Source organism: Magnolia sinica, chromosome 12, assembly GCF_029962835.1.
Source record: "Magnolia sinica isolate HGM2019 chromosome 12, MsV1, whole genome shotgun sequence".
In the NCBI taxonomy this organism is placed as follows: Eukaryota; Viridiplantae; Streptophyta; class Magnoliopsida; order Magnoliales; family Magnoliaceae; genus Magnolia; species Magnolia sinica.
In genome coordinates this window covers 58,840,952-58,913,040 of record NC_080584.1, presented here as the reverse complement: position 1 = coordinate 58,913,040, position 72,089 = coordinate 58,840,952, and the positions used below count along the sequence as shown (strand labels likewise).

Sequence of the window (72,089 nt, the reverse complement as noted above, 5' to 3'; positions counted from 1 at the left end):
CGTATCCTGCGATACTACGTACTATCATCCCGACTTCACACTCTAGCATGGTCATTCCATTTGCACCGCATATTACATTACATTTGTGGCATATGAAATTTTAGATTACCATGTTTCTGCATTTATGTGGTATAGGTACGACTAACATTATTCGTGAACTCATCAAGAATTGCATATTGCATCACATCCTTGACATCTGATATTTGGCTCTTTATGACTCCTCATTTGTGTAGCTGTCCTATATTGCATATTCTGATATTGATTGACTCATAGACTTGTCTGTATTTTCGCTAACTTTGTTATCATATGATATATGATCTTATTAGTATTTTTGTTTACTCTGATAATTCTTGCTCTTGTTAGTATTTCTGTTTACTCTGATAATTCCTGCTCTTGTCGGTATTTCTGCTTACCCTGATAGTTCATGATCTTGTCCGATATTGTACGATTTATGGATTACCAGTATTTTCGGTAGTGTATGATGATGGCATTGTATTGAATACTTGACACTTATCTTATGCACACACTTACACCACCCTCTAAGCTTTCTATAAGCTTATGCACGATAGATGCGTGCAAGAGATGTTAGGTTGTAGCATTATTGAGCTTAGAGCGTGCAGCGGTCTTCTAGAGCTTGATTTTTGATTTATATATTTTCCTTTCAGCATTGTACTCAAATGATTATATTAGTGGATATGTGTTGTTGATGTTGCCTTTGTGAATTGGGTGATCTTATGGTTATGCTTATTACGAGTTAAATGTAAAAAAAAAATTCTCCTTATAGGATCCGAGGATCAGAATCTGGTGTATGGACGCTAGGAGCTAAGAATGGGGTACTACGGAGGCTGTCGGCACCGGATTCGATGATTGGAATTCCTGTGAATCCGATTTTTGGGTTTGGGGCGTGACAATGACCATCACTATGAGTAAGGCATTGACCCTCTCCCAACCGTATAGATGATGCAGGTGATGTACAGATTGAAGACCTAGAGGATCATTTCTCTATAGAAGACTATACTGAAAGAATACGAAGATAGTTTTATTATTTAGTTTTATACTTCCGCTGCGAACTCGATTAATGTAATAAACATCCATTAAGAAGGCATTTGATTATTTATTGAATTTCTTTACTCGGATGAAATAATCAATACAGTTGATTTTATTCTCGTAAATGATTACCTTCATGAATGTACCTAGATGTGATACAAATGAAAAAAATATGGTGTGATTTTTTTAAAGCATCCAAGTTTTACATTATGAACACCTGGTTTTCTCGGGCACGATTATAAACTCTGGCCATGAAAATTCGGAGCGTTACACTCAGTATCTTTTAATAGATACAATGATCATATTCACTCTTGGTAAACTTCTGACTCACCATGAAATAATCAATCTTTTTGTACTACTGATTATGCAACTATTTCAGGCCGTACAACGACCTCTTTAACTTGCAAACTTTATTCTCTACCCCTTTTATTTCAAATCCCTCTGGTTACTTCATGTAATATGTTCATCTAATTCCCTATGTAAGAAGTTAGTCTTCACATCCATCTATTCCAGCTCGAGATCATATTGAGCAACCAGTGCCAACACAAATCTGATAGATACTTGCTTCACAACCGGCTCAAATATCTCAGTGAAGTCGACACCTTCCCTTTAAGTGTATCCTTTCACTACCAACCTTGCCTTATACCGATCTCATTTCTTCTTGAAGATCAACTTAAACCTAATCGATTTTTGGCCAATGGGAAGCTCCATCAACTCCCACTTTTAATTCTTGTACAAGGAGTCCATCTCATCATCCATCATAGTTTTTCACTTTTCAGCATCCGCTTCACCAAGAGCCTCCTGAAGAGTAGATGCATTCCACTTATCCATAATGAGGACATATGCGACATTTGAGTCATCCTGGTATCTTACAGGTGACTTACAATTCTGCAATGGATTTCTTCTCATAGGTGGCTGCTCCACCCACTCTTGTACCTTCGTCTGCGTATCAGTATCAACCTGAGTATCATCTGTATCTGCCTAAATGTCCATAACCAACTTTTCTGGTTCATTGTGTTATCCTTACGGAATAATGATCCTTCGTTGAATTTGACGTCACATCTAATTATGATTTTCCTTGTAACCGAGTCATACAATCTATACCCCTTCACACCCCCACCATAGCCAACAAAGATGTACTTTTTGACTTTTTAGCTTAACTTATCTATTTCAACCAAAGATACATGAGAGTAAATTTCATGATCAAACACACGCAATCCCAAGTAGTCTACCTGTTAACCACTTCATACTTCATCTGGAATCTTACAATCAATTGCCATAAAAGCGGACTGATTCACAAGATAACAAGCCATGTTAATGGCCTCAGTCTAGAGTTCCTTTCCTAATCCAGCATTACTAATCATGTATCGGGCCCTCTCTAAAAGAGTCTAATTCATCCGCTCAGCTACACCATTTTGCTCTGGTATGTGGCACACTATGTTGTGCCTCACAATCTATTCATTCTTACAGTATTGATTAAATTCACCTGAATAAATTCTCCACTGTCATTTGTCCTTAGTACCTTCACTTTTCGCCTGAGTGTTTTTCCATCATCGTTTTTCATTACTTGAAATTGGTGAAAATATCGAATTTATTTTTCATAAAATAAACCCATACCTTCCTGGAATAGTCGTCAATGAACATGATGAACCATGACAACTCTCCACCAAAAACCACGAGCGCCGGCCCCAATACATCATAATGCACATAATCAAGAACACCCTTACATACATGTTTACTTAATTTAAAAGATAACTTTGAATGTTTACCATATATACAATGCTCGTATATACTCAAATCAAAATTTTTAAAAGCTGAAATTAAACAACAGTCAATGAGTACCTTCATGCCATACTCGCTCATGTGGTCCGGACGTGCATGCCACATACATGTAGACGTGGAATCCGTTACATTTGTTACAGCTCCACCTAATGAAGTGCTCCTAAGCAACTTGTAAAGGTTTCCATTCGTCTGTGCCTTCATAACAATGAATGCCCATTTTGAAACTTTAAGAACAAGATCAAAACTGGTGAATTTGCACCTAAGCGCCTCGAGTGCTCCAAGAGATATTAAGTCTTCCTCATATCAGGAACATTTCTCACCTCGGTTAAGGTACGCTCCATGCCATCAAATGTCTTGATGTGCACTGATTCAACACCAACAACCTTACAGCCATTGTCATTACCCATAAATATCTGGCCACCATCGCACTCTTTGTAACGAGTGAACCAACTCTGATGAGGAGTCATGTGATATGATGTTATAGTATCCAAAATACACTCATCCTTATGATTATCATATAAGTGTCCAATCACGTACACTGACAATACATCACTTCCACTCGTACCTTCCTCAGACTCGGCAATATTGGCTTCCCTAGTAGAAGCCTCTGAGTTCTTTTTTCTTGTCTTAGGATTTGTACAATCTCTCTCCATGTTTCCAGACATCTCGCAATTCCAACACTTCAACTTTCCTTTACCCTTGCCCTTGGATTTGAATCTCGATCGAGAAGATCCATTCTCCTACTCAGAATTCCACCTCATCGTAACCAATACATAAGTAGAGGCGCCCACGTCACCATTTTTACTTCTCATCGCTTTTCCATGAAAAGTTGAGATAGCGATATCGCCGCTAAGGGTCGATCTACTAGTGCACAATGAGTCTTTGAATGACTCATACGAAGCTAGGAAAGAATTCAATAGGATGCATGCCTGATCATCATCTTTAATTGTTTCTTCCACATCCAGCAATTTACAAATCATCTTGTTAAAGTTACTAATATAGGCATCAACGTCACCTCATTCTGCCATCTTCAAATTGAACAACTGAAGCTTCAAGTACAAGCAATTCTTAAGAGATTTCTTCGCATAGTTGTCATTTAATTTATCCCATGTACTTGTTGTATTTTTCTCTCTCATAATATTGTAGATGACCTCATCCGTTAGACACATTTGAATAGAAGTTCTTGCTTTCTTATCCATCTTGTTCCATTCATCATTTGTCATATATTCTAGTCACTTCTCAAAAAGTGCATCATCCAATTCTTTTTGAACTAAGAGACCAGTCATCTTGACCCTCCATAATCCAAAATTATTTTTCTCAGAATATTTCTTAACATCGAACTTAGGATTAAAAGTCATTGATACTATGCTTTCAAATTCAAACTACATCCCAATGTTACTCTCTGATACCATTTATTGAGGAATCACGAAAGCATACAGAGATGAATAAAGCAAAATACTCCAATCGCAATAACCAAGTCCAATCACAAACAAAACCGAATTTAACTTGGAAAAACAATTTCAAGAAAAAAAACTAGGGCACAAAGCGACAATAATACACTATGAAAGCAGAAATTATAAGAGATATAAATTACCCAATTCGAACAAGCCTCGAATCACCAAAGCTAGACCCTTGAAACCCTATTAACAAATTAGAAAGCTCCGAGACGCCTTTATGTCTTCCATATTCCCCAATTACACTATATATATATATATATATAGCCTTTATGAGAATCACAATGGAAATAGGAAACAGATACTGCACTTACACAACTCTACAAGATTGTTCGATGGGACTTTGGTGGCATCAATAGTCTGTCGATGTCATCGAACATAACACTAAATCGTTCCAGCAACTAAATATGTATTTTTCAGATTTTCTCGATGACACTTTGATGGGCCGGACTTCGATGTCATTGACGGCTCGTCGTTGGTATCAAACCCTTTTCAATAGCATCGAGCAGGACACCAAAAGTGTCCAGCAACCAAATGTGAAATTCTCGATTTTTTTTATAGCATCGAGTAGTTGTCGATGGCATCAAATGGTTTGTCGATGGCATCGATAGACCCTGTTGCTAAAAAGATTTGAGACATCAACAATATAAAAAATCAAAGATTAGGATCATCAATGAAGATAGCTCATTTAAGGAAGTAACGATTACGAACAAGTGGATTCTATAGCTAAATGATTCAAAATATGGTTTCTCTTTTAGCTCCCATGGTAGGTAGGAATGTTTATTAGTCTTTTACAATAGACGAGCAACATCTTCTCAAGTAGAGTGTGGGCTTCGATTATATCTAGAGTGTCCGTTCCATGATCCAACGTCTTCTCAAGTGGATACACACCCACTTGTAGTTTAGTTAAAGCATTTAATGTGCACTCGAATTGGTTGCAATGCAAGTCAATGTGGATCGGTACTATTCTAGGGGTTCGGTGTCAGTTAATGTTCGTCGGTGTGGGTTTCAAGTATTTCTGGACTGTTTGTACCATAATGCAGTGCCTTTTCAAGTGGATACATACCCACTCATAGTTTGGTGAAAGCATGCCCGGCGTGTGCTCGAAGTGGCTGCAGTGCAAGTTAGAGTAGATCGATGTTATTTGAGGGGTCCAGTTGTGTCGCATTAGCATAAGCTTCGATTATTTTCAAAGTGTTTGTATCCTGATGCAGTGTCTTATCAAGAGGATATGCACCCACTCGTAGTTTGATCAAAGCATTTGACGTGCACTTGAAGTGGTTGAAGTGGAACTTGGAGTAGCTCAGTGCTATTTTAGAGGTTCTGTATGTAACAGTGTATGTCGGTCCAGGCTTCAAGTATTTTCGGAGTGCTCAGACCCTAATGCAACCAACTCGTACTTCGGTGAAAGAGTTTGGATGGCATTTAAACATGAAGATGGAGCCCACGAAGGTTTCAACGGTAGTAATTTCTTTTCCCATATTTCCCTATCACGTGGCCCACCTGAGTTTTGTATCCACCTCTTTTTTATTTTGTCCTAGAATGATCTCTCAAAACGGATAAACAGGGTAGATTTCTCACAAACATCATGGTGGCCCCGCCTAGCATCCCGGTGTAAAATTTCATGCTAATTTCACGTCCGGCAATCCGCATCACATCTAGAGTCGATTAGGTAAGACCCAATATCCATCCAGGTGGGCGGGACGCCTGACTGTGGGGCTCACAGTGATGTATTTGCCTTAAATCCACACCATCCAACCATTTTCAAAGCTCAATTCAGGAATAATCCAAAAAATGAAGCATGCCCAAATCTTAGGTGGACCACACCACAGGAAACGGTCCTGATTGAATCCTCACCATTAAAAACTTCTTAGAGTCCACCGGAATGTTTATTTGCCGTCCAACCTGTTGATAAGGTCACAAAGACCTATAAGAAGAGGCTACACAAATACCATATTTACCTAAAGCTTTTGTGGTATATGAAAAGTTTTTAATAATTAATTACTACTGTTAACCGTAGCATGGTCCATCTGAAATTTGGATCAGCTAAGTTTTTTCAATCAAGCCCTAGAATCAGTTTTCAATTCAAATGGACTGCGTGGAAGTAGTCACATACATCTAGGTGGGCCCATAGTCAGGGTCCCACGCACCTCGGTGGTTCCGGGGTCTCACCTAATCCGCTCGCGGATTAGGTACTTCCCCGCCTCTCAGGAGCTCGGGACAGGCCGAGGCTCAGAAGGCCAATGAAGGGTAACCTTGATGTATGAATTCTATCCACACCGTCCATCCGTTTTTTCCTAACATTCTAGAACAATAGACTAAAAATAAGACAGATATAAAACTCAAGTAGACCACACCATCGGAAACAGTTGTGCTAAGGATGCCCACCATTCAAATTTTTTTAGGGTCCACCGTATTTTTTATTTGACATCCAACCTGTTGATATGGACATATACACCTGGATTAAGTCAAAAAGAAAATATCATCTTGATCCAAAACTTCTGTGGCCCCCAAGAATTTTTCAACAGTTGGAATTTAATTCACACTTTAAGGTCCATTTGATCCTTGAATCTTGGTTATTTTGGAATCGTTAACTAAAATGATATGTAAAAATGGATGGAAGGTGTGGATAAAATTCATACATCATTTTGGCCCATCAGTGGCCATCTGAGCCACAATGTCACGGCGTTAAAATGCGGGATCCATTCCAACCGAAACGGATTGGCTACCCACCCTGATGGTCGGTTCTCTGCGGGCCCCACCATGATGTATGTGTTTCATCCACTCGGTTAATTCATTTTTTCATATAAATTTAGGACCTGATACCAAAAATTATCTTTAGGACCTGATATCAAAAATTAGCTAGATATAAATCTCAGGTGGACCACACCACAGGAAAAAAATAGTGACCGGATATCCACCATTAAAATCATCCTAAAGCTCACTGTACTGTTTATTTGACATCCAATCTGTTGATTAGGTCATACAGACCCAGATGAACGGAAAAAACAAAGATCGGCTTGATCCAAAACTTAAAAGTTTTTAATGGTTGACGTTCATTCAACACTGTTTCATGTAATGTGGTTCAGATGAGATTGGGATATATCTAATTTTTGGTATCATATCATAAATGATATATAAAAATAGATGGACGGCATAGATGATACACATACATCATGGTGGGATCCACAGAGCACCGACAACCAGACATTGGCCGGTGGCAGGGGAGTAGCCAATCCGTTTCCCGTTCCAACTGTTTGTGGGGCCACCTTAATGTTTTGTAAGAAATCCCCAACGTTCATCAGTTTTTTCTAATAATCTTTGGACATGGGACCAAAAATTACCCAAATCTAAAAATCAAGTGGGACGCACAACTAGAAACAGTGGATAGGGAAATGCCTACCGTTGAAACCTCCCTGGGTTCCACCGTGATGCTTATATGGAATCCATACCGTTGATAAGGTTATTACTACTGAGATGAACTGAAAAAAAAGTAAATGTATTAGCCTTATCGAAATAATTTCTAGCCCTACGGATGTTTAAATGGTGGACGTTCAATCTCACTGTTTCCTGTTGTGCGGCCCATTTCTGTTTTGGATCTGCCTCATTTTTCGTCCCATGTCCCATAATAATCTGCAAAAACGTATGGACGGGGTTGATTTCTCACAAACATCATGGTGGCCCACCTAACTTTCCACACCTAAGTTCCCGCCAAACTAATTTTTGGGCGGGAAATTTGTGCACGTAAGGAGTGTGCGTGTAGCGGTACGAAACAGATTTTCGAGAGTACTTTTCTTTTTTTACAAAGCGACGAAACTGCCCACCCAAATAGTAAAGAAGGGTCAGGATGTTGTCTTCTGTGGGGTGGCTCACCTGAGATTTTGATTGGAATGAATTTTGGCCCCTAAATAAACATCATTAGATGTACGTGATAAACGGATTGGATTTTATATATGCACTAGTATGAGACCCATTAATTGCAGTGTACATTTACTTTAACCTACATGTGGTTGCCCTAGATCCGGTTTCGTAGCATAAACCTTCTTTTTTACAATCACTTTAGTATAACCCCTTTTCTTTTATCAGTTTCGAGGCAACTACCTGCCAGGATGACTTGGACTGAACATTTTCATGGTTGCTTGTGTATCTCAGAATCACTTTCCAACTGGTTATGTCTTTCTTGTGTCTATTCAACACTTTGGATCGATGGAGCTAGTTTAGTTTGGCTAAGCAACGGATTAATTGAATGGTCGCACCCGACCCTTTTCTTTTTAGTTGGAGTAAATTCATGGTTGCAGATGTGTAAGCACGAAAACATCGTTCCTCTGAAAGAATCTATTTTATTTTTTTTGGGTGTCTTTGGAGGTATGAAATCAGCTCTCACGGTCGAATACCTGGAATGAGAGTGTATTCCGTGTTCCAAGAGCAACGGCATTTTCCTTGCCTTCATGTCATTCTGAAAATGTGACATAAATGGATCAGATCATCACAACCGTCAGTTTTGTGATCACATTAATGAATGGACCATGAACCAATAACTGTAATGATTGGACGATCCCAATTCTTTAATTAGTGGTGGATAGTTAAAAACTAAATGACAAAATAGCCAATGCTCCTGTTAAACAATGAAATTGTGCTAGCTTAGACATCCATTTACCCTGATTACCCAACATATCCAACCCAAAAAGGTCAGATACGGATATGAAATTTTTATCCAATTAAAAAAATTATCCAGCTTCTAAGTGAGTCAGGTACGCAAGTTACCATATAGGTGTTGATGTAGAGTGGGTCACCGAATACTTTCATGGCCAAGATGAGCAAGAAAAGGTCAGATTGGAGGCAGAAGTGATCAAGACCGTAAAAACCTTAAAACAGTCGTATCTTGCAAATCAGAATGAGTTTTTCAACATACCATATATGATTTTGGGTTGGAAAAACTACTTTAGCCGACTAACCCTGCTATGCCGGGTTGCCCATACAAGATTTGCAAGATTTCATGAAATTCCATTAGATCGATGGTTGAAAGTCCATTTTAATTTCGTTTTTACTATTTATAATAAAATTTAGTTCGATTATAACTCTTGATCCTTTGAGCTTTAGGAGTATTGCTTAACATGAAAAGGGCTTAGAAAAATTTGGAGAATAAAATGGTTATAACAAATTGGACACTTACTATTTTTGGCCGAAAACCATGAAGTCCAGTAGAAATCATGACAGCCTATAAATAGTAAGTCACAGTTTTTAAGGAGTTTGAGTTGGATTTTGATTCTAAAACTTCTTTATAGGTTTGATATCGCTATTTAAATGATTGTAAATTCATTTTTATCATCAATCAATTTATTTTCAAATTTATTTATAATTTCTTATTTTTTTCGTGGATTCGAGGAATCTCTGTGAGGAGTTCAGTGAAGCTTCGTGCATTCGAAGTAGTTATCCTTGAGGAAGATGGTGATCGACTTCACGATAAGACTCTTCTAGCAAAAGTTTATTTGAAATTTTTATTTTTAGAAATTAAGCTTTAGAAGAGTTTTATTAAAATTAGAATTTTGCATTTTTGGTAATTACAAATTTTAGTTTTTTCTATATTAATAGTGTAATAGACATATACACATTAGACATCAATTAATTTACGAATTTTCTAGAATATTAATTTTATTTTCTTGCTTTTTTCTTGTGGATTCAAGAAGTCTCTGTGAGGAATCCAAAGAAGCTTCATGGATTTGAAGTAGTTATCCTTGAGGAAGACGGTGATCGACCTCATCATGTTCATTTCTGCTTCAGTCAGGTATCTACTTACCCGACTATGCAAGGACCATCTCAGCAGTCAATTAATAATATTTCTAACTAAAATATTATATACTTATATATAATATGCCAAAATTCTATGGTGTTGAATGACATGGACATGGATGATGAGGTTGTTGTGGTGACTATTGCTATTAATTAACTTTACGTTTCCGTCAAAATTGATAACGGCCTGTTTCGGAGACACCAAATGATCATTTTTCTTCATCATTTAGCTGAAATGAACTAATTCTTTGACAAAGAGCTCAGCACTATCTTTTACAAAATGAGTTTGGAGACAGGATTTGATCACCAATTAGCAGACGTGGGAGGAGGATCCAAACTGTCAATTAGATGTGCCGTGACAACTATTGGTAAGTCATGGCTAGTGGGAAAATGAGAAAAATATGGTCTTTTAGTGTCATCCAAATAAGCATTGAGTTTTTGTTGAAATTCTCAAGGGTCTTTATCTTGATATTAATTATGTTATGGAAATTGTTTCTCTATTTTTAAGTACTTTTGTTAATTTTATCAGATATTTCACTTTTTGCTTTTAGATTTTTAATTAAATATTAGTAGGATATCTGATTACCCGATTATCCAACTTCTTTCCATAATATCCATAGCTGACTTCTTTAGACAAGTTCCATATCCATATCTAATGCCTAAGTTGGATATCAGAAACAGATTGCAATATCTAACTCTTACCGAGATATTCATTTTTTATTTTTATTTTTATTGAAATGTGTGAGCACACTATTTATAACTTTATTGATATAAATAAAAGATGTACAACCATTCAAGTGAGCTCAAAAAAAAAGAAAAAAATAAGGAGAAGAAAAAAAAGCAGGCCTCACCCACCAACATATAAATGTGCTTCTAAGGTCAGGTAATCATTCTTTACTTGATTATCTATGTATCCAGGATTCCTGGACAGCCTCAATCTGCTTCTATCGACAGGAAAAATATCCATGACACCTGTTTTAGACAGTGCATAAATGACTTAAGCTCCATGGAATGTAACGTTGTATATGTAAAATCCACTTGGTCCATCAGATGAGAACCATTATTGGGACTGTACATACACAAGATAAAATTGCTTCCAAAATTACTAGGTTTACATGAAGCATTCTACCAGCGTTATCAGGTAAATTTTGTCTCTCTAGCCTGGTGCATTACACTTAATGGATTTGATCATGAAAGACAAACGCCATTGTGTGCCCCACAATCCTAATGTATCCATGTGATGTGACCCATTGGTATTCTTGACTTAGCTGATTTTTTTATTTTTATTTTTTAATCTTAGGGTCTTACATAGATGATAAATCCTGATAGATGGATTAAATTCTACGTGTACAACATGGTGGGCCCCACAGACTTGGGTGTTTTACAATTCCAGTCTGCGTTAGCCTCTGCCAATTCTTTCAGTTATCTTTTATTGGTACAACGAATCTCTTTTGCCAACCTAATTTCATCTTATCTGTTCCTCTAAACCCAGGTGTGTATAAATGGAACACATACATTACGGTGGGGAAGCAGATTCCCTGCGATGGGAAGCTAAGTAGTGCCCACCGTTACGTTTATGGGAAATCCACCATCTCTATCAGTCTTGCAAGTTCCTTTTATACAATGGGCAGAGAAATTATCTAAATCCAAAACTCAAAGTAGGCCGTATGTCAGGAAAACGTGTGTAGGTAAATTCGTACCGTGGAAATCCATCCTGAGTGGATAGAGTTAAAGACTAACCATTAAGGCCATGTAGGGAAAAGTGAGGTAGTCTCTATACAACAGAAGTGACTTTAAGACTTGAGCATTGTGGAACGGTGCAGCATACTTCAAAATGAAGGGACAGTATCCATTGTAGGTTATAGACTGCATGATTTTTCTCTAAAAGATCATGATCCTAACCATTCCTAGCATATGCTTGAATTTAAACCATTAACCATTTTCCATGATTTCATCTGTCCATAAATCAACACTTTTTGTGTAATATCATTCTCATTGTTTGTAGCCTACATATTGAACAGTTCTGATCATCCATAAGTATGAGACAAGTAGTGTAGTCCTACAGATTCAGTATAGTAGCCGACGAGTCCACTACTTCATTCGCTGCTGCACAAATATAGGCATAATGCGGCCTTCGCCCACATGTATGATAATCCGTCAAGGCAGTGGCTGTATGGAGCCCACTGTGATATATGGGTTTTATCCACACCGTCCATCCACTTTTTCACTATTATATTTAAGGTAAACGAGGCAGATCACCACAGTAAGCAGCGACAATAGTGACACCAAATGCTTGAAACCTTCTAAGGGCCACCATGATGTTTATTTGCCATCAAACCTATTCATGAGGTCATATGGACCTGGATGAAGGGAAAGCACAAATACCAGCTTGATTCAAAACTTGCGCGGTTCTGATGTAGAGTGGTCGATGGGTCGGAAGAGGCCCGATTGGAGATGTAGGTGATCTGGACCGTCAAAACCTTAAAACATATGTATCTTGTAAACTGAAATGAGTTATCGGACATGCCATATATGATTTTGGGGTAAGACGAGCTACTTTAGACACCCAAACCCGCTACGCTATGCCAGGTTGTCCATGCCAATTTTGCGAGATTTCATCATATCGACGATCAAAATTCCCATTTATTTTTGTTTTTACTATTTTTAATAAGTTTTAGTTTGATTGTAACTCTTCATATGTTGGGCTTTAGGAGTTGTGTCCAACACTAAAAGTGCTTAGGAAATTAGGGGAGCATCATGGTTCAGCCAAATAGGACACTTACTATTTTTGGTTGAAAACTATGCGCTCTAGTAGTAGAAATCATGACCGTCTATAAATAGTAAATTTACTATTTATAGTAAGTCACAATTTTAGGGAGTTTTAGTAGTAGTTAAATTCTGAAACTTCTCCCTAGATTTATTTAAAGTGTTGTAAACTCATTTTTCATCATCAATAATTAATTTCTATTTTTCTAGTGGATTCGAGGCATCTCTGTGAGGAGTTCAGAGAAGCTCCTTGGATTCGGAGTAGTTATCCTTGAGGAAGACGGTGCTCAACCTCTACATGTCCATCCCAATGTCCAGTTCTAAAGAAGTGTTAATGGTTGTCGTTCAATCCCCAATATGTGGTAGATTTGAGCATCAGATTTGACTCATTTTGGATTCTTAACCTAAACTGATATGACGAAATGGATAGTAGTGATAAAACCCATGCATCATGATGGGCCTGACAGAGCCTTACCTAGATGGATTATCATCTTGGTTGGTCACAATGGGCTTCCCTACTTAAGCCTGCTCATGCATCTGATGCATTATAGAATATGATGCAATAGAACCTTCCTCGGGGAATTATAGCGTCTTATGCAATGTAAAGAAATGTTAAGAATTTATTGAGAATTATTCAATATGATGAAATGGAAAGAAAGTAATAAGATCTTAACCACTATGCCAAAAGGACCAGGACAACTGGAAGGTATAAAGTTAGACTATTAAACCCTTGGGATTGTAACATTTCACCTACTTTATTGTGCTTCTCACAGCTTCTTTTCTAAGTAGCTATCTCTACATCACAGTGGCTCTCTCTGGTATAAGTTGCTCTTTATCTAGGTTATCCTTTCTGTGACTTGAAGACAGGACGTGGTATTAGCTTTGATACTAATTGTTAAAAACCTAACTAATGCACCAGAAGTTCAAGGACTAATGGGGGTGTAAAGTTAGGTTATTTAATTGTTTGGATTGTAACAAAAAACAACACCACCCATTCAGTAGGACCTCAACACTAAGCAGCTTGACACAGACTATTTAGCTCATGGACACATGATTGCAGGAGAATCCAAAACTCTCAACTATAAGAATATGATAGTGTAGAATCTTTAGCCCCTTCCCTAGACTGTTGCTCTCTCTCTCTCTCTCTCTCTCTAGAGAATACTTGTACTACTTGGCTCAAAAGTTATTGAAGCTTTGGGAGATTTTTGTGTCAAGTTGGGCAATCCTAACCCAATCCGGTGGATCTGACCCGATCTGACCAGATTTGATCCGATCTGATGGCCTGGATCGGTGCGGATCGAGTAGGGCAATTCAAATCCGAATGCTTTTCGGGTCGAATTCAAATCCATACCAATCCGATCCGATCCGATTGGATCCGATTCAGACTGGGTCTAATATTTTTATTAATATATATTTAGTATTGTTTTCCTGCCTAGTCCAGTACGATTCTCAGGTCTTTGGTGAAGCTTGGCGAGCTAGAAGAGGTCGAGTCATTGCTGAAAGAGTGGGAGATGTCTGGAAATGGCTATGATTTCCGTGTCCCCAATGTGCTCCTTATCGGTTTCTGTTAAAAACTATGATTGAACGGTTGGTAAAGGAGGGGCGGACCCTGATACCGAATAGTTATGGGATCATCGCCTTAACGTATGTAGAGAAGGGTGAGATGGGGAAGGCGGTGTAATATATGAAGAGAGCGATTTCGGTATTTCCAAGGAATGAAGGATGGAGGCCAAACAAGAGGGTGGTTTCCAGTGTGTTAGGTTGGTTGGGTGACGAAGTTGATGCTGAAGGGACAGAAGTATTCGTGCATTTGGTGAGTGTTGTAATTCCAATAAATAGAGAGATGTATCATGCATTGATCAAGGTGAATGTTAGAGAAGGGAAGGATTGCATGTACTGAGATGTCCTAGTAATTTAAATTTTAAAAAAAATAAAAAATAAATCAAAACCGATTCGAACAGTGCCCAATCCGATCCACCTCAGTTTTCCTCACCCAGTCGGTCTTGGATCGGATCAGGCCATGTACATTTCGGATCGGTTCGAGTCAGGTGACCTAGATTCAGTCCCGGATCGGATCGAGTTCGGGTCAGGCCATTGAGATTTTGGATTGGATCGAGTTAGACCCAATCTAATCTGACTCAGACCGATGCCCAACTCTAGACTCATGAACCATACACAGAGGCCATTAGATCAATGGTTGGAAGTGCATGGCACTCGCACAAGTGTGGAAATAGCTAACCCAGTAGATCGTTCAACGCAGGCTGCCCTCTTTGGCAGCGAATTAAGTGTTATACCGGGGTAACACGTTAGTGGGCTTTTTCTGACCGTGGGCTCACCTTGATTTATGTGTTGTATATCCACACCGTTCATTAGTTTCTGTAATTCATTTTAGTGTATGGTCCCAAAAATAAAGCAAATTCAGATCTCAAGTTGACCACACAGTAGGAATTAAATGCCTAACATTAAAAACTTCTCGGTAGCCATGAAAGTTTTGGAGCAAGCTGATATTTGTGATTTCCCTTCATCCAGGTCTGTGTGACCTTGCCAACAGATTGGATGGACAGTAAACATTGTGGTAGGCCCTCGGGAGGTCTTTAATGGTGGCACTACCAAAATGTTTATTTGGCGTCTGAGTTGTAATGGTAGGCCTTGGGAAGGCTTTTACCTGTCAGCAAATCCCAATAAGCCGTCGGTAAAGGCGGCATTCAATGACCACTGTTTTGTGTGACGTGGTAGACCACTTGATTTGGATCTTCTTCATTTTTTAGGACCATGCCCTAAAATGAGCTGGAAAGACTTGTGGAAGGCATGGATGTGTGGCCAGGAAACACCTACTAAATTAACACCTAATCCGCTCCCCTTTTCTTTCCAGTCATGATTATATAAGTAAGCGGCTCCTACATAATGTACCGTACCTCTGGGTGATTGCATGTGTGAGAGATCTCATCCGTTCATCAGTTAGGATATATCACTAACTTATCAATGAAAAGCTAACTTTCTTCCTCCAATCAAGTAGAGTACACCGAGGCCATGCAAGTTATGCAGATATCACATATTTCACCCCCTCATGTGAGGGCCACTCGTTGATACATGATTCTCACTTCTTGTCATAGTAATTCAAATTACTTAAAATTTGAACACGTGGCATACCTGTAATTCAAATTAAACTGTCCAAATTAGGGTGCCGGTGTAGAGTTATGAACCGGAAATTACATTCTCTCGGTTATCCGAGCAAGATCTTCAACATCTATATATATATATATATATATATATATATATATATATATATATATAAAGAGAAATGGAGGGTAAAGAAAAAGTCCACTGGTCCAACTTTAATGTGCTACTAATCTTGTTTTTGCTTTTAGCAGGAGTAAAGAGATAAAAAGAAGAGAGAGAGAGAGAGAGAGAGGGGGACGGGGAAAAGAAAAGAAAAGAAAATGAGAGGATACCAAAAGAATAAAAGAGATGAAGAAGAAAAAAGGAAAAGAAAAAGAAAAGAGAAAGAAGTATACACTTGGATGAATCAATCCAGCACAATTAGTTCTAAATTGAGATATTTGAATCTACCATTTTTCCTCTCACATTTCAAGATGGGAAGTAGCATCAATGATATCATCTTTATTTTTCTTGCATTAGAATGCAGTTGGAACGATCCTAACCGTCCAATTGGTGCTGCCAAAGTGACCGCAGCTCAAAAAAACACGTCAGTTACCTGTTCAATATTCAGTGGGGAATTAAAAGACGCTGATGGACGGCTGTTATTGATCCATCTCTCGGATTTGGACACAAGGTTTTCCAGAAGGCTCACTTTCTAAACGCACGCACCTTCTGCCGGCACCCAGGTCTTGATCCAGACCGTTCATCTCGACACTCCTATATTCCATGGTCAACGTGGAAGGGATCTCCGTGATTGAAGATCATCATCAAACATGCCAAGATGAGATAGACTGCTTGTTCAGATCGTTTTCTCATCTCATTTCTCCTATTGAATCTGAACCATTAATCATAAAGTTTTATCTATCTATATCATACCAAACAATTAAAATTGTAGAACCGTCCGATCAGCGAGATTTTCCAGGTCCACTACATCCAAGATGTCCGACAGCGAGATCTTCATAGCCTATTGTACAGTGGATAAATCTCCACCGTAGTTAGTCAATGCATTTGTCTGTTCGCTGATTTGTCGGCGTGAATTAATGTCTGTGGTTGGCCCATAGTTCTATAAACGGTGAAGATTAAAAATGAAAGACAAAAATTGAGAAATCATCAGGTGCGGTCGTAGGTACCTTAAGCTTACCATACAGCCTCTTATGCAGGACATCTGAGCCGTGAAAATAGTTATCCTAATGGTGATATCGTGTGAATTAAAAAATCAGGCCAATGCAATCATCTGATGGGCCGAAAAGTGTATCTAGATTCGGATAGATGGTTCTTCATTTATTTCTACAGTTTGGCCCACCTGATAAGTAGATTCGCTTCATTTTCATGATTGGAGATATCCACGATGGAACCGATCGTTTGGACGGACCAGATTAGCTACAGGCCGACTATTTGAAAAGTCATTTGATTGGTTGGCAGAGCATGGGACCCATACACATCCACCTGGATACGGCGTAATTAGGATGCAATTACCTACATCTAATCACTACAGATGGTGGGTTCCACAAAATCTAGCTGATCTTCCTGGAATCAAGCTGATTGTAAGCTGTGCAATGTGACTCGTTCAATATTTTATTTATTATCTGTCCGTTAGATTGCTATGCACGGACAATCTGGACCAGACATTTGGTGTAATTTTGTGTTATCAATGACGAAAATGGTACCCAGGATTTGGATGGTTTTGATTGACGTACATTCTTTTGGTGATGCTCTTTTGGGCCGTTGTTTTCATCTAATATTGTCTTGACAACTGTATCTCTAATGGGTGAGATTTTTCACGGTGGCTTCACCATATCGTGAAATTCCACATGAACAGTCTGGATCATCCAGTAGTGAGGGCATCATGAACTTCCACATGAGCGGTCTGGATCATCACGTAGTGGGGCACAAGGAGCGAGTGCACAGGAGTGGGCCCGTTGGCATTTTTCATGGTTACCACACCTTATTCAAAACAAGTGCGTAGAGGTGCTTCCTTCTGAATTCGTGCTTTGCTTGCAAGATTGGAGAGCCATTTCAAAAAATCTTTTCAATTTCATTGGTTTTCTTCGCTTAAATTCTTTTTTCAAAAAAAAAAAAAAAAAGACCACCATGGAAATTTTTGCAATCTTGGCTAAATTAGCTGCACCGGTGATTCAAGTTGGGAAGTGTCTATTTCATCCTTTCAAGCGCCAGATCTCTTATCTTGTTCAGTACAGAAGGAACATTGAAAATCTGAGAAGCCAAGCAAATTATCTCAAAGCAAAGAGAATCGACATACAGAAATCGATAGATGAGGCGCGTAGGCAATCCGAAGAACCAACTGAGGCAGTGATCGAGTGGCTGAAAAGGATAGATGATATCGAAGCAGACATGGACAGATTATTTGAAGCCATTGAAGAAAAAGAGAGAAGTTTGAAAGCTTGGTGTTGTTGGTGTTGTCGGCATTACCAACTAGGCAAAGAAGCGTCACAGACGCTAGTCATTGCAATGCAACTACGAGAAGAAGGAAATTTCAGTGCAATCTCGCGCCATCTTCCTCTTCCCGGCATTGTGTCTACACCAGTTGGAGATTTCGAGGCTTTTGAGTCGACAAATTCAGCTATGGAGCAGGTCATCGAGGCATTACAAGACGAGGAAACTTACACTGTTGGGGTGTTTGGGATGGGAGGTGTAGGGAAGACGACATTGATGAAAGAAGTAGGAAGGCGGGTGAGAAGAGAGAAGGTTTATGATGTTGTTTTGATGGCTACTGTGTCTAAGAATCCCGATTTGAAAAGGATTCAAGTCGAGATAGCAGAGCATCTAGGCCTGAAGCTCAAGGAAGAGACCGAATCGACGAGAGCGGCCAGGTTGTCCGAGAGATTCAAGCAAGAGAAGACAGTGCTCATCATCTTGGACGATTTATGGGAACGGCTGGAGCTCACTCAGGTTGGGATCCCTTATGGAATTGACCACACCGGTTGCAAAATTGCGGTGATATCACGGAGCGCAGATGTATGTGGATCGATGGAGAGCAGAGCGAAGATCAAGGTTGAGGTCTTATCTGAGAACGATTCGTTGCATTTGTTCAAAAAGAAAGCAGGCAGTGTTGTTGAATCCCCAGACTTCCTCACCGTGGCGACAGAAATTGCAAGGGAATGTGGGGGATTGCCCCTCGCAATTGTCACCGTCGGAAGGGCTTTGAGGGATAAGGACCATTTTATTTGGACAAATGCATTGACGCAATTACAGAGATCTGTCCCCGCAGACATTGAAGGTATGCATACAAAGGTCTTTTCATCTCTAATGCTGAGTTTCGATAGTATAGAAAGCCAGGAAACCAAGCTGTGCTTCTTGTTTTGTTGTCTATTTCCTGAAGATTACAACATTCATATGGATAAATTGAGAACATATGTGATGGGGGAAGGTTTCCTAAACGATGTGAGCTCTTTGGAAGAAGCATCACGAAGAGTATATATCTTCGTCGACAAGCTCAAATCTTCTTGCTTGTTGTTGGATGGTTATCGTGACAGGTTTGTAAAAATGCGTGATACTATTCGAGAAGCTGCCATCTCGGTCGCATCGAAAGATGGGCATGGGTCGCTAGTAAAGGTTGGATTAGAATTGAGGGAGTGGCCAGAAATGGAGAAGTTAAAAGAATGTAAGCGCATTTCATTGATGAAAAACAGAATTAGTATACTTCCCGATCGGCCAAAATGCCCTCAATTAAAGACCTTGCTACTGCAAAAAAACTGGCATTTGACAAATATCCCAGATAGCTTCTTTGAAAGGATGAAAGCTCTTGCTGTTTTGGATCTAAAAGATACTCGCATTTCATCACTGCCGCCATCCTTACCATGCCTGAGGAACCTACGGATGCTTTCTTTGCAAAAATGCCGATCGTTAGAAGACATCTCTAGTGGGAGAGTTGAAGAAGCTTGAAATACTGCTCCTAAATAGGACTAGGATACCTGAACTCCCAAAAGAAATAGGAAGCTTAGCCAATCTAAGGCTCTTGGATTTGTCAAATACCGACCGTCTAAAAAGGGTACCGTGTAATGTGATATCGAAGCTAACCCGCTTAGAAGAATTGTATATGGGAAGAAGCTTTAGCCAGTGGGAGGTCGACAGAAAAGGAGATGAAAGCAATGCTAGCTTTGGTGAGCTAGCATCCTTGGTTTGCCTGAATGTACTACAATGCCATGTAGAAAACGTAGAATGTCTGTCTCAAGATGTTCCCAGGCATTGGAGAAACCTAATGAAATTCTGCATCTGCATTGATGGAAATTATGTCGACAGTGCCTTCCCGAAGAGTCTGCGCCTCAATGTATCTAATCAGGTCCGGAATTGGGTACATCTGCTACTGGGGAAAACGGAGGAGCTGAATTTGCAGTCTTGCAAGGGTGTCAAGAATCTCATCCAGTTACATGAAGGCGGATTCAATGACTTGGAGAGTCTCTCAATCACAAATGGTGATGAAATTGAATATCTCGTAACTGAAATAGAAGAGTCCTCGAAGATTGGATTCGAGAGATTGAAGGAGTTATCAATTGATCACATGAAGAACTTGAAGGAAATATGCAATGGGCCACTCCCAGCTAACTTATAAACCTGAAGGTCCTAAGAATCTACCATTGTGAGAAATTGATCAACATCTTGCCTTCTTATCTGCTGCAAAACATACACAATCTGGAACAGCTTGAGGTAGGCATATGTGATGAGCTGCAAGAAGTATTTCACTATGATGGGCTTCTGGAAGGGTGTGCATTGGTCTCCAAATTAAGAGCTTTGCAATTGAAACGTCTGCCGAAACTAACGACCATCTGGAAGGGGGAAATACCGCTTGGGACACTTGGGAACATAGAGGAACTACACGTTGGCGGATGTAACATAATGAAAAATCTCTTCTCCCCTTGTCAAGCTCAGAGGCTCGAACGACTGGAACGACTTGAGATAAAGGCCTGTGATATGTTAGAGAAAATAATCTCGAACGTGGGTGAGTTGATGGTGAGGGTTGAAAGAAGTGCATCCCTGCCGGCTATCAGAATAAAACCGTGGCGAACCTTCCAAAACCTGCAAAAGATGAACATATATCATTGTATTGGCATGAAGAAACTCTTATCCATGAAACTAGCTCACAGTCTCAGGCAATTAGAAGAACTCAAAGTACAAAGATGTCCTAACATGGTCGTGATAGTTGCAAAAGACGAGGATGAGGACGAAGAAGAAGTAGCAGATCAGGGCCCACTCCATCAGCTGAAGACTCTGACTCTACATAAGCTCGAAAAGCTCACAAGTTTCAACCAAGACAGGTTGGTTCTTGATTTGCCATCATTGGAGTATCTCAAGGTGTGTGGTTGTCCAGATCTGAAGAAGCTTCCGATCGGACCTTGTTGTTTACTGAAACTGGAGAAGATTGAAGGAATGGATAGGGAACGGATTGACAGATTGGAGTGGGAAGATGAAACCATCAAATCACGCATCCATGAACTCCTTCAAGACTGAACAGTGACTTTACTAAGGTAAATGTTCAAGCCATAGGCCCTGTCTGGTAGACACCTAAAATTGAGTTGATTTCATTTTAGTTAATGGTAATTATATATTAGAGATCTTGATTTCTAATGCACAATCACTGTCAACATGAACTTATTATGTATTAGAGATCAAGATCTCTTAATACAAAATCACTGTTAACTAAAACAGGATCAGCTTCATGCATCTACCAAACAGGAACTTACTCTGTTTCAAGATGCATTTTCATTTGGACTTCTGATAGGCATTGGTCATTAGGTAGAACACGCGACAAATCTAACATGCTCTAGAGTTAGGTGGGCCACATTGGTACGTAAAAAATCATCTTTTAAGGAAAGCACAGTTTTTTTTTTTTTTTTTTACACACCCACAACGGGCACTTGAACCATGACCTCAGTGTTGAAACTCAGTCTACTATTAATCCTGAATTTCAGATTCATTCCTATTTTCTATTGGTATCCTAGATTTAAGACGTTCATTGGTTTAACTCCCTCCTTAATCACCTGGGAAATCTGGCTTACTAGAAATTGGACCCGGTTCGAGGGTAAAGTTATGTCGGCTACCTCAATCATCCATAAAGTTACATGTTGGCTGAGAGAGCTCGCCCCCTCCATTAACGCTCCTGAAAAGAAATCTGTCTGAATCAATTACCCTTCAGATTCTCAAAATTAACAATCCCTCTTTGTCTGTTCGAAGAAAGCCTATTCTTGTCACTTGGACCAAGCCTCCATTAGGGTGGCTGAAGCTCAACATAGACGGTTCTTCGAGAGGAAATCCGGGCCAAAGCGGTGGTGGGGCAGTTTGTAGGGCTTGCCATGGCCGGTTCATCTTTGCATTCTCGAGAAGTTACGGGATAACTTCAAACAATTTTGCAGAAGCTCAAGCCATGTTGGATGGATTGATCATTTGCTCTAACCTAGGGCTATCCAATATTGTTGTCGAATAAGATTCCAAACTCATAGCAGCCTCGGCTACGGATCCTTCAGCTCCCACTCCCTGGAACATTTGGCACATCATGGGTGCAATTCACCTAATCAGGCGGAGGCTCAATCTATCTTTTACCCACATCTATCGAGAAGGAAATTCAGTGGCCGATGCTTTGGCGAGGATAGCTAGCGAAGGATGCCCACAAACGATCTTTCATGCCCCTTCTCTCCTGCCGAGGATGGTGAAGGGATTGCTCATTCTTGATAAAACAGGTTTAGGGACTCTCAGAAATCCTTAGCCTTAGTTCTTTTTGCGTTTTTCCAGCGGTGTTCCGCTGGCCTTTGGGCTCATTCCAAGTTTCGTTCAGTTGCTTCTCTGTCCAGTTGCAGTTTTTCTTTTCTGTATTTAGCTCCATCAGGGTGTATATGATAGGCGAGGCCCGTCTCTTTTTGTTGGGACCCGCCTGAAGATCTGTAAATTTCTGTGGTTAATGAATTGGTGGCAAGAGCCCACTCTTTTTTCTTTTTTTTTTTTCTTTTTTTTTAAAAAAAGAAAAAAAAGAAAAAGGAAGGAAGATGTATCACTGGTCATTGCTCAAAAGTTTTTAAGCTGTGACTTTTTTTTAAAAGTGATTCAGTTGTAAGTCACTTGCAGAGATCTCACCCCTAGCTCCATGAAACTTTCTGGATGTTTTGCCTGTGACTTATAAATTGCAAGTGACTTGCGTGTGAATTTCCTCCCAAAACACCATCCAAACAACCACTTTAAGATATTCATGAATGTAACTTCGTTCCTCTTCTCAAATGCAGATTGAGGCCTGTCTATCAAATAAAGGGAAAACGATGGAGAGTGGGTCGCAGATACTTTCATGGAAAAGATGGACCAGAATAGGCCCAATCAGAGGCAGATGTGATCAAGACCATCAGAACCTTAACAGTCGTATCTCGCAAATCGGAATGAGTTTTTGGACGGCTTTGGGGTGAGAGAAGCTATTTTAGCCAACCAACCCACTATGCCAGGTGGACCACATTGGAATTGTGAGATTCCATCATATCATCAAAAGTCCATTTTATTTTCATTTTTACTATTTAGTTTGATCATAAATTTTTATCTTTGAGTCTTAGGAGTTGTGCCCAACATGAAAAGAGCTTAGATAAATTAGGAGAATAACATGGTTAGGCCAAATTGGAAACTTACTATTTTTTTGGCCCAAAACCATGAAACCTAGTAGGAATCATGACAGTCTATAAATAGGAATTTACTATTTATAGTAAGTCATGTTTCTAGGGAGTTTGATCTGTTGGAGTTTGAGTCTAAAACTTTTTCCTAGGTTTGAGTTTGCTATTTGAAGGATTGTAATTCTTTTTTCTTTTTTTTTTTAATCATCAATCAATTTATTTTGAATTATTAAAAATTATTTCTATTTTCATCCCTTATGGATCTGATAAATCTTTGTGAGGAGTCCAGAGAAGTTCCATGGATTTGGAGTAGTTATTCCTGAGTTAAGATGCTGATCGATCTCATCACATCCTTTCCCGCGTCAGAAAATGAACACCAACGGTGTTTATTCGACCTCCGCAACTGGCCCACTTGAACAATGGACTGACTTAATTGTTTCACTATGAAATGCTTGTGGTGTCCTACTTTATGAGTGTCCAGATCAAGTGCTTGGCAAGAATCAATCCTTCATCTCTTTCTGGGCGCAAATGGCCTTTGATTCAACTATTCTTCTCAATAAGGTATGCTTCGTTAGGGGTATTACCTCTAATCAGCCAAACTGCTCCATCAGGTTTCAATTCTGGATTCATAAGGGTTGGGCTCAGGCCTGTAATAGAGGCCAATGGTTCGGACATGAGCCCATCGGCTCAGTATTTTGTTTTGAAAATTTGTCCATTAAGGCCCAAATCGAGCCCAAGAAACTCACATGTGAGGTGAACGGGCAGACTTGCCCTTAAATCAGAGGCTTGATTAGTGCAAAGGTTGAGCCCAGGCCCAACTTTTAATATAATGGGTAAAGATAGGTCTGTGTCCAGCTGACCCGTTGCCACACCACTCGGGCAATTCATTGTAAAATCTATTATTTTTCTGTCTTTTTCTATGTTTTTTTCTACATTGAAAGAATTTGGACCATGGATGTTTGGGATGAATAAGAGGAATTGATGTTCTGTTCGATTGCGTATGTAAAGCATCCAGCAACCATATCCCGAATTTTCTTTTTCCAGAATCAGTGACCTGCAATTTCCATCCCCATTTTGCTAAAGTTTCAGGGTTCTTTTTCTCATATCCATTGGTTGGCAAGGGAAACAACAAGTTACAAAACATAGATGGGCCTGTCTTCTACCATTGGCTGGCTGAGTTAGCCCAGCCCAACCATTTCTAGGCCAAATTAAACCACTGACCAAGTACATTTGAAAACTCTCATATTACATTTGAAAACCCATCTTATTTGAAATCGTCAATTTAGGATTATTATTATTGTTATGATGCATTTTTAGTGCCATTATATTTGAAAACTTACCATTTTTTTATTCCTATTTTTGTTAAGTACTTATTTTAAAAATTAGTTTGGATCTTTCTTCTAGCTTCGCAGTTCACTCATATTTGAGACATTTCAATTTCAGGATCAGGATTAATTAAAGAGTGCAGTTGAAGCGGAGTTATAGAAGGTTGATTTTATTTAGCTATTATAGTTTCCTTTTTAGGTGTATTACAGTAATACAGTGGAAGAATGATTGAGTTCTAACCAGGGGTCATTGACTATATTTTTGTTTTAATTGAAAAATGTATGTGATGTAGAATGATAATGCATTGTTTGATGTTTTGAATTGTAATTATTGTTCTTATCTATGTTGTATATAGGAATCGTCTGTAGCAATGTGGCATTGAGGTTGACCTCCGTGATAGATTTTAGTGCGTTACATGAATAAATACTACTTTTGTGTAAAAGTATAAATACAAGTGTGCCCATCAAATCTTTATATAATTAATAATTCAAATAGAGAAAACAAAACATTAATACATATGAAGTGAAAAGACTTATCTACCTTTAGAAAAATGAGGGACATGTTACATCATTGTAATGCTTCTTATTATCACTGTTGTCATTGTAATCCTTCTCCTTAGCATTAGCTCCTGAAGGGCCTGCCCGGTATCGTACATCGATGAAGCATGTCTCTCTAAGCATGAACATGGTCAGTCGTTGTAGCCTTAGGTAGCAGCGTCTGCCGATCATATGGAAAATACAAATCGAGGTGTGTCCGATTGCAAGGTGTCTCACTTGTATCCTGCTAAGCCTGCGGTCAACTGAGTCGGATGCATCATACGGCCAGCTAATCTGCATAGATAGAGGGCTAAGGGGGATGAAAAAGGATTATGGATGCCCCAGTTGTCACAATAAGCGCCCTCTAGATATCAAACTATTGCCAAGAGGGACAACAAGATCAAGTACTGAACCTTTTGAGTCACGACATATATCACATCACCATGCCTGGCAATATTGGCATAATACGGTATAGAAAAAAGCTATAAAATGTAGAAATCAGATCCTAGTCCACGAAGAAGAAACAATTATATATATATATATAGAGAGAGAGAGAGAGAGAGAGAGAGACAACAAGATCAAGTACTGAACCTTTTGAGTCACGACATATATCACATCACCATGCCTGGCAATATTGGCATAATACGGTATAGAAAAAAGCTATAAATTGTAGAAATCAGATCCTAGTCCACGAAAAAGAAACAATTATATATATATATATATATATATATATAGAGAGAGAGAGAGAGAGAGAGAGAGAGAGAGAGAGAGAGAGAGAGAGAGAGTGTTAGAAATACCAAAAAGTGAAAAATAAAATGAAATAAAGTTCGATTATTTGGTTTCACTAGGCTGAATCACGTAAAAATATACATTGTCCTTAAAGCGTGATTCACCCCTTATCAATTGCTGATGGGTTACCGGCAAATTGCTTCAAAGATAAGACAAGCCTGTCTGGATCCGACATGCATCAATCACGATGGGTCTACTTAGGAACAATTCAATGCAACAAATCTTCTAGCAGAATCAAATAGCGGATGCATTTACAATATTCTACGAAGGAGATACTGTGGAGGATCTGATGGAAGGGGTGAGATTTCTGTTCTAATGGAAGGGGTGAGATTTCTGTTCGAGTTGATGAAATTTGGACCGAAATGGTCTAGTTTATATAGGCACCAGTGAGTGGACCATTGCTTGGTGGCCATTAATGGTTTAGAACATTTGAAAATTGTTTTTGACCGTTGATCATTAATTTCAATCGTTTTTGGTCGTCGGATCGAAAGATCTGACCGTTGGATCATCATGGCCCGTCCGTTTTCAAACCGTTGTGGATTTCAAGTGCAAAGTACGCCAACTAGCGCCACGACAGCCACACTGCCCATGCCCGTGCCAGTGCCCGTATGTGAGCGTGCGCGCATGTGCATGCGTGTGTTCCAGTGCGTTCGCACTGGAACACGCAACACAAATGTCTCAATCTCCAAAGCTCCACATAAGAATACTACACGCACATCCATCCACATATAAACCCTAAATCTTCTCCTATCATTTTCATTGTGGGACAAAAGCACACACCGAACTTTTCTATTTGAAAATCTTAAAAATCGTTTTGGCGGCAAAATTCTGAAATTTTGAAATGTTTGAAATATTTTTTCAAAAAATCACAAATCTCAACAATCACTCACTGGTTTTTTTAAAACAATAGAAAATATCTGCCAAAGATGAAGAATAGTTATTATGCATAGAGAAAGATATCTGGCGATTTGAATCTTTTCTTAGTATAAGTATTTTAAAGTTATTTTGAAATTTCTAATTGTCACAGCATTAAATTAGTTATTCCTTAATGACATAACCGAAAGTACTACACACATAATAGTTTCTGCGTTATGTGTTCCTTCATATTACTCGCTTAGAACTTTTAATGGCCATATGCTTATCCTGTTTTATGAACGACTCTGAGATAACTCTAATTCTCATAAGAAGCAGCATCATTTCTACGTTCACATAGGTGTAATCCTTCCAGTTTTCCGTTACTTAAAATACTTGTCCTATTTAACTGGATTTCATTAGGAGTTCTAAGACTCAACCCTTTTTTTATAACGGCGTCTAGCACTTTCATCCTAGATAGAGTTATTTAGATTTAGTGCTGAAACTTTTCACCTATCAGTGATTTGTTGTTATCTATTGAACCCAATCTTTAGAAATTTTCTAAGTTTGGGTTGGATTTTTATCAATGGTGGAACTTTGATTAAAGAATTTCAACCCCATCCCTCTAGTTGTAGTCCTTACTACCTCTTTCGTCAGAGGTTTTGTAAAGGGATCTGTCAAGTTATTACTTGACTTCATAAATGAGATCGTAATGATTTCATCCTGAATTAATTGTCTTATGTAATAATGTCTCAAACTTATGCATCTGGACTTCCCATTATAGGTACCGTTATAGACACTCACTAGAGTGGCTTCACTATTGCAATGAGCAGAAACAGCCCTAGTTGTATCGATATACCTTCTAATGCTGTTGAAAATTTTGAGTAAAATAGCCCTAGTTCTTTAGTTTCTTTTAGATAACCTAGAACTCTACTTTTGGCTTTCTAGTGTTCAACACTTGGATTACTAGTAAATGTACTTAGTTTACTCACAATGTATGCTATATTCGGTCTTGTGCATTGCATAACATACATAAGACTGTGTATAATACTATCATACTCTAGTTGTACAACCTCTCTTCCATTGTTTTCTTTCAACTTAATAATTTGATCAAATGGGGTTGTTGCCTCTTTGATTTTCAAGTGGGTAAACTTGTTCAATATTTTCTCAATATAATGAGACTGACACAATGTATAACCCCCACTATGTTTTTAACTTTGTTACCCAATTTAGTATCCACTTGTCCAAGATCCTTCATTTTAAAAACTGAAGAGAGAAACTTCTTTATTATAGTTACATCAACCTGTAATTCACCTGCAACATCTGTATGGTTAGAGAGGGTCAATGCCCTACTCATAGTGGTGGTTATCCTTTAAAGTTTACAATGATTTAAATGATTCATAAGAATAATAGAAGGGTTACGATACATCTCATACTCCACAAATACAAGTGATATCGGTATGCACAAACATTATATATGAAATGCATGCCTAGTAAAGTATGTGCGGTTCATCACACTCAACGATCATGATCACAATGTGGAAAGTATTTTAAAGATATTCGACTCGCCCCACATCCTATACTATGGAAATTCGTCGGCGTGTTCAACGGTAACGTGGATTTATGCGAACGTCTCAAGGCGACACAACAACGCGATTCAGAGATTTACATAACATGATGTGTTCATAAAGTGACTATTTGCGGCAACCAATCCTGAAAAGTGATATGACACACATGACGATTTACTTATATCGATTATACACCACTGACCAACCCACTAGATTATGTGCCGACCAAGAGGGCCACTACCCAAAACGCATTACGTCCATGATATTATATTGATCATTAGAAGTGGGATTTTCAACATAATATTTGTGTTGTGTGATATAAGTGTAGTAATTAAAATTACGTATCAATGATTTGCATTGTGAAGATAAATGGCATCAGAAATTGAAGCATGTAAGAAAGATGTAAGTATACGCCGTAGGATTAACCTAGTGTTTTCTTTTTAACAATTCGAGTAGTTAGATTGTACTATTATCTTTCTTACATAGTTAAGATCAAATACTAGGATTCGGTTTAAAATCGAGGGTTAGGATCTGTCTTACCCATATGACCTTTTATATGTGAATTTAGGACAAGAGAGGATTTCTATGATTAGTGCTCAATCTTAGCCGACCCAACTTAAACCTTTAGCAAGATTTTCTGGTCAAGTTGACTCGGTTCGACTTGATCCTAAACAACTTATATTAGGTTGTTGAAAAGAAGGAAAAATAAAAGACAAAGGTAAGCTAGACTTGGGCCTGCCTCTAATTGAAAGGGGAGTCCACCCCAGGTCTGGCTCAACTCAACAACTCAGCGAGTTGCTGCTCTGAGTGGCACTCAGTCTCTCTCTACCTCTATATTATTCTTTGTTGTTGGTCATCTACTACTGGTAGAGACTTATATATAATTTTGAAAAGGTTCTCCCATATATGGAGAGAACCTGGTTTTATTCATCTAGTTGTAACTGTAGTTTACACGTGGTCTTTTTGCTCATGGATTGTTAAACGTTGAACTCGGACTGATTTAGCATCTTATTCTATGATGGATACGTCCAATGTTTGTGGAAGTTTATTCATATATGTGAGGCCCACTTAGTGGCCAGTTTTAGTTCCTAGATGTTTGTGGAAGTTTATTCATATATGTGAGGCCCACTTAGTGGCCATTTTTAGTTCCTAGATTGAGATATATCAAGATCACACGTTCATCATTGAATCGAAGAAGATGAGAGATGCTTCAATGGTAAATTCCATGCTTTTGGTGGACATCTCTGATGAGTTTATAAAAGCTTTTGGGATCAACAAATCAGAGGTACATGTGTGTTTATCTAGTGGGTTCAACGAATGCACAAGGCAATTTCCTGCACGTCATGGCAATGTGATGGACAATTTCAGAGATCCAAGTTTCATGGGACTCCCAGTTCTCCTTAAGTCCTAGGTCGAAGTTGAAAGTGTTCTAGTTGTGGAATGAACGGTTCCGATTGCATCCAGATCGAAAGTTCCCAAGGAACTTATTTTAGTCCGGTTTTATCGGTCATTGTTGCGGCAGCTGAACTACTGCTTTCGGCTGATCTTCATGATCAGGTGGGGTCCACTATAATGATTTCTCAAGAAATCCACTCCGTTCATTAGGTATGACTAAAACCTTTCATCTAAAATCTCAAATATGTAGTAGATCCATAAGTCAGGTGTGCCACACTTATCATGAGTCGACGGAAGCCTATGGTGGAACCTCTTTGGACGACCATAATTCTCCCATGAATGACTGAGTTTTGATGGGAAGTTTCTCCCTAGATTCGGTGAGGCTCCGTGATTGGAATGGGGAAAGGAAAATCAGGAATTTTTACCCTTTTTGCTTGATGTTGGCCGTTGCAACAAGTTTCCAATTTAGCATGGGAACTAGTTAAGTTACGATCTAAGTGGAGTCCATCATGGCATTTGCTATGCAATCCAATCTGTTCATCAGCGTTGCAGGGTCATGTTCTGTTATGGGCTCAAATATGAAGCAGATCCGAGCCTTGGGTGGGCCACATGTTGCAAAAACGTGTGACTGAACGCAAAATTGACGTGAATTTCACGTGTAGACGCTGGATAAACAAAGATTTGGATTTATAATTACAAAATTACTTTTCTCCTTAGTAGCAACTTCTATCGTTCGTACCTCCCTATTACATTGTCCAAAAGAAATGAAACTTTACCACTGATCCTTATTTCTCAAGATATCTTAACAAGTTTTAGGCCCCGATCTCTCAAGGATGACCAGGATGTTCTTTTAAGTGGCGAACACACTCCGTGTTCTAGAACTATGGTTGTACACATTTAGTTACAATATTACCCGGTAGTTTGGACATATACCCTAAGATCTTCATAACAATTGATTTATCCTAATATTCGGATGACCCATTTGGCGGATCCAAACCTGATAGATGATCAAATAACCTGCTAAAAATAAGAAAACCTTATGGTTAGTACTTTGATCATATATGTAAGTGTATGTACAGTCAGTTTTACAAATGAAAGAATACAAAGTGGGCTTCTGGAGTAATCAAGGGTAGAATATGGGTATCTTTAGATTCGAGTGGCTTGTTTGCATGTGTAAGTTCCTCAGATCATTGTTTTGATGCTAGGTTCAGCATCTTCATAGGTGGTGAACAAGATGAACGGATCAAAATATTATTTCGATACATGTATTGGCAGATGTAAAGATTAAGCAGTTAGTTTATTATGATCGGATGGTCTAAAATCAAAATGGATGGTCAGATGTCTTTATCTAATGGTGAATATTTGACTGAACGGTTTGATAGATAAGAATACTTGGTTATTTAATGGTCCTCTCTTGAAAATCAATAGTCAGATGACTCGATCTACGGATGAAGATTACTTTAAACGGTCAGATTCATGTTGGAGAATAGATGTAAGGTTATGATAGCTAAATTGGTGACATACATATATAAATTTTAAGTTAAATTTCATGGTAACACTTAAGAACTTTCAATACTCGGGGATTGAAAAGTTTGGGGTGTTACAATTTACCCTCCTTAATTAAATTTTTATCCCCGAAATTTAATTACTTCTAACATTTACACTGATTCGTTATACTTAAGTTTTCACCGTATTCCTCGTAAGGTAGATATATATGTCTAGGTGTGCAGATAATTGGCTACATGAAATTGAGACACTACAGGACCTCCCATCAGGGCCAAGGATTTAAGCGATCTTTGTAATTGGTTCAAGAAGACCTCTTCCGCGGTGATCGAAGAAACTGAGGCAGTCAACCGTCGATTCCCCTATAGGCACGACCTCTCAGCCTCCCGACCTCTTTTGCACGAGGCATCATATTGTCAGTCCACACTAACTTACTTCCTAAGCTTCTGAAGAATCCATGGAAGTAGGGAGGTTACTTTTATGAGTAAAAATGGACTAACCAGATGTATGAGACAGATGAGCCGAGCAACCAGACTGGATGACTATGGATTGGTTGAGGGCCAGAAAATCACCCCGACCTTTGGTGTCAGCTATTTTATACCTCAGCCTCAGTGACAAACCTCGGATACGGACATCGGCTTTAGAGACTGACCTCAGGTGGTACCGACCTCAATCTCAAGGAATGAACTCGAATTCGGAGGTCGGACTTGACCAAAGACCTCGACCTCAGAGGTCGAACTAGAATACCGACCTCGGACTCAGAGGTCTACCTTATATATCGACTGCCACCTCATAATAAAAATACACTTATAATATGTAAAGATAAGATTATCCTCTGAAATATTCGCCGAGGATCTCGGGAAGTCAACCATGACACGTCCAGAGGAAGATCTCTTACATAATATACAATCACCATCAAAGAGGCATTGCCATATATGTCTCTGATACCAAAGGCCATAAATAAAGGCCTCCTCTATAATAAAAGGAACGACAAATATTTCGATTCTACTACACTTCATGTAAGTACATATCATGACTTAGGCATCAAAGGGTCCTAAGCCTTAACCGGCGCCCCTAATGTCTTTTCTTATTTTTCAATAAATTGTAGGTACTCTGACTAACAGGAGATGAGGTAGGATCGATATTTCTGCATCAACGGTATCAATTTATCTTTTATCTCAACTTATCTTAAGAGTAGTGATAATTATTAGCCATAATCTTTAGTTGCAATCCAAGTCTATGCTCATACACTTGGTTTGTTCTTTATTTAATATTTAAGAATTGACACAACAATAATCCCCATTAAACTCCAAACAACCAAGATCGGTGGCCAAGATCTTCCAAACTATGAGATTTTCTATATAGCCAATTCCCATAGTGGGTTGCATCATAGGAGATTTTTGAGATGGCATTCATCCATAGTGGGTTACATTCGTACAATGGTCTGGACCTTTGAACAATGGGTCTCACTTATAAAACCTAAAATCTGAGGATAACATACATGTCCCTGGTGATGACTTTATCAATCGTCGTTAACATAAGATTAAATTAGCTTGGAATTTAGGATAGCTAGCAAAACATGCCATTGGGAGGAGATATCAGGGGGAAAAGATCTTAGAAAGCTTACAAGTAATGTGATTGGTTGTGGAAAAGGCTGACCAGTGGCTAGTAAATCATCGCATGTTGTGGACCAGCTGAAACATAAGATTAAATTCTTTCATTAAATTAGCTATGGACATAAGCTGACTTGTACATGCGTAGGATTAGCGAAGCTCTATGTCAGAGAATAGTAAAGTGTGGTTAACCATTTTAACAGTTAAGAACTAAACTAGTACTGTATTTTAAGCACCCATATCTTTAAGCGTCAAATACAAGCGCACCAAACGTGAGAATTCAAACCATCTAAACAAAATCTGAGACATTCAGATTTTCCTCACACTAAAAACATAAGTCAAGGAATGAATAAAGAAATACTAGGAGTTTGGACCATTTTAAAGATTCAGGTTCATGAAGACTATTAGAGACATCGTCAGATGAAGACCATTGTAAAAAAAAAACTATAGATCGATTCCTCAGTCCACATTTTTAGGTACGCTCGAAGTAGTCCTTGGCCGAGAGAATGCCACAAATCTCTGTTTGCATGCATCCATTGTATAGATGGCATACATATAAATTGAAAATTGTTAAAACAGAGAAATTTCATCAAACACATATGCACACGTTAAACATTCACAACAAACGATGAATTGCAAGACTATTCTAGATTTACATCCACTGCAAACATGGCATACATTTATAGAAACCTAGACCATCTAGATCATTGGTCCAATTGTTTACTACAGATGGCTGAGGAAGAGGTGAAGGGTGGGGGCTGTAACCGCACTAGATCTGAAGAAGATGCTGGAGACGATGTGCTGGTGATATAGATGATGCGCTGAGAGGGAGAGGGATAGGTAGAGAGAGAGAGAGAGAGAGAGAGAGAGAGAGAGAGAGAGATTTGGGATTTGGGGGATTTCGGGTGCATTTAGAGTGAATTAATGGTGACCCCGGGTAGAGAGATACCTCTATGCCGCCTAGGGCTGTGTGGGGTCTACGTACATCACCTTGATCAAATCCACTCCGTCCATCTCATTTCAAATAAAATATGATCCTAATAGTCAAGAAGATCCTAGATTCAAATGAGATACACCAACAAAACAGTGCCAGCGTTCCACTCCGTCCATCTCATTTCAAACAAAATATGATCCTAAAAGTCAAGAAGATCCCAGATTCAAATGAGATACACCAACAAAACAGTGCCAGCGACAACGTTAATTATTAAAAATGCTGGGTCGTTAGAAATTTTTAAAACAATGTTACAAATTAGGAACGGTTTAAGACCGTTTTTAAACCAAAGTCTTACCCGTTCCTAATCCATGATTTTGGTGTAGTGTATATTTGTTTATTTTGACACTTGGAGTCAAAGTTGATCAATTTGAATGCAGCCGCTGTATCAATTTTGGCATGCCTGTGCACTAGAATTGAAAGAAAACAAACCAAGTGTCTAACAATGGTCTCACATACAAACTTATATATGTTTGGCATCCCATCTCCATTGTTGCATGGTATGTAACCTATTTGAATTGTTGATCTAGCTTAATTTTATCCTTCAGTTAAAACATCGATGATAGAACCTGATAAACAGACTGGATTCAACCCATACAGCAGGGTGGACTCCACAAACACGGGTATTTTATGGTTCAAGTCTGGCTTCAATAGTAAGCATTTGCGATTTGTTTTGCTTGTCTTTTATTGATTCAACCTATCAAGCAGTCTCTTTTGCCGACTTAATTTCATCTTTGTCCGTTCCTCAAAACCTTGATTCATTGTTTTCATCAACGGCGTTAAATCTGATCATTATCGCCTGTGGAGAAAAGCGAGGTAGTGTTTGGACTACTGAAGTGAAATTGTATGGTAACACACTTCAAAATGTAGGAACAGTATTCCTCGTTGGTTATATTGTTAGATTTTTCTCTGATAGGTGATCCTAACCATTCGAAGAATGTGAATAAATTTAAACCGTTGACCTCTTTTATGATCTTATATGTTCATAAATAACGTTTTTGTGTAATCTCATTTTCATTGTTTGTGGCATTCTTATTGAACAGTTCTAACTATCCATAGGTATGGGCCATGTAGTGCAGTACAGATTCAATTTAGCAGCCGACGAGTACAATGTGAATTGCCTCAACTTCCTGTGTTAGGAAGCTAAGTGGGGCTTACCGTGATGTCTGTGAGAAATCCAGTCCATCCGTTTTTCTAGATCAAGCTAGTACGTGGGCTAAAAAAAATGAGGCAGATCCAAAAATCCAGTGGACCACACGACAGGAAACAATGAGATTGAACGTCCACCGTTAAATCAGTCTTGAGGCCAGTAAAATTTTGGATCAAGCTAATATTCTTTTGTTTTCAGCTCATCTGAGTACGAATGACCCTACGAATGATATGGATGGCATATAAACATTACGGTGGAACACAGGGAGGTTTCAATGGAAGGTAATTTCCCTCTCCACTTTTTGTGTGGTGCAACCCATGCATGGAGCGAGTTTCTCACATACATCACGGTGGGCCCCACCTATCTTTCAGAAAGTTCCTGCATGCATTCTACGTTCCTACAACTGCCCCCACACAGCATGCTGATCAAACCATGGGCAACCACGAATGCAAACGAATCCAAAACTCCCAAATATTTTACTATGATACCCATCCCCTTTATCTTTGACATCATTATCCTCTTTTCTAGACCATTGCTTCTTTCCTTCTCTCTTCAAAGAATATTTGTAAACCTCTTATCAAAATCGTAAAGAAGTATAGGGTGATTTTTGGGTTAGGAACCATCAGCAGTGGAGACCATCCGATCAATGGTCGGATAACCATGGCCCCACCTATCTTAGATCTGTGCATCAGGGTATAGTATTCAGCAGGTGACCCTATAATTTCGAGAAATTAATGATCACATGTGTCCGGGCCACATGCAGCCATTCGCTTCCTACCAACATGTCCCACATATGGAATATCTGATTTCCATACACAATTAATGACTTGATCTTTATCACGTGTTTCAACATGGTATGCGTGAGATCGAAAACGTGGAAAACTTGCATCCAGCATCAGTTTCCTTAGAAGCACTTGCATGGCTTAGAAAACTAATAAATCTGGCTGAGTAGGGTGTCAATGGCTAGTGCTAGGGCAGGCCAAGCTCTAATATCTAAGCCTAGCCAGCTTTGTTTAGAATAACCTTGAGCCTGGTCTGACCCCATATCGAGCCAAAATAGTTCAACCTGAACTCAGGCCAAAATATTTATACTAGGGCTGAGTCAGAGCCCGAGGTTTGTTGCCATTGAAGTGTAAAGAAAGAGATGGTCGTGTGGTTGGAGCAGTAGCACGGGGAATAAATAAGGATTTTTACGGATTATATATATTACAACATTACTCTTGCCAACCTTATGAGCAGGGTAGGGCTGCAGATGGGCTGTTGTATGTGTTCCAAAGCCAACCCAAATAAGAAATAGGCCCGAATTTCAATTAGAAGCACGGCCTTTGGATCGAATACTCCTGCCAAAGCCTTGCCTCGGCAAGCCAGTACGCACGTTGACAACACTAGTCATGAGGTTTGCTAATTCCACACGCATGCAGTTAAATTAGCACTCAAATGCAGGCACACATTGACGCTGGAAAGGACGTGATGAAGTCGAACATCATCTTCCTCAGGGATGACTACTTTGAATTTACGAAGCTCTCTAAATTCCGCACAGAGTTTCCTCAAATCCATGAGGGATAAAATAAAAATAATATCTAATAAATTTGAAAATAAATTGATTGATGATAAAATCAAAATTACAATCCTTTAGATAATGAGTTCAATCGTAGGACCGAATGTACACTAAAACTCCAACTCAAACTACCTAAAAATAGGGTTGTACACAAACTGAATTAGCTCGATTATGTCGCTCGACTCGACTTGAAAAAGCTCGATTCGACTTGGTTCGAAATTGAGTTCGAGCCGAGTCGAGCTGAGTTTTTGAGCTAGAAAAAATTCGACTCGACTTGGATCAAACCCCAACTCAAATCGAACTCGAATCGAACTAGTTTGGTGACTCGGTTACTTTGTTATTGATGTCACTCACCAAGTGTTTGATGAATTGACTCAATGAAGTGTTAGTTGGTTGCAAGGAAGGTATGTATATGAAACAAGTATCCTCTTTAAAAATAAAAAAATAAAAAAAATTGATGTTGCCTTCACGGTATTTGATGAAATACCTATCAAACTGCTGCTGCTGTTTTTTACATATAGTGAGAATTTGAAGGTGCAGTCCATGTATTTGTGAAAATACTGCATACGCGAACTCGGATCGATCTTGGCTCGAACTCAGCTCGAGTTGTTGACCTAACCGAGCCGAGCTGGCCAATCAGGCTCAAAGACCGAGCCGAGTTCGAGCTGGGGTCAACTAGTGGCCGAGCCGAGTCGAGCTATGCCAAGCTCGACTCGGTTCAACTCGTGTACACCTCTACCTAAAAATGTCACTTTTTTTTTTTACACATGCACACACACCCCACACGCACACTGGTGGAATTTCACCACCTAAAAACGCCACTTACTATAAATTGTAAACTTACGATTTATAGGCGGTTATGATTCTTAATAGACGTAGTAAACTTACTATTTATAGGCGGTTATGATTCTTAATAGACTTAGTAAACTTACTATTTATAGGTGGTTATGATTCTTAATAGGCTTTGTGATTTTCAGCCAAAATTTTAAAAGAAAAAAAAAAAAAAGTGTTCAATTTAGCTTAACCAGGTTATTCTCCTAATTTTTCTAAGTCCATTTCATATTGGACATGACTCCTAATACTCAAACGATCAAAATTTATTATTGATTTAAAACTTACTAGAAATAGTAAAAATGAAAATGAAATAAACTTTCAACCATTGATATGATAGAATCTTGCAAATCTGGTGTGAGCAACCTAGTGTCGTGGGGTTGGTTGACTAAATTAGTTTTTCTTACTCAAAATCATATATGATATATCAAAAAACTCATTTTGATTTGTGAGATACGACTACTTAAAAGTTCTGACGGTTAATTTCTGCTCTAGTCCATCTTTGCCTTGAAAGTGTTGGCAACCTACATGACACATACAAATAAAACCACCGTGTCTAAATTTAAAGCTTTCGTAAGGCTTTTAAGTAATATTGCATGAAAGGGCTACGGGAGTAAAACTAACCTGTGATAGTTTTGTACTCTATGTTGAAGATAAGGCCTAAAATGGCCTGATTTTTATGTTATAAAATCTAAAACCTGCAGCTCATCTGATGGAAACATGTGTTACAGATGTCCTCGCATGTGGAAGTGTCACACTAGTGTGAATGCAGCAATAGCATTCAATGCAATCTTTCATTGACTAAACTGTTTTTCTTTAAGGCTATGATTAAACGGCCAGCCTATCGGAGATCATTCAATGCATTTCTTTCGTTGACTGAATTACGGTAATGCATAGATCACGGATCACCTTCGACCTAGATTCAGCTAGGTGGATGTGACCCAGACCATGGGGCTCACCTCAAAGCATGTGTTGTATATCTATGCCATCCATCCATTTTTCCAGCTTATTTTAGAGTATGGTCCTAAAAATAAAGCAAATAAATATATCTCTGGTAGACCACACCACTCTAATATGCCTCTCAACGTAAAGGTTTTGCACCTTCTGCCCCACCACGTCTTGATCCATAACGTTCATCTACAAAATCCTACAGTCGATGGTCAACATGGAAAGGATCTCAGTGATTGAATATCATCATCAACCATGCAAAGCTAAGATAGAATGCTGTTTTAGATGGTTTTTTCATCTTATATTTCTTTTTGAATCTGAACCATTAACCATAATATTTTATCTGATTATTTCATACCTAATGATTAAAATTTTAGATTTTCCAGCCGACTACATCCAAAATGATCTCTGGAATTTGGATGGTCTGGATCTTCCTAGACCCAATTGTGGGGTGGATAAGTCTCCACCGTAGTTAAAACAATGGTCAACTATGGCAAAAGTCCAACGCGCACTCAAGTCATCGCCTTGTCTATTGGGTGATTGTCGCATTATAGTCTGTGGGCGGCCCATAATTTTGGACACGGATTGCGTCCTTACCGACTCCGCTGGGAACACCGTGATGTATGGGTCCTATCCACACCGTCCATTCATTTTTGTTCCTATCATTTTAGGATATTTGGCCAAAATTGAGTAGATAAAAGACACACGTGGGCTACCCCATAGGAAGCAGCTGTGATAATGATTCTCACCACTGAAAATTTTCTAGGGCCCACCGTTATATTTATTTGCCATCCAACCTATTCATAAAGTTACTAAGGACCTGGATATATCAGCTCCATCCAAAACTTGTGTCCCAAAGAAGTTTTCAACGGTAAGATTTTAATTTCCATTTTGTAGCACATATATTTCTTTTATCTAACTCAATTTTGGACCTATATCCTAAAATGATAAAAATAAAAAAATAAAAATGAATGGATGGTGTGGATAAGACCCATAAATCACGGAGGCCACTTAAAGCTCCGGCCCATTCCCAGCCGGAGACAGGCGGGTGTAGGACGCAATCCGCGTCCATAACTTTATAAACGCCGAAAACTAGAAATGAAAAATAAAAAATGAAAACGGATTAGGTACGGACGTAGGTACCTTACGCTTACTATACGGCGTCTCTTTTCCCTTCAAAATTTCCTTTTTTAGGGCATCCGAGCTGTGAAAATTGTTAGCCTAATTTTGATATTACTAGATGTGAAAATCACGTCAATGCAGTCATCAGATGGGCCAACATTGTATGTTGGTTCAGATAGACGGTTCGTCATTTATCCCTACCGTTTGGCCCACCTGATGACAATGATTCTCACAGTTAAAACAATCGTAGGGCCCACCATGACGTTTGTTTTCTGTGCAATCTGTTCGTGGATGAAAAGTAAAAAAACAAATATCATATTGATCCAAAACTTCTCTAACCCCGTAAGGGTTTCAATGGTAGACGTTCAATCCCCTTCCTTTCTGCAGTGTGGTCAACTTGATCTTTGGATCTGTTGTACTTTTCGGTTGAATCCTTACAAAGAGCTCTCCAAATGGATGGACGGTTTGGATATAATACATCTATTATGGTGGGACCCACACAACTTGGTGACGTCAACACACAGCCACCTCGGTGATGTGTGCTACACCAGCCAATCGGCTTCCGGGATCTTGGTAGAATCCGCCTGATTGCGACATCCTTTTCGCTGCTTAATGGCCATTTATCTGTGTAATTTGAGACGTTGAATATTTATATATTACCTGTCCATTAGATTGCTATGCACGGACGATCTGGACTAGAAATATTGGTGCCCAAGATTTGGATGGTTTGGATTGATGTACATTTTTGCATCTCCTGCATGGACGCGGATTGCGTCCTACCCCAAGGCTTAGTGGGGCCCACCGTGATGTAAGTGTTTCATCCACGCCGTTCATCGTTTTTCTCAGATCATTTTAAATTATGATCCAAAATATGTGGTAGGTTTAACTCTTAATTGAATCACAAAGTGGGGATTGAACTTCCACCATTAAAAAGTTCTTGGGAGCTTATATTTATGTTTCGGATCAAGCTTATGTTTGTGTTTTCACTTCATCCACCTATACATGACCTTATTAATAGGTTGGATGGTTAAAAAACATCACAGTGGCCCTTAGAAAGGTTTCAACGGTGGTTGTCATTATCACTGCAGCGTCCTTTGGTGTAGTCCACTGGAGATGTGGACCAGCCTCATTTTTTATATTATATCATAAAATGGTCTGATGGGGGTAGGACGCAATCCGACTCTTGTGGGCCGTTGATTTCATCTAATAGTTTCTTGACAAAAAAACATTTAATGGCTAAGATTTTTTCATGGTGATCCATCTGTCTCACGAAATTCCACTTGAACGGTCTGGATCATCACATAGTACGGCACAAGGACCGAATCTACAGGAGTGGGCCTCCTCGCCATTTCGCTGGTCACCGCATCTTATTCAAAAAAAGAGCGTTGAGGTGCTTCGTTTGAATTCCGGCTTGTTTGAAGTTCGGAACAGCCATTTCAACGAGCATCCCTTCAATTTCACCAGTCCTTCCATTGCAATTTAGTGCTCTTCACCTTTAAAGAAAAAAAAAAATCCATGGAAATTCTTGGAATCCCGGCTGCGCCGATGACCGAAGTTGGGAAGTGTCTATTTCTTCCTCTCAAGCGTGAGATTGATTATCTTGTTAATTACCCAAGGAACATTGAAAATCTGAGAAGCCAAGCAAATTATCTGAAAGCAAGGAGAATCGATTTACAAAATTCAATAGATGAGGCACGTAGGCAATTGGAAGAACCGACCGAGGAAGTGATCGAGTGGCTGAAAAGGATGGAAGATATAGAAGTAGACTTGAGGAGATTAGATGAAGCCATTGAAGAAAATAAGAGAAGTTTGGAAAGGTGCTGTTGCTGGTGCCCAAGTTGGGGACCTCGTTACCGACTAAGTAAAGAAGCTGCCCAGAAGTTAGTTGTTCTAATACAACTCCAAGAGAAAGGGAATTTTAATGCAATTTCACGCCATCTTCCTCTTCCCAGCATTGAGTCCACGCCGGTTGGAGATTTCGAGGTTTTTTCGTCAACGGAATTGGCTATGGAACAGGTCATGGAGGCATTAAAAGATGAGGAAACTGATGTTGTTGGGGTATTTGGTATGGGAGGTGTTGGTAAGACGATGTTGATGAAAGAAGTAGGCAAGCGGGTTAGAAGAGAGAAGCGTTATGATGTGGTCTTAATGGCTACTGTGTCCAGGAATCCTGAGTTGAAAAGGATTCAAGGAGAGATAGCAGAGCAACTAGGCCTGAAGCTTGAGGAAGAGAGCGAATCTGTGAGGGCACGCAGGTTGTTGGAAAGATTCAAGCAGGAGAAGACGGTGCTCGTCATCTTGGACGATTTATGGGAACGGGTGGAGCTCGCTGATGTGGGAATTCCTTATGGAATCGGCCACTCAGGTTGTAAAATTGTTGTGACATCTCGAAGTGTAGATGTATGCGGATTGATGGAGAGCAGAGCGAAGATCCTAGTTGATGTCTTATCTGAGGAGGATTCATGGAATTTGTTCAAAAAGAAAGCAGGCTGTGTTGTTGATTCCCTTGATTTTCTCTCCATGGCGAGAGATGTTGCTAGGGAATGTGGGGGATTGCCCCTCGCGATTGTCACCGTTGGAAGGGCTTTGAGAGATAAGAGCCGTTTGATTTGGACGAATGCATTGACGCAATTACAGAAATCTGTCCCGACGGATATTGAAGGTATGCATACAAAGGTTTTTTCATCTCTAATGCTGAGTTTTGATAGCATAGAAAGTGAGGAAACCAAGCTTTGCTTCTTGTTTTGTTGCCTATTTCCTGAAGATTACAACATTCATATCGATAAATTAATGCGATATGTGGTGGGGGAAGGTTTCCTAAACGATGTGACCTCGTTGGAAGAAGCATCACAAAGAGTTCGTATCTTGGTTGACAAGCTCAAATCTTCTTGCTTGTTGTTGGACGGTTCTTGTGAAGGGTTTGTAAAAATGCATGATACTGTTCGAGATGCAGCCATCTCAGTGGCGTCAAAAGATGGGCGCGGGTTCATAGTAAAGGTTGGATTAGGATTGAGGGAGTGGCCGGCGAAGGAGAAGTTAGAAGAATGTAAGCGCATTTCATTGATGAAAAACAGAATCAGTATACTTCCTGATCGCCCAGAATGCCCTCAATTACAGACCTTGCTACTGCAAAACAACTGGCGTTTGACAAAGATCCCGGATCGTTTTTTTGAAGGGATGAAAGCTCTTGCTGTTTTGGATCTAAATGGTACTCCCATTTCGTCACTGCCCCCATCGTTACCTTGCCTAATAAACTTACGGGCACTTTGTCTGCATAAATGTCGATTGTTAAAAGACATTTCTCTAGTGGGGGAGTTGAAGATGCTTGAAATACTTCGCCTAAATGGTACCAAGATATCTGAACTCCCTAAAGAAATTGGAAGCTTGGCCAATCTAAAGCTCTTGGATTTGTCAAATACCGACCGTCTCAAAAGGGTACCGTGTAACATGATATCAAAGCTAACCCGCTTAGAAGAATTGTATATGGGAAGAAGCTTTAGCCAGTGGGAAGTTAATGGAAAAGGAGATGAAAGCAATGCGAGCTTTGGCGAGGTAGCATCCTTGGTTTGCCTGAATGTTCTACAATGCCATGTAGAAGACGTGGAATGTTTATCTCAAGATGTTCCCAGGCCTTGGAGAAACCTAATGAAATTCTGCATCTGCAATGACAGAAATTACAACGACAGCACATTTCCAAGGAGTTTGCGCCTTAACATATCGAATCAAGCCCCAAATTGGGTAAATCTGTTATTAGGAAAAACTGAGGACCTGAGCTTGCTGTCTTGTAAGGGTGTCAAGAATCTCATCCAGTTACATGAAGGCGGATTCAACATCTTGGAGCGTCTCTCAATCAACGATGGTGATGAAATTGAATATCTCATAACTGTAGCAGAAGAGTCCCCGCATAATGCATTCGGGATGTTGAAGGAGTTATACCTTGATCATATGAAAAACTTGAAAGAAATATGCAATGGGCCGCTCCCTGCTGACTTCCTTGGAAAGCTGAAGGTCCTAAGCATCTACCATTCTGAAAAATTAATCAGAATCTTGCCTTCTGATCTGCTTGGAAATGTGAATGATCTGGAACGGCTCGAGGTATGCGGATGCGATGAGCTGCAGGAGGTATTTCACTATGATGGGCTTCTGGAACAGCGTCCGTTGGTCTCCAAATTAAGAGCTTTGAAATTGAAATTACTGCCGAAGCTAACAACCATCTGGAAGGGCGAAATACCAGTTGGGAGCCTCGGGAACATAGAGGATCTATATGTCGGCAGATGTAAGAGAATGAAGAATCTCTTCTCCCCTTCCATAGCTCAAAGGCTTGAACAACTCCAGCAACTTGAGATAAAGACCTGTGAGGAGTTAGAGAAAATAATCTCTAACGAGGTGGAGCCGAAGGCCGTGGGAGAAAGAAGTGCATCCCCATCTTCCATCAGAGTCCAACCATGGCTAGCCTTCCGAAATCTGCAGAAGCTGTTCATATATAATTGCATCAACATGAAGAAACTCTTGTCCATGAAACTAGCTCGTAATCTCGGAAAATTAGAAGAACTCAAAGTACAAAGCTGCCCGAACATGGTCGTGATAGTTGCGAAGGATGAGGATGGGGAGGAGGCAGAAGCACTAGATCATGGCCTGCTCCCTCGATTAAAGACTCTGACTCTACATAAGCTCAAAAATCTCACATGTTTCTACCAAGATGGGTCGGTTCTTGATTTGAAATCGTTGGAATATCTTAAGGTGTGGAGATGTCCGGAACTGACAAGGCTTCCGCTCGGATCGCAAAGTGTACTGAAACTCGAGAAGATAGAAGGAATGGATAGGGAACGGATTGACAGATTGGAGTGGGAAGACGAAGCCATCAAAGCACGCATCCATGAGCTCCTTCAAGGCTGAATTATGACTGTATTAAGGTAAATGCTTAAACTTTAGACCCTCTCTGCCAAACAGAGCCTTACTCTGTTTCTTGGTGCATTTTCATATGGACTTCCGATAGCATTGTTGTTGATCTTCCTGCAGAAGATCGTCATCTCATTATTTTGTTTATCCAGATTCCTTCGTACTTTCAATTGATATTGTAATTTCAGCAAGATAGATTAGAGACTAGATTGCTTACTACTTTCAATTGGTATTGTAATTTCAGCAAGATTATTTAGAAGCATTCGTGAATGTAACTTCATCATTATTTTCAAATGCAGATTGGGGCCTGCATATCAAATAAAGAGAAATGATCACCAACATTGTATATTCGACATCCTTAACTGCCCACTTGATCAATGGACTGGCTTAATTGTTTTACTATGGAATTCTTGTGGTCTCCTATTTTATGAGTGCCTACATCAAGTGCTTGAAAAGAATCAATCCTTCAAATCTCTCTCCACGCAAATGGGCTTGTTGTCTCGGGATTAGGTTTTGCAAAATTTTCTATTAAGGCCTAGACCACTGAACTAATCGCAAAATTTTCTATTAAGGCCTAGACCACTGAACTAATCGGGGACTGGATTAGTGCAATGGTTGATCCAGGGCCTAACTTTTAGCATAATGGTTCAAGATAGGTCTGAGTCCACCTGACCCATCGCCACCCGACTCTGGTAATTCGTTGTAAAATCTATTATTTTTCTCATGTTTTTCTTTTTGTGTACTTTCCTACATTGAAAGAATTTGGACTATGAATGTTTACAATGAACAAGAGCAGTTGATATTCTAATCCTTTCCATATACAACATTTTCTCTTTCCAGAATCAGTGCCCTGAAATTTCCATCCCCATTTAGAGAATATTTCAGTGCACTATTTCTCATATCCATTGGTTGGCAATGTAAACCACAAAATATAGATGGACCGTTTCTTATTTTTACTTTAACCAGAATTGCCTGGCACTGTGGTTTTTGGCCACATTAAACCACAGTTCGAGTACGTTGATAGCTGTTCCCATTTTTTTGGGAAGTTAGTTGTATACAAATGTAGGTAGAAGTTCATTCATTGATTATCCAGATTTGAATTTGGACCTGTTAGGTTGACATTGAGTTCCTGTGGTGGATTGTAATAAAATCATCAATTATAATCAACTAATAATAGCGTATTACAATGCGCTTGGGATTTTTGAGCTCTAATTGCCGGTCTCCTACTTGTATGGAGGGTGGTTGCATCAGCTTGGCAACTGGCATCAAACTTATGCCATTACTTTTGTCGTGAATCCGAACCAAATAGGATTCATGCAGTCGACTCCAATTAATTAAGATAAGAATTAGATGGTGATGATGATGAGGTTGAGCTTGAGTGCATATCATGGCCTCAATTATCAAATGGAAAGATTTGCAACTTCTCAAAGGTGATCCAAGCACGACATGAACAAGGGTTGAGTTTCAATTGCCAAAATCACACTGATCTGAATCAAGCTTTGACTGTTTAAATTCCTCCAATGAAGAAAATTAAGGCAGTTATCCAAACTTCAAATGTACATATAGAAGGATTTTGATAAGTTGCTAAATATGAAGTGTAAGTTGAATAAAGGATTAGAGTAAAAACAAATATTCCAACTCAGACTTCACAATGTAATAGGGTTAGATTTGAATCTTTCTAGTAACCAAGACCCGACTCAAGTGAAGTGATACTTGAGTCATATATTAGTAGGTTGGTCTAGCAATAAACCGCAGGTTAAAAAGAAAGAAAAAAAGGAGCAATTTTTGCATAGCTCATTGGTTGATTATTTTACATTTCTAAATGTGATGGATGGTTTATCTTTGTAATTGTAGGGCTAGCCCATTGACCAATATATTACAGGGAAGATGTTATTGTGAAATCCTCATGTAAGGTTGCGCCAATTTCTACCACAAAAGTGATTATTTGTTAAATATTACTTAATTATATGTAGGATCATATATGGGTACTTAGGGCAACCAAGCTCAACCCATTTACACAAATAGGCAACATTTATGGACCCATGCCTAACCCGAAACTAGGTGTGGGTTAGGTTGGCTGGCTAGCCATGGGACCCTACCTAATGCCGAATCTAGAAAGAATCCTACCCAATGCCGAATCTAGAAAGAATTTATTTGTTAAATATCACTTAATTATATGTAGGATCATATATGGGTACTTAAGGCAACCAAGCTCAGCCCATTTATACAAATGGGCAACATTTATGGACCCATGCCTAACTCGAAACTAGGTGTGGGTTAGGTTGGCTGGCAAGCCATGGGACCCTACCTAATGCCGAATCTAGAAAGAATCCTACCCAACACCGAATCTAGTAAGAATCCCCCCCCCCCCAACGCGCGCAAAAAATAAATTAAAATAAAATAAAATAAAAATTGTAGTTCAGCCTTAGGATTGATGACCCACCCAAGTTGGATGTGACTCATTTGAGTCAACTAGGACTTAGTACAAGTATGATCTAGTTCAGAACTGCAGTATTTAGAATAGAGGCCTGACTCAACCGTGTCTTGACTTGATCGAATTAGTAGAAAATGTTCAGCCTCTGCCCTTGAAAGAAGGGATATAGTTGTATACTTTAAGTGAGACAAAAGGCAATGGCATCATTTTTTTATTATGACTACACTCGGCTAAGAGTCCCTCACTTGAGATAGATGGCTATCTTGGCAACACATATGATACACTCGTGGAATTTGACCCTTCTGTCAACTCAAACCATCGTGCATATGCCTTGGGTGTCTTGTATAAGAATAGTTTTAGACTCATGGACTTCGCCCAATACTCATCCCGAGTCAATTTGGCTCACTAATATTGGGCCGACTTATTAGGATGGTTGATCCTATGAGTGACTTAGCTCATGGGTCAACAATGTTACAACCCGAATTTTAGTCTAGAGCGTACACCCTCAAATCTGAGTTTCAAGTCGTAACTCGTACACTGTGTACTTAATTCATCTCATTATACAATTATTTAGAGAAAAAAATAATATTTATTTTTACGTTCCAACTAAGTCCATTGACAACACTCACAGAAAATGATTTAAGCACCAACATCTGTTCATTCTCAACATCCATAAACATTCAATTAGCATAAATTAGGCATTATGCATCAGTCAATACAGCTAACTAATGAATACTTGTTATAGACGTATAATAAATCAATTAAATAAAACCAATCAAATGTTTAAAATCATACAACTAATAACATCATTCATTATATATAAATAAGACCATCCTAACAAGTAAAATTCTAATTAAATAATTAGGAATGGTCCTAATGCCAATTCCTCTTATGATAGGTACGGACACGTCTCACGTGGGTCCTGCAATAATTCAACCACAACTTCCTGTTCTTATACCAACTCATCAGCTAATTGCTCATCTATACGATTTTTCCATCAATAAACATGTAAGCTGAACTCAGTGAGAAAACCCAGCATGATTTATGCTTATTAAAATTAAGATATAATAGAAACAAAGTATGTACAATAATATGGATATAAATGATGTATCAATGCATCAGATGGGATGATCGTCGATCTACTTGGATTGAAGATCGTTAGCCCGTATCCACCCGTTAGGTAAGCTTACACCTTCTACTAGGCTTGAGAATATCCTGCATCTGGTAATAATTTACTTGAATCGACGTTTCTTTCAGGAAGAGCCCCCAGGATCGACAATGTAATATGTTTGTATGATAGATGATGCATGAATGCATCATTTTCTTAACTGCATAGATACTTATCTTAATCAGAATATTCATATGTAAATTCAACGTACAATTATCATAATTCGTGCAATTTGACACATATTAGCGTGTAATTTATCATAATATACATTCACAGTAGTAAAATCAACAACATCATAATAATAGTACATCGATAAATCAAACCATCACAAATAATTTATTTTATTTCCAATGAATATGAGACATGATAGGATTACTCACCTAGGTCTGGCAATAAAGAATCCATAAGATGATCAAATTGATTGGAATTCAGAAACCCTAACAATCATATACACTACATTATTATTTGATCCAATTTCATCACACAGTGGAACCACATTTGATTAATGACATTAGGTGGCTAATTATTATTTAATAAATCTTAAATAATTTGTATGTTCTTAACAAGTTCCTGATTGAAGATTAATTTAATATTATGAAAGTTTTTCCTTTATTCTTAGATTAAAAGGTTATTAACGTCCTTCAATCAGATCCAAAGCATCCATTGACTTCTACTTAATCGATTTAAAGAAAAGATAATAAATTATCTAGATTTATATAGTCTAAGATCCACATTTCTCCGACATCATGTGAATAATAACTATTCTTATGATCATTGCAGACCACCAAACGATCGAATCCATCTGCAGTTCTTGATGTTAAGATATATTTTTTCAAAATGTATATGAATGGTAGAGATCATATCTGATATGTTTGATCATCCATATTAGAATCAAATATAAAAAGTAATGTCTATAATTAGATCTGACTAATGTGGCCCATCCAATGGTCAAATTAATCTAGAAGTTAGGACCATTGTATATTTTGGCCTTAGGGATCGTATTATCCATACAGATCTGACTTGTCAAAACCAAACGCATACAAATAAATCTCTACGACAAGAAACTTCGAATGAAATCTTAGATTTCCATCGTCTTTACATCATATTTACTTATAAATCAATGTGATGAACATGTGGTCGATCCAAACCGTTCATTACATAGATCAGACAAAATTATGTTAAATGTACAAAGAAATTAAATAAAAAGAAATGTTACGTAATAGATCTGAGCTCCTAAATATTTTCTTTCTTTCTCTCTTCTCCAAGTGCATTAGGGTTTGAACACTATATGGATGAATGATGAGAGAATAACAATCTATCTAATGGAGTGTTTGATTTTGTGGCATATGATCATGATGGAAACTCTCACACCTTCCGTTGAAGCTTTGATGAAATTTGAATTGAAAATGAAGCAATCCAGATAAGGTATTCATCATGGCATGTTATTTTGTGTACACTATAAACAGAGTAAGTTTAAACCTCGATCTCTCAAAGATGACCAATATACTATTTTAATGGCTAACGCCTATCCATAATTAAAAATAACATGTATCAATATCCTAAGTGAAAATTAACCGATAGTTTTGATGTATAACCTATGATTTTTTGAATGAATAGTTATTTTGATATTTAGATGGCCTGTTTGGTGGATACAAACATGATAGGTGATCATATTATAGGCTAAATTTTAACTAACTGGATAGTTAGGATACTAATCATGTTTACGGGTTATTGTATTGTCGATTTTATAAAAGGATATGTATATAGTAGTTTTTAGATGTGGAATATATTGGGAATGTACATTGTTTGATTATAGAGACTTGTTCATGTCTGCAACTTATCTAAATGGTAATTTTGATAATAAGTTAAGTATAGTTGTAAGTAACAAATAAGATGAACGGATCAGAATTTTAATTTGACGTATACGAGCATATATGAAAATTAGGTAGTTAGTTTAGTATGATTGGGTGGTCCAAATTCAAAGTGGTTGGTCATATATCTTCATCTAGTGGTGAATGGTTGATTTAACGGTTGGTTTGGTAAACAGGTGAGAAAACAAAGAAATTTTATGGTTCATCCTATTAATCAATGATCGACTAAGTTAATCTATAGATGAAAAGTACACCTTAAGGTTTAGATTCAGTTTAAACTATAGATTGATTGTTAAAATTAATGGATCTATAAGTTTATAGTTGAACAAGTGTAATAGTAAATCCTTATATACGGATAAACTTGCATAAAAAATTCCGGATTGTTTCAAACAAGGCTCATCAAGTTGACTTGTTATTGGGTCGACTCAACACAAATCATAGCAACTTAGTCTACGCCCAACACCTGCCTTTTTTATTGTTTGTTATGAAAGATTTTCGTTATTTTACATGTAAATGGAAGTTTGGTCATTCAAGTGGGCCCCACCCATTAGGAGAGAGAGAGAGAGAGAGAGAGAGAGAGAGAGAGAGAGAGAGAGGATGCAAAAGTTATATATAGGGTAATCAAATTGCCCGTCTACTTTGGTAGTTTCAAAATTGCATGGGCAGTTTTCTCCTACTATTTGATAACCGCTTTGGCCGTTTTATGTATTGAATATTACAAAGACTCCTGATTAAAATGTGTGAAAGAAAACCGATAGTGTTCAAGCACCAATTTGGGGTGCAGAGAGTGTGAAGGAGAAGAAGTCTAAGTACTATCACTACCACATGATTTGTAGTGTAGATCTTGTTTAAAGAAGAGAGTTCCTTTAGACATCTTCTTATGCTTGTGAGAGCGGTATAATCTTTTTTTCAACGACATGAAACGTATGTAGAAAGATCGAACATTCGAGCCTTCATCTTCCGTTGCCGTTAGATCCAAGGAATCACTTTTTGATAGGCAATTTCCGAACAATATCACACACACTAACCATTTAAAATATTTGATTTAATTATTAACTATTGAGTTAGGTAAGCTAAACCTCACTAAATAGAATCAAATCAAAATTTCATGTTTTTGAACTATGCATTAAACATGGACCATTTTTCAACTTTGATAGACTAGCAATAATAATTTCCAATTTAAGATTGTGAATTGCTTGGTTAATTTTTAAAAGTAGATGGACTGAGTAGATTTTTCGCGGACATCTCTGTGGACCCCTCGTAGCCCCGCGTGAACGTATATCTCCATTCCGGGGTCACAGGCAATTAGGGATGTCAATGGGCCAGGTCGGGCCTGAACTATCAATATTTGAATGGGCCAACCAATGCCCCAGTCCGAAACAGTTCAAAACCGGGCCGAAACATTCTCCAGGCCCGGCCGGTTGACAGCCTACAGGCAATCCACTTCCCGGTATAGAAACCGCCTCTTGGTTCGCTACAGGTGGGCCTTTGGCCCATATCCAACAATTACAATAGTATTACACAAGTGAGGGTGAGATACACGTGCAGACCCGGTCCATTAGATGTCAGACCATGCCCAGGCCGATATCGTGGGCCTCTAGGCCCGAATCCCAGATGAAGCAGGCCAGACTGAGAAAGGGCCCGTCGGTACCCAAAGCGAGTTGCGTGGTGACCCTAACACCAACGGTATCCCTGGTGACAGGACTGTGTGGAGCCCACCCTGATGTATGTGTTTCATCCGCGCCATCCATCTGTTTTTTCAGCACAATTTATAGCACTAACCCATATTGAAGCATATCCGAAGGCCAAGCGCATCACACCATAGGAAACAGCGGGGATAATCATATCCACCGTTGAAACTTTTCTAAGGCCCAGCATGATGTTTATTTCCCATCCAACCTGTTTATAAGGTTACACAGACCTGGATAAAAGGAAAACACAAATATCAGCTAGATCCAAAACTTCTGTGGCTCCTGAGAACTTTTCAACGGTAGGCTTTAAATCCCCCCTGTTTCTTATGGTTTGGTCCACTCGAGCTTTGGATATACTTCAATTTTGGACCATGCCCTGAAATGAACTGCAAAAACGGATGGACGGCGTGGATGAAATACATACATCACGATGGTTCCCACAGACTCTCGTCACCGGTGGTATTGTGGTAAGATAGCAATCCGCTTCCAGTTTAAAGCGACGGTTTTAACCACAAAAAGCATCAAAATCCGGGAACGGGTTGGCTACTCCCCCTGATACCAGCCATTGGCTGGTGGTCGGTGCTCTGTGGGGCTCACCATGATGTATTTGTCTCATCCATTCCGTCCATCTATTTTTACATATAATTTTATGATATTATAGGAAAAATTATATATTTATCAATGTCAAGTGGACCACATTACAGGAAACAGTGTTGAATGAATTTTGACCATTAAAAACGTTTTGGGGGCTATAAAAGTTTTGTATCAAGCTGATATTTATGTTTTCCCTTCATCTGAGTATTTATGACCAAATCAACAGATTGGATGTCAAATAAAAAGTACAATGGGCCTTAGGAGGATTTTTAATTGTGAATATCCATTCATTATTTTTGTCCTGAGGTGTAGCCCACCTAAGATTTATATCCCTATCATTTTTTTCATCAAGAACTAAAATGATATTTAAAAATTGATGAACGGAATGGATGAAACATGTACATCATGGTGGGGCCCACAGAGCACCGACCACCGGCCACGGGGCTGGTGTCAGGGGGAGTAGCCAATCCTTTCCCTCAAAATCCACCTGTAAGGAGTTCACTTTGCCTCTGTAGCCCCTCAGATCCAGCATCGCCGTCCACCTGTGCGCTCATGCTGATACCATCAATGATCAGAACCGTAAATATTACTCTATCCAAGATCTACGGCCCACCTTATGAAATCTATACTGAACGGATGAGTGTGACCATCACAATCTCTAGACGAATTTAGAACAATCAAAACAATTTTTTGAATGGTCTATATTCAACTCTTAAAATCAACCTTTAGGTTCATGAATAGACCGTGAATACAGGATAATAGCTTAATTGTGATTGGAATGATAATATGGACAGTTCAGATCATGGAAATACCTCAGCATGTGGGCCCCAGTTGCTGGCCACGCACAAGCTGCACACTTAAGTCGCGAGAGAAGCAAAAACCAACTCCTTTGGTGGACAAAAACACTCGACGAAGAAACAAAAACTTCATCTTGCATGCCATGTCTTTTCTGCAAACCCCACCGAACAAAATCAACCCATCAACGTGGCCCACTCTTTCCATGCAACCATCCAAATCTCCTATAAATAACCCATCCCACCATCAAACCATCCATCCCTCCCATACACAACACTCCTACACTCAAAACACAACCCAAGACCATGGCATCACCCATCACCAAGTTCGTAGCCCTAGCCACCCTCCTAGTGCTGGTGTCCATGGCTCACGCCGCCATCTACAGGACCACCATCACGGAGACCGTAATCAATGAGGAGAGCCAGTCGCAGCAGCAGCGCTGCCAACAAGAGGTTCAAAGAAAGCCACTGGACTCATGCCGCACGTACTTGCAGTATGGGCAGGGTGGTAGGCTGCTCATGGTCGGTACTGCCAGAAACCAAGGGCAGGTGCCGCAGGAGTGCTGCCAGCAGATGAGGAATGTGAGGGAGGAGTGCAGGTGCGAGGCTCTGAGGCAAATGGTTAGAGAACAACAACAACAGCCTGGGCAGGGTGAATTCCAGGGAGAAGAGCAAGAGGAGATCCAACAAAGGGCTGAGAATATCCCGGACCAGTGTAAGCTGAGGCCACAGAGCTGCCAGATCGGTGGTCGACGCAACTAAAGGGCGTAGCTATAGCTGCGCATGGTAGTAAAATGCACCCTTCTTCACCCTTTGGTTATGGGCCTTGGTCGCAGGCACATGATCATGTGTGCTTACGTCTGTAGCTTTGAAGGGTTAAACTTAGTAAGTGTTTAATAAATGGAGGGTGCATCTTTTAATAATAATTACTCTCTCTCTCTCTCTCTCTCTCTCTCTCTGTGTGTGTGTGTGTGTGTGTGTTTTAGTATTGTCTTTTAGTGATCCAGACCGTCCAAATGGTGGGTCTCTTTCTCGATTATACATGGCCTGAAAATGAGACTGATCAATTCATTACAGCCCTTCAGTGTGATGGATTGGATGTCGTGCATTGATGGTTAGTATCAGATGATTAGAGCCGTTTCATTTAGTCAGATTATCGAGTATGGCCTGAAAATGAAACTACTCAATTCATCCTAACTATTCAGTGTGATGGATTGGATGTCGTGCATTTATGGTTAGTATCTGATTATTAGAGCCCTTTGATTGAGTTAGATTATGGAGTATGGCCTGAAAATGACACTGATCAGTTCATCTTTGGCCGATTGGAGGTCTTGCATTGATGGTTACCATCGGATAATTAGAGCCCTTTGATTGAGTCTAATTTTCGAGCTATGCTCCATCCACAGTGGGGACTTTGATCTGGACGTTCTGGTTAATGGGACAGTTTGCATGGAAGCTACATCTACCATTCTATGTTTCCACTACTCACGAGAGGTTTAACAGCATTGATTCATAATCTCTTGAAATCCAAATCACAATTATGATAGGCTTCCTATGGATTGAGATCCTCATTTGTGTTTGTCAGTACTCTATGGATGAAAGAGAAATTGACCACTGCAAATGCCACCTTTTACCCAGTGTCTTTTCAAAGCGCTCCCAAAATTTACTTTCCAAAAGTAAACTATTCTTTACGGACGTACTAATTGTGGAAGAAAATACCATTGCCTTCAGCTACGGATTATAACCGTAACCATAGGTATTCAGCCAACATAAATGCAAAGGTATTTTCATATGCAAATAGTGTGTCCGTACAGAATGGTTTACTTTAGGAAAGTAAAGTTTGGGAGCACTTTGAAAAGAGGCTGGGTAAAAGGTGGAATTTACGGTGGTCAATTTCTCAAGGATGAAATCCACCCAAATTAAAAAATAAAAATTATCCTTTGCCATTTCGAGTGAAACCATGTCACCACGTGGAAGAGGGATTCTACAAATTTTCACACTTGGCCCATTGTAGCGTTTATTTGAAATTCACTCTCCATTTTAGACCTAGGGCCCCTAAATTAGCCCAGATGGGCCATACGAAGGGAAACAATGAGGAGAGAAACGACCATCCTTGATTTTTTAAAACTCACCATGATGATTATATGAAATCCATTCTAACCGTTGTATGCAAGATAATATTTAGGATTCAAGGCTAAAAGTCAGACCTATCAATGATTCAAGTGGGCTACATGAAGGGAAACCGGTTAGAGGGTAAGTGCAGCCACCTATCTTGTTTCACTTCGCATGGCCCACTTGAATCATGGATCAAGTTGAATTTTAGGCCCTATTCCTAAAACGAGGTGACACACTTGGTGATTGGAGTTATTTCATTTAAAGATCATGGTGGGGCCTGCTAATTCTTTTATATCAAATTGAAGCAACATCATATGAGCACGTGCAAATATAAAAATTCCTACACAAGGTCTACCATGATGTTTATGTAAAATACATCCGGATTATTAGGTGCATCACCCCAAGCCATACTGTAACACCCTATACTTTCAGTACTCGGGTGTCACCATGTAGATTTAAGTTAACTTGCACGTATGTGGTAACCCACGCAATTTACCTTACATGTCACCATCCAATAACTCTCAACCTATATCTTAACCCTTAGATTTTGGAGTATGATAACTCACAACACCATCATAAGATTTGAAATTCGACTATCACAAGTTGACCCCATACTTAAATAAATGAAAATTTTATTTTAGAATCTTGATCGTGATGACATTTCATTATACACCGATTTAGTACAATTGAATCATATAAAATAAATTTAGGGATCAAAATCACAAAATCCACCATTCATCAGTCTACAACGTCCCATAGGAAGGTCCATCATTTGAAAGCACAAATCGGATTATCTGATTTCATATCCAACTCCCAAATCACACCTAAACACTCGCTAGGACCCCTAGAATTATCGTTAATTAAATACTAGACAATCCAATCGTTGGATCGTTTAAATGCTCAGTGAACCATGGTTTGAAAATTAGAGATCCATGTGGTATGGCCCACCTTATATGCAAAGCAACCCTAATGTAGGGTATGTAGCTAAATAACGCACAACGGTTAGTCTTACATCCTATGTATAGGTATAATAATAATAATGATGATAATAAATAAATGAAGATAAATAAATAGCAATGTATAGGTAACAATGATTAAATATTAATAAGATAAAATCACAAGATAGGTAGTCCTGCTTAAGTGTCCCACAACATGACAAAATATATAAATAATAATAATAATAATAATAATAATAATAAACATTATTAAGAGTGTTATAATAATGATATTTAATATTATAAATGTGTATGGAGTCATATGACCCCAAATCTAGCCATTAATTTTTAGCTAAGTGGTCCCTAGGGCCCTTTTCAACCGTTGGTGTTCAACTTCGAGGTGATCTCACCAGCAGATTAGCTAGAACCTGCAATTAGGGCTAAAAATAAGTGAAAAATTGAGAGTATAGCTCACCTGGACCACGGTTCTGTCTCATCTTTGGTCAAGGGCTGTGATGAAGCCTCCAAAGTAGAATGGATGGAGTGGACTTCATCAAATCCACATGCGGACCCCATTTTGTTGATTGCGTGTGTACACAACACGTGCAATCAGATAGCACTACTTGGAACGCGCGGTCAAGCTGGCTCTGACAGAGTGTTTCCCCAAAAAGGAGAAAATGACCACTGTAGACAAAACCTTTTACCCAGCGGTTTTTATGAAGGAAGACAAACTTAAGTTACCAAGTTAGACAAGCACGTGTGGACAGCGACTTTGAGGATGAAACTACCCCTCCTTTTTACTGCCGTTGCTTTTCCTCTCCCTCACTTCCCTCTTTACATTTTTGAAAAACGAAGACGAAAACTCCTGCACCGCTACTTTTACTCTCCCTTTCAACTGTTTGTTTTTTCTCTCCCTCCTTTTCACTGTTGCTTTTCCTCTCCCGTTCCACTGCTGTTTCACTGCCATTGCTTTCACCTCCTTTCCTCACCCGTTAGAAAGACAAAAAAACACCCTTTCTGTGGGCCCCTCTTATCAACATTTTGTCTTCTTCTGAACATGGTCCGTCCAATGAAGAAAGCACGCACCACAGGTATATTTTAAACTCAGTTGGGCCCACATTGAATGTATTTAATATAGGAAACGGATTGGCTACTCCCCCTAACACCAGCCCCGTGGCTGGTGGTCGGTGATCCGTTGGCCCCTGCCATCAGCCAATGGTCGGTGCTCTGTGGGCCCCACCATGATGTATGTGTTTCATCCATTCCGTTCATCCATTTTTAAAGTTCATCCAGGGCTTTATCCTAAAAATAAGAGGGATATAAATCTTAGATATACCACAATACAGGAAAACAATAATGATTGGATATCCATCATTTAAATCGTCCTGAGGCCCACTGTACTCTTTACCTGAAATCCAATCTATTTATTACGTCATAAAGACCCAGATGAAGGGTTAAAACAAAGATCATCTTGATCCAATACTTTTATGGCCACCAAAAACTTTTTAATGGTTGATGTTCATTAAACACTGTTTCCTGTAATGTGGTTCAATTGAGATCAAGATATACCTCATTTTTTGTATAATATCGTAAAATGATATATAAAAATAGATGGACGGCATGGTTGAAACACATACATCATGATGGGGCCCACAGAGCACCGAACACCAGCCATTGGCTGGTAGCATGGGGAGTAGCTAATCCGTTTCATGTAGTATATCCACGCCATCCATCCGTTTTTCTATCTAATTTAAGGGGTTGAGCCTGAAATTGAAGCATATGAAAATATGAAGTGGATCATACCACGAGAAACAGTGAGCATAATGATTTTCTAGTTTGTCCCGCTAATTTTCTAGTTTGATCCACTCAATTTCATATTTGTTGGAAGTGCATAGGTGGATGTATAACATACTTTGTAATTTTGGTAGATGATGAAATGATCGTCTTTATACTTTGTCTCATTGTATTTTCAGTTTGTCTCGCTCAATTTCCAGATTGGCCCGCTCAATTTCCAGTTTGGCCCACTCAATTTCATTTCCAGCTTGGCCCGCTCAATTTCCAATTTGGCCCGTAGTATATCCACGCTATCCATCCATTCTTCCATCTAATTTAAGCGGTTTAACCCCAAATTGAAGCATATCAAAAGATCAAGTGGATGATACCACGGTAAACAGTGGGCACAATGATTTCCACCATTGAAACCGTAGTGGGCCCAACAGTGATGTTTGTTTGTTATCACATCTTTCTTTTTTAAAAATTATGTGAATGAACCGCTTCGAATATAGAATAAGTAGCCTAACGTACTTTTTATTGTCTATATAAATTGGCCTACGTAATCACTATTTGTGAAGAAAAAAAGAGTATATTCTTTAGCACACATATAAATACCATGATCAAGTATACCTTTCAAATGATTCAAAATCTTTTTCCCTACTTGTAAATGAATCTAATTTAGAAATTTCATGTGGTAGTTAAGTAATTCCACAATATACAAGATGTTTAGGCTAGTATGAGTTAAGTATTTAAAACTTCTAATCAACAACTTGAAACCCTTTAGGATCTATTAGATTATTTTTCTTGTCGTTGCTCAATTTCAACGTAATTTCCATGAGTATGCACACTAATTTAGAATTTTTCATCTCAATGATTTTTAGAGTTTCATGAATATACGTGTTCTCAAATGTAAAAATTACATCATGTATTTAATTTATCCTGATTCAAGATAATACGCCATAAGGCCCATATTTGTCATTTCAAATTTACGAAGTAGCCTTTATAAACTCATCAACCATAACACTATCATTGTCTGTGAATATTAGATCACCAATGTATAAGGATGTCAATAATACATCACCATGTTCATTGTGTTAACATGGATAACATGCTCATTAGGATAACTTGTTTGTTTGTTATCAAACCTATTCATAAGATCACAGATACATTGTTTTTAATTATGTCTGATTTTATCCACTATGCTTATCTTATGAATTTTATGTTTGATATGTTTTTCAATTCATCTCTGCAGGTGACGAATATTCTGCTGTAATCTCCAACCCAACATCTAGGTGTACACTGACATGGTGGTTTGATAAGGTGAAGGGTGGAGTAGAGAAGTACGATAGTCGGCTAAATCTATTTAGGCAATCCCCTTTCTCGTTTCTATTGCATATTACATCATTTAGATTTATAGAGGCTCTATTTCACCTTCTTCTTGTAAGATACAAAGGTGATCTAGTGTTTGAGATTAGGGGGAGACGATTACAGTTTACCGAGATGGACTTCGCCCTCATTACCGGTCTTAAGACTGGAGATCTTACTGTACCAAATATTTCTTGCACTACGAGTACATTAAGAGACAAATACTTTAAAGAATATCCAGTATTAAAGAAGCACCTAATGGACGTGTTTGAGAGATTAGTTGACACCAATAAGCATGAAGACGTCGTGAAGGTTGCCCTACTTCTAGTTGTGGAGTACTTTCTTCGGGGAAACGAACTGAAAACCAGGTGTAACATGAATTATATAAACATGGCAATTAGAAAACACTGGTTTGATGAGAGTAATTCAGCCTCCAGATAAATTGAATATTTTTTTAAAAGACAAATTCATTACAAAAAGGTCTTTGCATTCAAATACGCACATTCATTTAATGCCCGCTGGTCACATGTAGGACTGTCAATGAGCCAGGGCCAGGCCAAGCGAAAACAAATTTTTAGTCTGGAAATTTATTTCATAGCATGTTTGGATGAATGTCCTTTCAGAAAATTTGTTTGTGGGAACGCTGTTTGGAGCATTAATTCAGTTTACATAAGAGGAATTCTATGTTTTCCTTGCATTTAGTTTTCATCCTTTTTTAGTTGACTGATTCTTTGTTTTTATGTTGTAGAGTCTTCTAGCGGTGGTTCGCCCTTGAAAAATTATAGAAGACACACGTTAGAAGTTATCAGTATAGTTGTCGGATGTGCAAGTGGACTACTGATACTTGCATCCATTTTCAATCTAGGGTGGATGAAGAATGCACTTGGCCATATGCGAGTGCACACAGACTCACCAAGATTTGTATTTTCATCAGTATTGTAATTGTAATTATAATTGATTGAATGAAGGATTGTAATTGATTCATTATTAAACGAATGATTATAATTGTAAGTTTTATTCTGAATGAAGGATTGTAATTGATTCATTATTGAATGAATGATTGTCATTGAATGTATATATAATTATGCAGGTGGTAATTAAATGAATGAATGATTATAATGTTTTTAAATGTAGGAAATTGCCTACTAGTCACATGTGGGATTAACTTTTTATAAATATGTGTTAAGAGAAAATATAGGTAGAATAAAATTCTCCATCTAAAAGAAACGAAAAAAAAAAATCAGGGTATGGTTATAGCTACGGTTATAAACCGTAGCCATAGATCGGCGAACCTCACAGCGAGTTAGGGTGGAATCGCCGAAACCGCGATTGATCTCCGATCGTCACAGCGACTTGCGGTGGAATCGCAAGATCCGCGATTAATCCATGTTTTTGACATGAAGAATTTTATTCCACTTACACATAGTTATAATCAATATGTATATATAAGCATATAAACAAAATTTTATCTCTTTTTTCTCCATTTCTTTCTTTAACCATATAACAAGAATATCTTCTAAACCAAAATTAGTTACTTGACGTATCATATAGGATTTTATGGCTGAAAGTTGGGCGGGACAAACTAGAAATTGAGCGGGCCAAACTGAAATTTGAGCGGGACAAACTGAAATGAAAGCGGGACAAACTGGAAATTGAGCGAGCCAAACTGGAAATTGAGCGGGACAAACTGAAAATTGAGCGGGACAAACTGGAAGTTTAGTGGGACAAACTGGAAATTGAGCGGGCAAACATAGAAATGAGCGGGACAAACTGGAAATTGAACGGGCCAAACTAGAATTTCAGCCAGCTAAACTGGAAATTGAGCGGGCCAAACTGGAAATTGAGCGGACCTAACTGGAAATTGAGCTGGCCTAACTAGAATTTGAGCAGGACAAACTGAAAAATGAGCGGGCCAAACAGGAAATTGAGCAGGACAAACTAGAAATTGAGCGGGCCATCCACCTCCAGAGCCATGAACAGACCTGAACAATGCATGGAAATTACCATGAAAAGATACGAAATCGCCGTAATTGACCGTGAAATGCATGGTAATGACTGTGAAGTAAAGACATCATTCACAACAATATACAGCTCCTACAAAATTAACATCAAACCTAAGACAGCTCGGATTGAAAGGCCAACTCGAGGCGAGTAAAGTTGAGTTCAAGCCGAGTTCAACCATGGTGTATTGCAACTCGACTTGACTCAGCATGGACGAGTCAAGCCGAGCTTGGCCCACCTCGACACGAGTCGAACTCGACTTAATCCATCCATCATGAAGGAAAGAAAATTTAATAAGAGGCCCAACTTAATGACTCTAAAAACCCACTCAACTACTTCTTCTATGTACAACCGCATGGGCTTGGATATGTGTACGGTTGTATGAAACCCTCCCATACTCTATGGTTTTTTGCATAAACCCAACAATAAGGCTACCAGTTCTGGATATGTGGGACCAAGTCCAATCAATGGAATTTGACTGGATATGTGGGCCTCAAATTAGACCTTAAATCATGTCCTGAGTCTACCACTAGCCAGCCATGGGACCAAGTCCTTCATTACATAAACAACATTCTAATGGCTATGTTGTTGAAACTGCTTAGTAGGAAATCTTCATCCTTCCCTATTGTCATTTCAGGGCTTTATCCTAAAAATATGAGGGATATAAATCTTAGATGTACCACAATACAGGAAAACAATAGTGATTGGATATCCATCATTTAAATCCTCCTGAGGCCAATTGTACTGTTTATCTGAACTCCAATCTGTTTATTACATCATAAAGACCCAGATGAAGGCTAAAAACAAAGATCAGCTTGATCCAATACTTTTATGGCCACCAAAAGGTTTTTATTGGTCGATGTTCATTAAACATTGTTTCCTATAATGTGGTCCAATTGAGATCAGGATATACCACATTTTTTTGTATAATATCATAAAACGATATATAAAAAAAGACAGACAGCATGGTTGAAACACATACATCATGATGGGGCCCACAGAGCACCGAACACTAGCCATTAGCTAGTGGTAGGGGGAGTAGTCAATCCGTTTCATGTAGTATATCAACGCCGTTGATCTGTTTTTCTATCTAATTAAGGGGTTGAGCCCCAAATTGAAGCATATCAAAATATCAAGTGGATCATACCACAGGAAACAGTGGGCATAATGATTTTCTAGTTTGCCCCGCTGATTTCATGTTTCCCCTACTCATTTTCCAGTTTGTCCCGCTCATTTTCCCGTTTGTCCCTCTCATTTTTCAGTTTGTCCCGCTCATTTTCTAGTTTGTCCCGCTCATTTTCCAGTTTGGCCTGCTTAATTTCCAATTTGGCTCGCTCAATTTCTAGTTTGTCCCGCTCAATTTCCTGTTTGGCCCGCTCAATTTCCAGTTTGTCCCGCTCAATTTCCAGTTTGGCCCACTCATTTTCCAGTTTGTCCTGCTTAATTTCCAGTTCGGCCCGCTCAATTCCCGGTCAATTCGTTTCACTTCACGGTCATTTCCATGCATTTCACGGTCATTCCCGGCGATTCCGTGTTGATTCACGATCATTTCCATGCATTTCACGGTCAATCACGCGGATTCCGTGTTGATTCACGGTCATTTCCATGCACTTCACGATCATTTCCCTTCACTTCACGGTCATTTCCATACATTTCACGGTCATTTCCCTTCACTTCACCATCGTTTGTCCCGTATATTTTTCTAAACAAACAAGCCAAAGTATAAGACTACTCCATTACAAGTCGTATTTTGTATCAAGAAATTTATTTGGGAGAGGGAAATCTAGCATATCTTGTTAGCTTGAGGGGAGGCATTGGAATTTCCTTTGCCTTCAACATAGATGATCTGCACTCAATTATAATTAATTTATATATATCTTATATATTAATCGGGTTCGTGTTGGGTCAGGCAACCCAAGACCTCAATCCGAGCTCAACCCAAGTTTTATCAGGTTGCTGTTTGTATGGCCCAGCCCTAAGACCAAACTCGATTCATCCTACCCAAGCCCAACCCAATGTTGGGTCGGCCACAGGTTGACCGGGTTGAGCCCGCCCAACTTCTAGCCCTAAAATCATATATGGTACGTCAAGTAACTAAATTTGGTTTAGAAGATATTCTTATTATATGAATAAAGAAAGAAATGAAAAAAAAAAAGCGATAATTTTATTTTCATACGCTTATATATACATATTTATATAAATGTTATGTTATATATACGTCAATTTCCAATTTGTCCCGCTCAATTTCCAGTTTGGCCATCTCATTTTCCTATTTGGCCCGCTCATTTTCCAGTTTGTCCTGCTGAAATTCTAGTTAGGCCCGCTCAATTTCTAGTTTGGCCCGCTCAATTTCCAATTTGGCCCGGTGAAATTCTAGTTTGTCCCGCTCAATTTCAGATTAGCCCACTCAATTCTCAGTTTGGTCCACTTGTAGAATTGCCATAAGGTACAGGTTGTTTACCTCAATATCGAGACTGAATCCAGCACATGTAACTCTTTAAACAAAAGATGCTTACACCCAACTCCATAGCCCAACTGACAGACTGAGTGGCGATACCTCGTTTCAACAATTGAGGTCCTGGTATCGATCCTTAGTGGGGGTGGTTTACATGGAGGGTGTGTACTGACATGGGTGTTTACTAACAAGCTAACCCACATTTCCATGCATTTCACGGTCAATTCGCTTCACTACATGGTCATTTTCATGCATTTCATGGTCAATTCACTTCACTTCATGGTCATTTCCATGCATTTCACGGTCATTCCGTTGATTCTGTGTTGATTCATGGTCATTTCCACGCATTTCATGGTCAATTTGCTTCACTTCTACCCTAAAATCATATATGATATGTCAAGTAACTAATTTTGGTTTAGAAGCTATTCTTGCTATATGAATAAAGAAAGAAATGAGAAATAAAGAAAAGAGAATTTTTTTTTATATGCTTATATATATACATATTTATATAAAATATGTGTTAGAGAAAAATGTAGATAGAATAAAATTTTATATGCCAAAACAGGGATACGACTATAGCTACGGTTATAATCCGTAGCCATAGAGAAAGTAATTCAGCGATCAATCGCGAATCTTGCGATTCCGCCCCAACTCGCTGTCCCATTCGGGGATCAATCGTGGATCCTGCGATTCCACCGCCGATCTATGGCTATGGATTATAACCGTAGCTATATCTGTATTCCTATTTTTTTTTCTTTTAAAACATGGAATCAATCCTCTTTGCCTTAACCTTTCCCTCACTACTTTCACCCTCTTTATTTGGATTTTTTTTATTAGTCGCATACTTTGTGCAATGAAGACCCTCTAAGAATCAGATCCTTTGAACCGGAAGAATGCTCTTTGATATCACCAAACAAATTTTTTGCAAATTACTTTCCACCAGGTATGGACTGCCATGGAATTAACATGGATCGCCCTAACATGAAATGATATAGCAGCAAAAAGATCTGAAAAACTACTAAACCACAATAACCAATAAAAAATCAAATCGAAAATGGAGGAATTTAATTCCATGCTAGGAATTCAAACAATATATAGAATCACAAAGAAAATCAATTTAATTCAAAAGGCTAAAAGGGAGATGGGATCACATAGGTAATGTAAACAATAGAAACATCATGGTAAGCAAAGAGGAATCATAAATGTAACTTCAATTCATTATTAGGCTGATATCTTAGTATCAGAAGACTTCATCTCTTGGGAATGCACTGCAACTACATGAGGAGGAAAGAAATGGATTTCATTCTCCTCAATGGATTTTGATTACTCACTAGGTGTATCATGATGTCCTAAGATGAGCAACTGTCAGAAACAGGCCAATTGCAGTTGATCAATGACCTTTAAAGACAAACAGTCATCTCTGAGAAATGAAGAGATCTATCTATTATAGATTGTTTCTTCTGCATCTTCTTCAGGACTAATGGTAATACATGTCGAGACTTTGAGCATATGGTGAGGTGAGAGAGATGCATGGCAGCTGTATCTTGAACATTTCCAAGACAAAGATCCAATGCATCCCATTAATCATCATTTTCTCTATTTCCCATCGCTTCTATTCCATCTGCCCACGCATAAAGATTACAAATGAGGGCTTTTATAGTGCTGGAGATGAAGATATATCAATGGAAGCAGCACCATGAGTTTTTTTTTTCTACCTCTATTTGAGGACTGAAATCAGTTGCCCGTTTTATCTAATATATGAGAAATAAACAAAAAAGGAGAGTTAACAGCTATGCTGCTCCTAAACAATAAACAATAAATGGATGAATAGTGAAATTAACTTCATCTTTCTCTACTTTTCCCCTGGAAATCGAGTGGGACAAACTGAAAATTGAGCGGCCCAAACTGAAAATTGAGCAGGACAAATTGGAATTGAGCAGGCCAAACTGGAAAATGAGCGGGACAAACTAGAAATTGAGCGGGATAAACTGGAAATTGAGCGGGTAAACATGGAAATGAGCGGGACAAACAGGAAAATGAGCAGGCCAAATAGGAAAATGAGCGGGCCAAACTGGAAATTGAGCGGGACAAACTGGAAACTGAGCGGACTTAACTAGAAATTGAGCGGGCCTAACTAGAATTTGAGCAGGACAAACTGGAAATTGAGGGGGCCAAACAGAAAATTGAGCGGGACAAACTGGACAAGTCAAGCCGAGCTTGGCCCACCTCGACTCGAGTCGAACTCGACTTAATCCATCCATCATGAAGGAAAGAAAATTTAATAAGAGGTCCCAACTTAATGATTCCAAAAATCCACTCAGCTGCTTCTTCTATGTACAACCGTGTGGGCTTGGATATGTGTACGGTTGTATGAAACCCTCCCATACTATATGGTTTTTTGCATAAACCCAACCATAAGGTTACTAGTTCTAGATATGTGGGACCAAGTCCAATCAATGGAATTTGATTGGATATGTGGGCCCCAAATTGAACCTTAAATCATGTCCTGAGTCTACCACTAGCCAGCGGTGGGACCAAGTCCTTCATTAGATAGACAACATTCCAATGGCTATGTTGTTGAAACTGCCTAGTAGGAAATCTTCATCCTTCCCTATTGTCATTTCAGGGCTTTATCCTAAAAATAAGTGGGATATAAATCTTAGATGTACCACAATACAGGAAAACAATAGTGATTGGATATCCATCATTTAAATCCTCCTGATGCCGGCTGTACTGTTTATCTGAAATCCAATCTGTTTATTACATCATAAAGACCCAGATGAAGGCTAAAAACAAAGATCAGCTTGATCCAATACTTTTATGGCCACCAAAAGGTTTTTAATGGTCGATGTTCATTAAACATTGTTTCCTATAATGTGGTCCAATTGAGATCAGGATATACCACATTTTTTTGTATAATATCATAAAACGATATATAAAAAAAGACGGACAGCATGGTTGAAACACATACATCATGATGGGGCCCACAGAGCACCGAACACCAGCCATTAGCCGGTGGCAGGGGGAGTAGTCAATCCGTTTCATGTAGTATATCAACGCCGTCGATCTGTTTTTCTATCTAATTAAGGGGTAGAGCCCCAAATTGAAGCATATCAAAATATCAAGTGGATCAAACCACAGGGTGGGCATAATGATTTTCTAGTTTGCCCCGCTAATTTCATGTTTCCCCTACTCAATTTCCAGTTTGTCCTGCTCAATTTCCAATTTGGCCTGCTCATTTTCCTGTTTGGCCCGCTCATTTTCCAGTTTGTCCCGCTCATTTTCCAGTTAGGCTAGTTTGGCCCGCTTAATTTCCAGTTTGGCTCGCTGAATTTCCAGTTTGGCCCGCTCAATTTCTAGATTGGCCCGCTCATTTTCATGTTTGGCCCGCTCAATTTCCAGTTTGTCCCGCTCATTTCCATGTTTGCCCGCTCAATTTCCAGTTTGTCCCGCTCATTTTCCTGTTTGGCCCGCTCAATTTCCAGTTTGTCCTGTTCATTTTCCAGTTTGTCTTGCTCATTTTCCAGTTTGTCCCGCTCATTTTCCAGTTAGGCTAGTTTGCCCCGCTTAATTTCCAGTTTGGCTCGCTGAATTTCCAGTTTGGCCCACTCAATTTCTAGATTGGCCCGCTCATTTCCATGTTTGGCCCGCTCAATTTCCAGTTTGTCCCGCTCATTTCCATGTTTGCCCGCTCAATTTTCAGTTTGTCCCGCTCATTTTCCTGTTTGGCCCGCTCAATTTCCAGTTTGTCCCGTTCATTTTCTAGTTTGTCCCGCTCATTTTCCAGTTAGGCTAGTTTGCCCCGCTTAATTTCCAGTTTGGCTCGCTAAATTTCCAGTTTGGCCCGCTCAATTTCTAGATTGGCCCGCTCATTTCCTAGTTTGGCCCGCTCGATTTTCCAGTTTGTCCCGCTCAATTTTCAGTTTGGCCCACTCATTTTGAATGGCATTGGTCTAGAAAATTTGTATATTAACCATTCTTCTTGAGTTACTGTCCAATGCTGTTATGCTATTTTTGCAGATGTGCTGCTTGATGATCTTCTAATCGCAGAAAATTCACCTCTTCAGTCTGAAGTTAATTCTCCCATCTTCAGTTTCGATAGAACTCCAACTATGGCAAGTTCCAAGCTTAATCAATCAAATGCAAAGACCGAGTCAGCATTTGTGCCACCAACTTCAACTGTCAGATCAGAGAGTGTCTCCTCTAGCTTGGGGTTTTGTTTTCCTATAGTTCACTCAATTCCTTTTTAGCTTCTTTATCCAGGTTGATCAATCTCACACAATCTGATTGCCAGTTTTCATCTTTATCAGCATGGATAAGAAATGCGCGGAGAAACTGGCTGAGGCTTCAGCAGCTGAAGCTGAGGGAGTTAGTGCTGTTTGGCAAGCTGGAAAGTTAGCTTTTGCAGGCTCTGCAGAAGAGGAGCTTCTAGATGCGAAAGCATCTGGAACTCGCTTAAACGATAAGATGCAGCTCTCAGAAACCTCCTCAGATAGCAGCGACACTGATACCCTTGAGGCAGATGGCTGCCTCCACCCCAGAGCTGTATGTTGTCTTTATTTTCATTTTATTTGTTAATTTTTCAAGTAATGCTACGCTACTGTTATGGGTGTTTAATGGTGTTCCAGAAAATGTGCACCAAAACATCTTTATTGTAACGATCAGGATGGTTGATCTGGTGAGCTGCCATGTGAGTGTTGTGTATCTTGAAAAGCAAATCAATCGAACTGTGCTAGCCATACAATCAGTGGCCTGAAAAGGGGATTGTCCCGCTCAAACAAGCAACATTCAATGAGCAAAACCTACAACAATTGTCCAGAGTTGCCAATCACTATGATTTCTGTCTTATTGTCTGTCCATATAATGGTCACTAGATCAACACTCCCAACCACATCCATGTGTGGTGTGGATGGCATTTCACACAATGTCTGTGAAGCATGGATCATACACTATTTTGCTTGTTTCTTAGTTACTTCCATCTTTTTCATGTTAACAAAGCTGCAATCACGATGCTACAGGTGGTGGTTGCTAAAGAGGCTGCTGGTAGCTTGGGTTGGCTGGTGAGGCAACTTTCATTGGATCAGTTCGAGAATGAAAGCAGACGAATGGTTCTGTCTAGGTTTTTAATCAGGCATACCCTAACAAAAAGCTATTCACTAGACAGAAGTCTCCTCAGGACCTGCACAAGAAGGCAAGCATGATCAGGAATATATCTAATTTTAAGGCTCTCTTAAGCAAGGGGCAATCTGTTTATTACGATTCACTTTTTTGCAGATTATATCTATGTTGCTTAGGCCTCCCAACTGGAAAGCTCCAACGAATGGAAACTTCTTTATGGACTCATACGAAATGGGTGAACTTTGTTATACCGTAGAGCAGATATTTATGCAGGAACCCACGGTATTGCAATTGAAGGCTCCAATTAAAGTATTCGGTGATCTGCATGGTCAGATTGGTGACTGATGCGCCTATTTGATGAATATGGATTTCCTTCAGCTGCTAGAGACATAACGTAAGTCTTGAGTTTGGATGTCATTAAACTTTTTCCGGTCACTTGAGGGAAATAATTAAGTTAAAATGGTGAAATGGGGTTTTACTTGCTTTCAAAATCTTTATGCATTATTGGATTTGGAAGGTAGGGTATTGGCAGTTACTCTGGTAGGCAGGATGTAAACTAGCCGTCTACATAGTAATTTACATTGATATTCTTCAATATCAAAATTTTGTGCAATCCAGTTATTGAGTTAATGAGATCTTGACACTGCAATCTAGTTATCAAGTTAATAAGATCGTGACACCTGAATCACTGATATGGAAAAGTGTACACCTGCAACTATATTCAAATTGAATGCATAACATTGAGAGTGTATGTGATGATCATTTCATCAAACACTCCTAAATACTTCAAAATTAGTCTCAATTGACAGCTAGTTGAAGAGAAATCTTGGGAAAAAAATAATTTTTAATAATTTTTAATTAAAAATTAATTTTTATTTCTTGAAAATTAACAAGGACTTAACAAATTAGTAGATCAACCCTCATACATGCTTAATTTCATGTTTGGAGTAACATTGCAAACAAATTGGGAGAAATTGAAAGTTTTTGAATTTTCCTAAAATTTTCCCAAATTAGACCAACTACACTTAAATTTCAAAATTAGTGTATGTGATGATCATTTCATCAAATACTCCTAAATACTTCGAAATTAGTCTCAATTGAGAGCTAGTTGAAGGAAAACTTTGATAAAAAATTGGAGAACATGAAGAACCAATGGATATCGAAATCAAAGCTCCAACTCCATGATTTTTCATGCAAAACATGAAGACCAAACTCGATACATCTTGCCCAAGCCCAACCCAATGTTGGGTCGGCCACAGGTTGGTCGGGTTGAGCCCGCCCAACTTCTAGCCCTAAAATCATATCCCATACGTCAAGTAACTAATTTTGGTTTAGAAGATATTCTTGTTATATGAATAAAGAAAGAAATGAAAAAAAAAAAGCGATAATTTTTTTTTTCATATGCTTATATATACATATTTATATAAATATGTGTTAGAGAAAAATGTAGGTAAAATAAAATTTCTCCATGTAAAAAAAAAGGAAGGGATACGGATACGGTTATAGCTACGGTTGTAGCTACGGTTATAATCCGTAGCCATAGATCGGGGGTGGAATCGCCGCATCCACGATTGATCGCCGATTGGGACAGCGACTTGCGGTGGAATCGCGGGAGCTGCGATGGATCGCCGGTCTACGGCTACGGTTATAATCTGTAGTTATAGAAAACCGTAGCCATAGGTTCTTTCCTCTTTCATTTTTTTTCCATTCTTTTTTTTTTGTGGTAATCCCCACATCCTTTTGTGGGTCCAATCATGAGGTCTGTGTTATATCCAAACCGTCCATCTATTTGACGAGCTCATATTAAGGCTTGAGACGAAAAATAAGATAGATCTAACTATCGAGTAGACCACACTGTAAAAGGCAATGGGGAATTGAACGTCTACCATTGAAACCCTTTTTGGGGTTATAGAAGATTTGGATCATTCAACACATTTGTTTTTCTTCCTCATCCAGGTCTTTGTGACCCTATGAATGAACTTAGCCGGGGAGGATTTCTCACAAACATCACAGTGGACCCCCAAAAAGTTTTTAATGGTCGACGCTCATTCAACACTGTTTCCAGTTTGTCCCACTCAATTTCCAGTTTCATTTGACATAAATCACTATGCATGCTTCAAAAAATCAGTACAGTGCAAGGCTTGTCGATGGGATTAAAGGGCAAAAAATGTACTTTTGTTAGATTTGTTAGTCCCTGTAGGAAAAACAGCTGCTTATAGTTTTTCTCTGAGTTATTGAATGAATGATTGTAATAAAATTAGTAGTGAAGTTAAAGTTTTATTTAGGTACATTTTTCATGCATTTCTCGGTCAAGGGCGTTCCCTTCATGGTCAATAATGAAGATTCCATGCATTTCTAGTGACCTTTCTGACCAAAAATGACCCATATAGGGTTAGTATGGGAGTATAAGTGCCACTAGGGCCATTTAGATCAAAACTAGAGTTATATATAACCCCATTTTCTCACATCTCTCTACCTTGCACGAATTTTCTATGTTTTCCTAGGGCATTTCAAAAGAGGAGACAAGAAGAAGAGAAGAGGAAGCTTGGAGAAGTGGGATCCAACCAAGGAACATTGATCTCCTTTTCCTTGGGAAGACTTCGTGCCGTGAGCGGGACCACAAACAGGTGAGATCCGACCCTCGACCCAAAAACCTAGACTATCAAAGCCCTTTTTTCACATTTGCTAATAGAATACGTCTATTGTAGAGATCCTTATGCCCTACGTCGAACTCCTACTTCGAAACCGCCGACAAGTTTGAACCCTATGTTACCGTTTTATCGGCCCCTGAGGGCCCAGATAATGATCACGGGTTGCGATCTATGCTTGAGAACTTGTTGTGTTGTTTATTTGAAATGATTTGCAAATGATATGTTTTATGAAATGTATTGCAGTCCATGTGTTCGCTGAAATGCCTGATTCATTCTTGCTCATTTCAACTCATTTCTGCTCACTAATGCCTACAGTTCCTATTTTACATGCTATGTGTACACTCAATCATTTATGCAATCCAAGTTGCTCAATCTAGAAGCTGGTATTTAAAATTGCAAATCTTTTGTCATAGTGTACTTGAAAACAAATTTGCAGATATTTGTTCC

The 72,089-nt window shown here is 38.9% G+C and overlaps 4 protein-coding genes across 4 annotated transcripts; all 4 read left to right on the top strand.

Moving 5' to 3' along the window:
• Nucleotides 1-18,089: 18,089 nt before the first annotated feature.
• On the top strand, nucleotides 18,090-19,901 carry LOC131220095 (probable disease resistance protein At5g63020). The gene has a single exon (XM_058215065.1). The coding sequence runs from the start codon at nucleotides 18,090-18,092 to the stop codon at nucleotides 19,899-19,901; it is 1,812 nt and encodes a 603-aa protein (XP_058071048.1).
• A 666-nt stretch (nucleotides 19,902-20,567) lies between these two features.
• LOC131221437 (probable disease resistance protein At5g47260) lies at nucleotides 20,568-23,802 on the top strand. The gene is made up of 2 exons (XM_058216688.1): nucleotides 20,568-21,481; nucleotides 23,228-23,802. The coding sequence occupies exon 1, from the start codon at nucleotides 20,853-20,855 to the stop codon at nucleotides 21,462-21,464; it is 612 nt and encodes a 203-aa protein (XP_058072671.1). The 5' UTR covers nucleotides 20,568-20,852; the 3' UTR covers nucleotides 21,465-21,481; nucleotides 23,228-23,802.
• Nucleotides 23,803-41,192: 17,390 nt separating this feature from the next.
• Nucleotides 41,193-45,200, top strand: LOC131221436 (probable disease resistance protein At4g27220). The gene is made up of 2 exons (XM_058216687.1): nucleotides 41,193-44,691; nucleotides 44,977-45,200. Exon 1 carries the CDS (start codon nucleotides 41,294-41,296, stop codon nucleotides 44,672-44,674), a length of 3,381 nt encoding a protein of 1,126 aa, XP_058072670.1. The 5' UTR covers nucleotides 41,193-41,293; the 3' UTR covers nucleotides 44,675-44,691; nucleotides 44,977-45,200.
• Nucleotides 45,201-53,483: 8,283 nt separating this feature from the next.
• On the top strand, nucleotides 53,484-54,169 carry LOC131221435 (2S seed storage albumin protein-like). The gene has a single exon (XM_058216686.1). It carries the CDS (start codon nucleotides 53,536-53,538, stop codon nucleotides 53,989-53,991), a length of 456 nt encoding a protein of 151 aa, XP_058072669.1. The 5' UTR covers nucleotides 53,484-53,535; the 3' UTR covers nucleotides 53,992-54,169.
• The last annotated feature ends 17,920 nt before the right edge of the window (nucleotides 54,170-72,089 follow it).

Excerpts from the sequence above, each read along its gene's own strand:
- LOC131220095 (XM_058215065.1), top strand. The coding sequence starts at position 18,090 with ATGGAAATTTTTGCAATCTTGGCTAAATTAGCTGCACCGGTGATTCAA.
- LOC131221437 (XM_058216688.1), top strand. The coding sequence starts at position 20,853 with ATGAAAAATCTCTTCTCCCCTTGTCAAGCTCAGAGGCTCGAACGACTG.
- LOC131221436 (XM_058216687.1), top strand. The coding sequence starts at position 41,294 with ATGGAAATTCTTGGAATCCCGGCTGCGCCGATGACCGAAGTTGGGAAG.
- LOC131221435 (XM_058216686.1), top strand. The coding sequence starts at position 53,536 with ATGGCATCACCCATCACCAAGTTCGTAGCCCTAGCCACCCTCCTAGTG.